General features: G+C 28.6%; 3 protein-coding genes and 1 long non-coding RNA gene across 4 annotated transcripts in view; 3 read left to right on the top strand and 1 right to left on the bottom strand.

The window, feature by feature from the left end:
• The first annotated feature begins 540 nt into the window (after positions 1-540).
• Positions 541-3,803, top strand: LOC122517572 (UDP-glucose 4-epimerase). Its single transcript, XM_043636043.1, has 7 exons — positions 541-975; positions 1,498-1,644; positions 2,018-2,136; positions 2,200-2,490; positions 2,563-2,743; positions 2,862-3,146; positions 3,218-3,803. Exons 2-7 carry the CDS (start codon positions 1,515-1,517, stop codon positions 3,271-3,273), a joined length of 1,062 nt encoding a protein of 353 aa, XP_043491978.1. The 5' UTR covers positions 541-975; positions 1,498-1,514; the 3' UTR covers positions 3,274-3,803.
• Positions 3,804-20,568: 16,765 nt separating this feature from the next.
• Positions 20,569-64,519, top strand: LOC122520748 (serine protease inhibitor dipetalogastin-like). Its single transcript, XM_043641002.1, is given in 10 exon segments — positions 20,569-21,206; positions 58,060-58,176; positions 58,698-59,007; positions 59,825-59,968; positions 60,794-60,964; positions 62,407-62,571; positions 62,728-62,850; positions 63,274-63,450; positions 63,975-64,051; positions 64,054-64,519. Coding segments are annotated over 10 exon segments (1,491 nt in total). The 5' UTR covers positions 20,569-21,151; the 3' UTR covers positions 64,206-64,519.
• Positions 26,369-28,091, bottom strand: LOC122520759. Its single transcript, XR_006304615.1, has 2 exons — positions 27,991-28,091; positions 26,369-26,555 (listed from the first exon to the last, which is right to left on the bottom strand). It is a non-coding gene; the product is annotated as an uncharacterized LOC122520759 (long non-coding RNA).
• Positions 64,520-66,398: 1,879 nt separating the features above from the next.
• The window catches only part of LOC122520715 (focal adhesion kinase 1), a 94,691-nt gene continuing 94,327 nt past the window's right edge, over positions 66,399-66,762 (top strand). Inside the window, exon 1 of the mRNA XM_043640990.1 lies at positions 66,399-66,762. This exon is cut by the window's right edge and continues 53 nt beyond it. The gene's annotated coding sequence lies outside the window, so the exon portion shown is untranslated.

The following is a 66,762-nucleotide window of genomic DNA, read 5'->3' as shown; positions in this document are numbered from 1 at the left end:
TGTTACAATACGAAAGGTTATCTTATGTAAGATTTGTTTACAAAAAATTGTATCGATAATAATTCGTAATTTTTTTTTTATCGATAATAAAATCAAGAATTCTCACTATTATTTCGATTTTGGGATTGCGTAGTAAAGAAGAGCTTGCTTTTATCATTTTCTGTTAACTACGTCAATTTTAGATTATTTTCTTATCCAAAAGTATCCGTTTTCTGTTACCATTTTAAAACTGGACGGAAATATTGGTTGTATTTATTTTAACAAGCATACCAATATAATGATATTAATAGGAACTACAAACTTGAAAAGAATTTAGGTCGAATTTATGTTAAACAAATATGACAAACTTAAATATCGAATCATTTTCAATGCTAGTTAAAAATATTAAAATTATAAAACACCATATTGCATTGTATAATAAATCTAATAAAATAATGATAAGCCTTTTCAACTGTATCTTTTTCCACCAATCATTGTCAGAATACAAATAACTAGAATAGTATTTAATATACTGAAATACTTGTTATTTCTCATCCGAGTTCGATGTAATATCAAACATTTGATCATAGGCAGGGAAGTAGGAGGGACATTCGATTGTTTACAAATCTACGTGGCGATGATATTTCGTTAGATGATGATAATAATAATAATACGTTGATTGTATTATTACATTTTTTATATTTTTATATAACGTATGCTTATCGACATGTGAAATCAACGATTTATAGATCATGTTAACAAAAAATAGAATTAATAAATACATCTTCCAAATCGTTTGTCAAATTATTGAAATATTCAAATATTGATAATAACAGCATGATCTTATCTCTACTCTCATCTAATTCAATGTTATGTGTCAATGTTATATAATACCGTCACGAAAAGTGGCACCTTCAGTATTTTTGTATCATATCACACTCAGTTTATCGCCGACCGCAACGAAGTCAGATTTGTTCATCGAAGATTAAAGAAAGGGTAAAGTAATTTTTCTTTCTTTCCAAACATCATTCTTTTTCCAATCTTATCCAGCTATTTTATTTAAGCAACAACTGATAAAACACTGCTACCAGCTAACGATTCTTACAATGTAGAATTATTTCCTCTATTCGCAACTCAAATGAAATTCAAAAATTGCCATAGTTTTAAGTTTTTATATAAACTAATACGTAAGACATTTAACATTGAATATTATTAATGTTTTATCAATTACTAGTAAGTGCCACTGATAATTATATTTAGGAAAATCAATATATATATTGCTATACTTATTTTGAAGTATTATTATTTTTATAGCATTGTTAACAATTTTTTATTATCTTTAAAGTTATATTATTTTATAAATTTTTATTTGCACACATATCAAAGTTGTCGATTATTAATGTAGATGATATTTTACATTATCGTATATATTTATGATATAGTGATTGGTTATCGGTCTGGTCTTTTATTGTTTTATAAATTATAAAGTAGAGTAAAGAATTGATAAATAATATGCAGCATACCACAAAATCAAAATGGCAAATGAGTCTTGGAATGTACTGGTGACGGGTGGTGCTGGTTATATTGGTTCTCATACTGTTTTGGAACTACTACAGGCCAACTTTCAGGTGGTGGTAATAGACAACCTTAGTAATGCCTATAAAGGTGAGGTATAATTGAGCGCATCGGTTCACCATGCATATGTATGTATATATAATTTATATTTAACCCTTCGCACTATTAACATGTGAAATACTTCACGATTCAAACATTAGAAATACAAGTCCTACTTATGGAAAATCTTATCGGTCAGATATAAGAAGCATGAAATATAGCATTGAATATTGCACGCAGCTTAATATGTTAAATTATAGTGCAAAGGGTTAATAAGAAAGTACATGCTATAACATTAACTGCACTATTATTTTTTTACACAAATGCTTTTATTTATTTTTATAATATCTAAAATGTAATATGTCGTAATATTAGTACGTTCAAGAACATGCGTTATGTATCTAACGTTCTCATGCATTTACAGAAGATACTGATGAAAAACCTGAATGTCTGAAAAGAATTGAAAAACTAACAAATAAAAAGGTTACATTTATAAGTTGTGATATAACTAATATAAATGAATTGAAGGATTTATTCGCAAAGGTAAGATCTATTTAGAGTTATCGGTGAATCGATAGTGATTATAAGACATAAATTTCATTATAGCATACTTTTCAATGCGTCATACACTTTGCTGCACTGAAAGCAGTCGGTGAGTCTTGCTTAAAACCTCTAGAATATTATGAAGTCAATGTTGGAGGTACTTTAAATCTGTTGAACGTAATGAGAGAAAATGGGATCAAACGGTTTATATACTCCAGTAGTGCTACTGTATATGGTATTCCGGAAAAACTTCCATTAGTAGAAACTATGAAGACTGGAAATTGCACAAACCCATATGGAAAAACAAAGTATATGGTTGAAGAAATTTTGAAAGACCTTTGCTTATCTGACAAGGTATAAAACTACATTTTATGTAGACTATTTATAAAATTATACAAATTTTTAAACAAATTCATACACTTTTAGCAATGGTCAGTTATATCTCTCAGATATTTTAATCCAGTTGGTGCGCATCCTTCGGGAAAAATTGGAGAAGATCCTAATGGTATTCCAAATAACTTAATGCCTATAATAGCTCAAGTTTCAGTTGGAAAAAGAAAATCAGTTGATGTGTTTGGTAATGATTATGATACTCCTGATGGAACGGGTAAGTAAAAGATATGTTTATTGATAATAGAAGAAACACAATTAGATGATATTTTATGATCTTTATGGAGTGAAATGTTATAATTAATTATCAAATTCACTGATTTTTTTCATCGAAGGTGTTCGAGATTATATTCATATTATGGATTTAGCTAATGGCCATGTTAAAGCATTGATTTATCAAAAAGATCAAAATCCAACTGGATTTAATCCTATAAATTTAGGTACTGGTAAAGGATACTCCGTTCTAGAAATTATTCAAGCATTTGAGAAAGCATCAGGAGTAAAGATACCATACAAGATAGTAGAACGTAGACCTGGCGATATATCAACTAGTTACGCTGACGCAAATTTAGCGTTTAAAGTGCTGAATTGGCGTGCTGTAAAAAATATAGATGATATGTGTAAGCATAATTTTATTTTTTGTTTTTACAAACTGACACGTACGAATTTTATCAAGTTTCATAATTTATAGGTGCGGATACGTGGAGATGGCAACAAAGTAATCCAAATGGTTACAAGCCTACTTAACATGGGCTTAAACATACTATTGTTTAAATAACAAGTAATATGTACATTTTGTTTTTACATGTTTATAAGAGGCATGCTAGCAGTACGAAATGTCGGTGGTGTATAGTTACCAAAGTTTAGACCAAAGCCTAAGGTGAAAACATATCTATCATATATCTTGTTATAAAAATTTTGATAAATATGAAAAATCAATTGATTAGATTATCACGTTAATTTGATTTTATATTTTGTCATAGTTTTATGTTAAGTGCAATGCCAGCGTCATTCCTAATATATAGTAATAATAGATACGTTTGTTCCTTTTCTTTATTTTTTAATATTTAGCGATACTTATATTTGTTGTATAAGTATACATAAATATTTTATATTTAGAATTCTAAATTGTGTGCCATGTGTTATTACTTAGAATTAGTTTGATTACAAAAGACCAACATTTTTTATCAGTACAAAGATTATAAATATATTATTCACAAATGTGTTAACTATGTATTGTTATCAATGTTCAATAAAATTTGATCGTTAAAAAAGAATTATTTATTAAATATTTCATCATATAATAGAGAAAATGTCAATGTTTATAAGTATGATATTATTGATCATTGAAACTTTCGTAGCTGTTATTAATCCACAGCTTATCTGCGAGATTATTCGTCAGTGATTCATGATGTACCTACGGAGTAATTTGTCAATAACTTGCAGCATATCTACGGAATCATTCATCAATGATTCATAACGCATCTACGAAGTAGTTCGTCAATGTGCGAGTTTCAATCATTAACAAACTTCTTCATGGGTATATTGTTCATGAAATTATATGAATAACACTACATAAATAAAAATGTTTAGAACCAATGATTAATTTTAAATATTGTTGAAAATTACTCGAAAAATAATAACCATCGATTAAATGATGGTTTTAAATTTAGAATGAAAATTCTGCATTCAATGTTAATGTTTATTTTTTTTTAATTTAAACCTTATGATCATGACAATTGTAAATTTAAAAACAATTATAAATATTGCTTCATTATTATATGAGTCGCTCAGAAGCCAATGCGATTAAGTTCAGAAAACAAAAATTGAGAAAATTAATGTTTTGTAATACATTGGTTTTTAAAATATTTAGTTTCTTAATTTGCTGAGAAAAGTATATAAAGTCTTTTTTCAAAGGATAGGTTCTGCAACAAAACAAGGTATGCACAAAATGTGCAAATAAAAGAACATTGATTTAATATCATTGGGTTCTGAGCGAGTCATATAAAAATTGTTATATTAATTATTGAAGTCGGTGTCAGATTGACTATTATCTGTATTTAATAGTAAAAAATATAATTTTTACCAAGAACTGGTTGTGTTATAAGTGGGTGTAAATAAATTGTTGGTAGATTTAATGTTAATCAAGTCGAATAATTTACATATAATTAAAGTATTATCAGGAACCATTTATCGGCGTTAATCTTTAAGTAAATAATTATCGCACGATACATGATTAATTATAATTATTGGTTATTAACGTCGCTGATTGTCGAGATAGAAATAATAATGAAGATTTGTAGAATTCTAACAGTCAATATTTAAATGAGATTTGATAAACGGAAGATTAATTGAAATTCGGTTAAGTCGAGTATACAGAAGGAAAGACCACCATAAATTGGCACAGGTGAAAAATGGAGATCTCCTGTTCTTTTCCTGGACCGGTAAAGGAGGCTGCATTAACGGTGCATGGACAAGGTGTCCTCGCCGTTGCCGGCGTTGTCGCCGGATATCCAATGCGACCGAGTTCTGTGTAAAGAGTAAGAGAGACGAGGCATAAAAGTAAATATACTTCGTCTTCCTCTTGCTATGGACGACTAGAACCAATGTTCCGGACTATTGAAAAATGTTTTTTAACACTAGAACTACCGGTGATTTACGTATACCTACTTTTACTGTAGAGGTCAGAATGACTTGTTCTTGATAAAGAAGGATTACTTAACAAAAAAACATGATATTTTATGCTTTTTTATATATTTCTTTTTTTATTTACGAACATTAAAAATTTTAAATCAATAATTTAATAATAATTTAAAACAAATGAAGACCATTCTTTGTTTAATCCGATACTTAAATATCTTGAAAAAAAAGTGTGGAAATGTATTTAACGAATTACGCTTATGGATCGATTATGTAATGCTATGTAATTTTTAACTAACATTCGTTACATAATTTGATCGTTACTTAGATTATGATTAGATATAAGAGAATGAGTTAGAAACAATAAAATGTTTTAAAAAATACCGTAAGAAATCTAATATACCGTTTGTAATGCGTTAATCTTCGAAGCACGTTGATGACGAGTATTACTTTAGCTTGACCATTTCTGGAAATGTCATTTTTCCAATAGTCGACTTGTTAGTCGAGATCGTGTTACCTTCTAAGTTAACAGGGTCATTGGCTAGCTAGTGAGCCCGATAAGAGCTCAGTTTCACGCAATGCTTAAAACGAATGCCAGGAAGTGCAACGGTAAGAGTTTACGTGCATGTAACATTATAAGTTTTTATTATCGATCCACGAGCTTAGTACATAAGTCACGAAAAGATTTTTCCAAATTCAATCATACTTAAGATAATTTATACTAGAAAGCTGTGCTACGAACGAACGAAGGAAATTCAAAATGTAAACTGACTGTAAAGTAAGAAACAAGAACGATTATTACGGTTAATAATGACACATGATTGTTCTTATTTACATATATCATTACGTTTAATTTTTTTTTTTATTGAAATAGCTTAGAGGTTGATCGAGAATTGTTTTCGTCAAATCTGGAGAGCTTAAAAAGAAAGAGCAAATAAGGAAAAAGAGAGAGAGAAGAAATGAGAGACAGAGAGTACGAATAAAGAGAATGAGAGAAAGAGAGAGGGAGAGCGTGAAACTGTTGAAGCAACTGCAAACAGCGAAGTTCTATTTTGAAATAGAACGAATTAATCCGGAAGGTGTTTCTGTTGAGTTTGCACGCGTAGACACGCGATGAGCCTTTGAAGTGTTCGCGTGCCTCGTAAAAGAGATTGAACTTTCTGGTTACTTCGACAGGGATTTTGTTCTCGTGCGATAAATCAAGGAACCGAGGATAATCGTGTCAACGAATAGCTGAAGAAAATAAGAAACTAAAGTTGTAGGTGCAGTCTTTTGTCAGACATGACACATTCCGTGGTTGTTAACAAGAAGGAGTCGATGTAATCCGGTTTTATCGTCAAGGTGTCAATCGAATTACTCGCAAACTACCGTTTTCGCGGAAGGCGTGAGCAAGATCTTGCTTTTCTTCTTCTTTTTTTTCTTTTTATTTTCGAACATTTTATCTTAGATTGGAGAATGATAAATAAAGTAATTCGTAGACAAGTATATAGGCATGTTTGTCAAGTATTTCATGTTGTAAGTTAGCGAGTGAATTAATAATAATGTATGGTTGAAAATAATTGGCGAATGAAAAACGAAAGTATCTATTTCAAATATGATTCTACAATATATCGATCACTTACGTTTTATCTTGTATCTTATGTTTAATCTATTATAATTTAAACACGTTCGTGGCGTTTAAAAAAAGTAACTATGTAATGCGAAATTTATTTAAATTACGTAAAACTGTATAGTTATAATATTATGCTAATAGTAATACTATACTAGCAATAAGTGTAGCTTATACTTACAATTAGTTAACATCAACCTTCGAGCTCTTACGCTATTTTTCTTTCTTATTTTTTTTTGTATTTTTGAAACAATATTAATTTTAAATATTATTACTAAAAAAATATTATGAACCTATAATATTTATTACAAAATATAGAGATATGAGAGATATATATTAAATATAGGTTAGGGGACACTTTAGTAATTTCTCTTTTTGCACATAAATCACGTTAATCAATATTTCAAAGGAATCCTTTAAAGTACGGGTAGAGTAAATTAATGACATTTGAAATACGTTTATTCGAAATTTGTTTGAAATTTGATGAAATTACTTCTCCTAGAAGCGTTTAATTTAAAAACGTACGAGTCCCATCTACCTGTCTGTTCGTGACAGGAAAAAAAATTAGGATCAAGCTCGTGATTGTTCAACGAAGGAGATAAAAAGTCAGAAAAAGAATTTAACCAGCGTGCCGTCTTCGATGTCATGACACTTTTCTACATTTGCGTTTATCCGGTTAGCGTATTTTACGGGTTGCCCTTTATGGTCCTGAACACGGGACACCATACGCGACGCCACCGTTCTTTTACATAGGCGAAATGTTTATTTCATACATGGAAATCTAGCGAGTCCTTTCTCGCTCCGTTTAAGCCGATTTAAAGCACCCTTGCCTTCTTCGAACTCGTATCGTTTCGTTCCTTTCTTTAGAAATGACAGGAAATATATCGAATTTTTGTATTCCTTTTGTAATAAAATAAAATTGGAAATGAGAGATACATAGTGTCTTGAATGTGATTTTTAACATCAGGACATTCAAGTCCATTAAAATGACGGATATCAGAGATTTTTTCCATTTACTATTATACTTTAATTATTATTACAATCATTACACTGTCATTTGGACAGTTTGAAACAACTGATAATCACGAAAATAGTCTACAGCGCCTCAGGGGTTTCCTGTGACCTCATCATAAATATTGCATTAACACAATTATACAACTCCCTTTATTAATTGTAAAAATAATTTCAACAAAATATGTATCTCATAATAAAAAATTCATCAACACGTGTTAAGTAATAATTAGTAATTATTCTTTTTACAGATCTCTGTCGTCATTAAAAAAAAAAGCATTGTCGTATCTATTGTAGCATGGATTACTGTGAAACCATATACAGAAGGATTGACATAAATATGATAGGTTGAAAAGTGTGAGTTCAGCCTACTAACATTAATACTCTTACCACTCTAACTCGATTGTGCAGATGGTATACATACACAAGTTTGTACATTGAGACACTGTTCCTTTATTGCACTTTTAGTTTATATCTGTCACTGATACACACATGCTTCAGGTGAAAGGTAGTTAACAACCTTAATCGACAACGCGGAAACGAGATGACTTAATGGCGATGCACGAGCTGTAATCGTTTGCTCACGTGCTTCTGTCAGGAGTTTCTCTCTCTCTCTCTCTCTCTCTTTACGCATCATAAAATTATTATGGCAATAAGCGTACGCGAGCATCCTAAAAACTGCAAGTTTCTTACTGGTTGCTATGAAATCGGAAGTATCGTGAATTGAAGCACCGATCTCATTCGTTTGTTCGTCTTTTTTGTCCGACGAAGTTCGTCATTTCGAAAGAAATCGGACGTAAATTCGACACAGTAGGAATACAATTTTCACGTTTTCAGTATCTCGAAGAGTATTCCCACGCGATTCATTTCGCAACGTCTTTTGGTTTACATGTTTTTCTTCTTAATATTTATTTTCTCTTTTAGATTTAAGTCACAGAACTTTAAGTAATATTTTTGTCGAATAATGATTTATTTTAAGAGAAGGTTACATACTCTGCAATGTTATATAATTTTAAAGTTTCATATTTATTATTATTAATTTTTTTATTTCAAAATTATAATACTTATGAATATATATCAATACCACACTTTGGAAACTACTGGTATATAAATGATACTTATAATAGAATTATATATAATTATTCTTATTTTAACAGTAAGCAAAATAATAATATAACTTTAAACTTTTATTAGTATAAATTATAATTAATCTAATATAACATAATTTATAATTGTAACTACATCTTACAATGTAAAATTATGTTGTTAAAGTAGATATAACCTATAAATATAACTTAAATCATATATTTATTTTATTTTTTTTTGTTTTTTTTTATCATACATTTATAGCATTATATTTATATTATTTTTAAAGACATAAATACAAATTGGATTATAGAACCTAGAATTTCTTTCAAAAGGAGAAAAAAAAAGAATGATATTGTTGTAGTTCTAGTAGAAAGTCGTGGGGTTAAGCATGGTATTATTTTTGATTGTACGTGGTATTCAAGTTGGCGAACATTGTATATTCTTAGTCCGTGTCTACATTGTGCAGAGTACGTCTTACGGATTAAGGCCGTCATAAGCACCGAGATAGAATGAATAGTTGCTGGTAACATTGAGAAACGATGCGACGAGTCGCGAAGCTACATTAGCGGTGCGTTATTAATATGCCAACATTTACATTGACTTGCGATAGGACATGCTCGATGAGTAGTATTCTTTGAATAACTTCCTGTAAAACTTTCTAATCGTTATTGCATCAACGATATTTCCTTCTACATCAATTCAGACTCGAAATCTACTTTTGATCGATATATGATTATGAATTATTCGTATTCCGAAGAGGAAAGAATCATGACATACATAGAACTGTGTTAATAATGAACGATAGAATATATCGAGATAAAATTAATGAGAAATTATCAAATTTAAGTTAAAATATATGATAATAAATTGTAATTGATTAAAGTGAAATTTTAATCGAGATAAATAATTAATTAATTAAAATAATATTATCATATCAGAGATGTAATAATAATTTAATCAAATTAAATAGTATCTCTCTCTGAGAATCCTGTTTGATAACGGATTAATTTTAATTTTAAATTAAATAAATAAATAAATGAGATTTAATTATAATTTGAAGAAAATATTATTAAGAATGTGGATAACAAAGGGTTAACCTTGAGGAAGTTTCGTTGGAGAGCGTTAGCCCGGTTCACTATCTTCTTTTATACTCACGAAGATAGCAGTAAGTTGAGAAAAACGATTTGCTGAAACGAATTAGCGTGTCGATCGGATCTCACCGATCAAAGTCTTTCTCGTTCGGCTTCGATAAACAGCTTCTTAAAAGGCTTCTTCCTTTTTAAAATGTAAAGCGAATTCCCACGGTCACGCCAGTTTGCTTTCGATGTCGACCTTTTATACTTCGATATTTTTTTTTTATCATTGTTAGATGGAATCCAGCAGGACACTTTCGTTGTTATGATCACATTATTCGAATAATTTCAATCATAGCTGTTAAACATTTTCTCTTTCTTCATCTTTTAAACGGTTTATGATCTTTTATATTAATCATTTTCCCTTTCATGTTTTATATTTTGCACTAAATAGGCGTCTTTTATATTTTAAAGTATTTTCAATATTATTACTACTACACTAAAAATTTTCGAATTAATTAATTGATTATTTTAATATTAATTATAATACTATTTCTTTTGAAGTTATACTTCTTTTGGCGCGTTTGGGAAAATGTGATAGGAGTGATTTTTTTCCGAGCGACACCACGAAGTTTGTCGGCATTTACGATGCGCGGCAAAGCAATTTCAAATTTACGGCATGAAGTTGTCTTTCTTTTCTTCTTCTTCCTCTTTTTTTTCCCTTATATTTAGTGTGAACTGATATCCATATTTTGATATTTTTTTATTCTTTCTTATATATATATAATATATCGATCGATTGAAAATATGTTTCTTTTCTTTTTTTTGTTAAATAAATAAATAATAATAATTAGTTGTTTATCTTCTCATACTTTCAGTCCAATATTTTGTTAAAGTTATTTTTGAGGTTATATTCGTTTCGGTACGCCAAAGAAGTATAACTTCTTACGTGCGTACATAAGTACACACACTAGTTTTTTGTTTTTTGTTTAGTAAGAATTTAAGCTTTTAATATAATTATTGTTATAGTTATAATATAGTTATGTATTATATATATAGAATACTAATAGCATAATAATTATAAATTAGTTACTAATTATTTGATGTTAATATAATTATAGTAATTTATTTTCTTAATTATTCGAGTCTATTATTTTGGTATGCACACTTATTGGTTTTTTTTCTCACTATAAGTAACAGCATTCTTCTGTTCTTTCTTCTATGTCGATGTAATTAAAATAGATTTTTTTAGCACGTTCTCGGTGTAAGATATAGAAAGTAATTAGCGATCATGTGTAATAGAGGCAAGCTTCACGAGGTATCAGCTAAGATTACGGGATTCCTAAGGTACTTCTCTTAGTTCTGCTTCGAGAAAAGCATCGAGATAACGTTCACCATTCTACGTATCGTTGATGCACGATGAAGCGAAACGTGTTGAGCTATTAATAGAGCGATATCAATCGTTTGTACCTATATACATCGTCTTATTCGAATAACATCGCTCATGATAAAATAACAATAATTCATGGTTATCGTGTTTGCTGGGGTAACCATTTATGTATTACTTACATACTTCGGACGACTGCATAAAGTGGATCACCTTCATTACACTCTCGCGATGCATCTTGATCGTTTGAGTTTGTGAAGTGTTGTTTCTCGAGTTTGACCGGTTTCAATGGTAATTCCCAAGTAGAGGAGATTTGTTTAAAATAAAGGAATAAATTTTAAAAAAAGTCATATACAAAATTTTCGATCTTGAATGTATGAAAAGTTGATTTTCATTCAAATGAAAATGAAAATGATACAAACGAAAACAGGAGAGAAACTTTGGATAAATTAATGAATTAGAAAGTATAATGCTTTATAATAAATATGAGATATAAATCATTTAATATTTCTTTTATCTTAAAAAAAAAGATATCATGACGAATTAATTTTCTATAATGATATTTAACTTTGAAGTAACGTATACTTATATAATATTATCTATATTATGTATATCTTTATTTTTTGAGGATGAGGCTAGCAACCTACCCTCGGTAAAAATAATAAAGTATAATAATAAACAGGACGAAGTCCTAATAAAAAGAAGAAGAAGACGAAGAGATGTATATCTTTAAATGTTATTATATTTTGTAGTTAATTTAAGTCTTGTTTAAAATTCATATTTCTTAAATATAAATGATATTATAATGTTTTCTTACATACTTGGTACAATATATATAATTTTATTTAAAATTTATAATATATAATTATTGTTATTAAATGCAAAAAGGAAATTGAAGATTTATCTGATCTTTCCGGTTAACAGATTAATGGGAACGAATTATTATGTGAAAAATAAATGGTGAAAAACAAGCTATAGGACGAGTTTTCATGAAAAAGAAAAATATTCTAGAGAATCTAGATCGATGAAAATATCATTGTTGCGTTCGGTATTGTGTAGGCGGCTTGTTTCATGGGCCACTGTACAAAGTGGCGCTGATTTATCGAACAATTCGAACGGTGCATTCCAATCGTGCTATAAATTTGTATAACGAGTCTTGTTTCGAACTTGTCCGATCTTTCAGGCTTCGATTATTCAAGCGTGGATTATTAATCGAGATGTCGATGCGATAGATCGATAACACGAGCTTCGATTAATCCAACATGTCGCGTCCGCTTGAGAATTGGTAGAATTTTTATTCTTATCAAACGATATATTCGCTCTACGTTCCATTCTTTTTTTTATGATATATATTGTAGAAACCATTAGAGAATATTTAGATGAATGTTTATCGTTCAATGATAGTTGCGTGTGTATAATATGACCTCTATGTATTTGTTTTTTATATTTTGTTCCTTTTATATCGTTTATTGTAACAGTAACACAGTTAGCTTATATCAGAATAAATATCGCTAAAGATCGAAGCTTAATGATAAGTGTTGTCATTAATTTTATTTCTTTTTATCATCTTTTATATGTACTGAGTAACATTTCAATTCATTTAATTTATTTTAAATTCAAATAGGATACGATCAAGTGTTAATTCGTTCAAAAAATTCAATATAAAATTATAAATTATATTTTATATTTATTTTTGATTATTATTTTTTTTATATATGTATAAATAAATAAATAAATATATACAATTATCTCAACTGAAGTTACGCAATAGGTGGGACCGACGAAAATCGTTTAAGTAGGGGTAAAATTATGAAAGTTTGTAATTCAAAAAAAAAAATCAAAGAGATAAAAAAATAAATCAAATAAATCCATTGAGGTTGTGTAGACCTGAAATAGATTCTATCGCAGTTAACGCTTAATTAAATTAAAATTATTAATTGTTATAATTCAAAATGACAAGAATAATCTCAAAAATTGCTAAAGATCAACATTATTTATCCAATTTATCAAATTTTATATTGTTTTGCGCTACAAAAGACGTTAAAATATTGAATTTTTTGAACCCCAATTAACACTTGATCGTGTCCTATTCGAAATTTAAAATAAAATAAATGAATCGAAATGTTACTCAATACATGTAAAAGATGAAATAATATTTTTTGTGAAAAAAAACCTTAAATAATAAAAATGTTAGTTTAAAATTATTCCTCCTACCTTGTAATACCAATTACAAGATACACTTTATATATAGGGATGCATCATGATTGTATCTATTGGGTAGTGGGTGGATACCCTTCGCAGTCCTAGCGAAGAAGAATCAGTTTCAAGGATACGACCCTGTTCCACGTGAGTCATGATTCTCTCTCACCTCCTTGAACCAGGAAGAATCATGTCCTGTACCTACTTCCTAGTCATAACTTTCATACCGTTACTTTTTTATTATCCTTGCTGCGTGTTCGTGCTTCAATCTGGGGCCGGAAGATTTTCCCTAATTGATACAGTTCGGGGTCCCTCCCTTACTATGGGTATGGAAGAAAGATGCAGGATGTTTTTTGGTCGCGAACACCATCTTAGCGAATTCAACACTCCTTTTAGGATCAATCTAAGGAGGTCTTACGAAAATTTTCTACCCTGTGAAAGAAAAGGATGTTGCGGATTTATTTATGTTATATATAATCTTAAAAAACAGTTTGTGAGACAACATATTAGAAACTATTTGCACATAAATATTTATTTATAAATTATATGTAAATATATTATATTTTATTCATATATAAAAATTATTAAATTATTAAATTATTAAATTATATAATAATTAAATATAAAAATATATAATTATATATAATTATATATAATTACATATGTAAATATTATATATAAATATAAATATTTATTTATAAATATTTTCAATTTTAAAACAGATACAAAATTAAGATTGGTATCGCAGTGTTAGTATTTAAAATATACGTTAATCTTTGTCATGCTTTTAATATTATATTATGCTTTCATTAGAAAACATATACTTTTATTCTTTCAAATATTAAAAAAGAGTATGAAAATATTTGTAATAAAGTTTGCAAACATACTAGTATTACTTATCAATGATTTTTATTACATTTAATGTGTACGAAACTAACACATATAAACATATTAAGTTAATTTTGTGATTGAGAGTGTGAATTTGTGACGTGGTTGAGAATTACTGCGGAAGAGGGCCAATCATGGTTGACCGCAAAATTAGGTGTTGCGAACAAAAGATTTATACTTATTATAGCTAAGTTGGCTCATGCAATGAGTAAGAAAGGCCAACGCAAGAAAGGATAAAAACGTAAGAGGGACACTTATTAAGGAAGATAATGAAACCATTCAAATTCAATCCAGTTGAAAGATATTTTTATTATACCGTCTAACGTGACGGTCACCAGGATACATCGCGTTGTATATGTTCATTGACTTTCTTCGTGCTATTTATTCAACCTCGCACAAAAACAAAATTATTCATTAATTATACGTTCATAAGTATCAGTCTGATACTACAGATAAACAAAAAATATTTTAACCAAAGACGCAAATCCTCGAGAAATGAAATTTTGTTGTTTATTATAAAAATTTGTTTGATCGAACAAACAGATTATAGTTATAAAAATATATACACATATATATTTATTATAATATAATTTATTATAGTAATATATTTATATATATGAGATAATATTTAATAATATTATATAATAATATGTGTAAATATCTACACAGATTCAAGAAAAAACTAAAAGATATTTCAACACTAATATTTTATTATTATGAATTACAGTATTGTACTAAAATTGATGTTTTCTTTCCCACATGTATAGTTACCTTCTTATTACTGAATAAGTTAAATAAAATAATCTAATTGTAAGTTTTATTGTAACAAAAGACAATAGAATATATACGTATAACATTTGTTCAATTTAGTAAGTAATTTTTAATGATATTCGTATCATCACTGAAATCAGTTTCACGAATAAGAAATAAAAGAAAAAAAAAATAAGTTTTTGTTATTTATAAGAAAAGAGAAAGTATATGAAAATCTGAGATTTACACAGATAAATATTAGGACTTACAAGGAGCTTACAATTCGAACGACATTACATGGTAATTGATTCGAGTACCTTTTCTTTCGGTTGCTGATCCAGTCACAACTTATCATTATCGTAATCATTTGTAAGTAGGGTACTTTCCTCCTGGAGGCGATAATGCATCGGCCGTCGAAAGGAATGAGCTTTCCTACCGTTGCATATTTGTAAGAGACCCGATGATCTTCTTTCGATGCATACATAGGTGCATAAATTTTAATCAAACCCACTTTTTGCGAACACGACTACGTTGAAATTAACTTTCCTACTTAATCTTTTCAACGACCTTTTGATTTCTAATAAACGATTCTAGAATTTTGTCATTCGATTGATCGATCATTATTGATGATTATATTTTATTTATGATAATGTATTATTGTTTGAAGTATCGACAAATCAATTCTTGAAAAATACAGAATATTTTAATATTTTATAAAATTAAATTAATACTAATTGTGTAAGATTCAAATTTAGGATAGGATTGAAAAGCTGATCAACGAAATAGAACAAAATACATTACAAAAAAAATATACAGGGTGAGTTCAAAATAACTCGTAAAATATACATTGTATGAAAAAATGTTTCCTACACAGTTAAACTAAATTAAGAAACAAATGTAATGGTAGACGAAACTTTTTTTTAAGATCAATTTTTCTAATGAGATATCAAGGTCATCGTTATTTTTTTAAACGGAATGTCTAATTTTTTTTATTAGATTCTGATAGGACCTAAAATGAATAATTGCTAAGATATTCACAAATAAATGTTTATTATGCACTTTCGTAATCATGTTATCAAAGAATATTAAAGTAAAAACAATTAAACAATAATAATAATTAACAAAATTACTCCTTTACATTGTCTAAATATTTATAAATACATTTATAAAAAAGGTATCAATAAACAATTCCATAAGACACTTTTTTTCTTTACATACAAATATTCAATAATTAAAATAATTATTTGGAATACTTATCGTCGAGATTAACCAAATGAATGGGTCATCATGCGTGGTAATGCGCTAAAGGCCATAAGTGGGTTAATGGTGATTGAGCAGAGAGAGAGAGAGAGAAAGAAGAGGGAGAAAGAAAAAGACAAATACATACAGGCAAATCGGGTGTACATATTTTGCGGTTGACCAGATACGTCTCGTACGGTTACGTCTGAAGTATTAGGTATAGCATGATTGATGTTGATGAACAATCCCCTCCGGGGTCCTCGAAGGAGCAACGATCGTTGTCGCTGCTCCGAGCTTCTGAACACTGCTGCACCTGTTTTTTCATCTTCTCTTTTCTTTCTATTTTTGTTGACAACGACCAGATCAACTGGATTATGTTTTAATATTTTGTTTGTTTTGTTGTCTTTCTCCTTACGTGTAACAACTGTTCGCTCCGTTTCGAAAACGATCGGAAAACGGGAGCACCGAGCGAACGATTTCGTTGAATCTAAGAAAGTTCGTGTTAATGGAGATCGCCTACCTTTAAGATAATACTAATGTTTTGCGAGAAAGTCCGACGGTAGTAAAAACACTTCGAGCGTGGTGATAAATATATTGGTGTAATTGCGATTAGTAAGTTCTACGAGTTAACTCGTGCAAATGTATATGAGTATCTCTTTAATGTATCTCATATTTTCTCGATTAAGAAAAGAAAATAAAACATCCAATCGTTTGATCAGACTAGAATTATCTTAATTAAATGATTTTCTATAATGATAACAATTATACATATAAATGAAGATACAAGAAAATTCACTTTTATCTATATATATTTTTCTTTTTAATTACTCTAACTATCTTATTAATTATATTAAACAAATATTAAATATAAGTGTAACATAGGGTTGATGTAAAAAATTGCTTAATGAAAAGTACTCGCAATAGATCTTTCAAACGTGTTGCTATAATCGATAACTGTGACACGTCAATTTTTCATGAATTCTCATTGATTTTTATAAGCTGGATAATGAAATAGATAAATAAATATGATTGCTCGGAGTGTAAAAGTAGGAAAGGAGACTAATATCGCCGTCGTTAAGAAACGAATTCCTCGTTTCTCTCGATCGTACGCTTAGAAAGTACATCTCGTCTAATTGTAGGCGATCGTAGGTAGATATTACATAGATACTTATATACTAACATAAATGTGTAATACGCGTGATCTTTCGATGATTGGATGGTTATATGTTTGCATGTAAGTATTCAAACCGGTAAAATCATTTATTATCTTTGATTGTTTAACGATTATGTTGCTTAACCCTCGCGAGACGTGCCTTTAATCGTAGATTTTTTATTTCCCTCGAAGATTTTTCGAAGGAAAACGCGTTTCTATCCGACCGTAAGGCATACCGTTAGCTAAGACGTATGGGTCTATCTAGAAATACTCTAAAATCATTCCGTCGATCCTTCATGTTATTCACTTTGAATACCAAAATATCGAGCAACGATCGTTCGGATAGTACATCGAACACGGAAAGTATTTTCTTCTTCGAAAGATTTCATTTCAATTCCTTTTTCTTGTCATTAATCTATGCTACTATAAATAGAATGAATAGAGACATAGTTCATTTCTTACTGAAATGTATGGGTTTGATAACGATAGTTGATCATTTATCAACTCAATTTTATAAATTATTCGCATAACTAACGGTTAAGTATAACACTTGCTTTTTAAATTTTATACAAAATAATAACTCAATTATTTTAACGCGACAAGAGACTTCGCGATCTGTAATTTATCTTACTTAAAACATATATAAAGTTAATATATATTTATCGTGATATTAGACGACATATTGGATTCAATTAAATCATTACAGATACAATTTAATAAATAAATAGTGATTATAAATTATAAAAATGAATGAAAACTTTACGATTACGATATAGTGATTATATTTTAGTATTCAAATTTGAATATTGACAAAACAACAATATTTGAAATATCATTTCAATTCCTTTTTCTTGTCATTAATCTATGCTACTATAAATAGAATGAATAGAGACATAGTTCATTTCTTACTGAAATGTATGGGTTTGATAACGATAGTTGATCATTTATCAACTCAATTTTATAAATTATTCGCATAACTAACGGTTAAGTATAATATTTGCTTTTCAAATTTTATACAAAATAATAACTCAATTATTTTAACGCGTAATTTATCTTACTTATAATATATATAAAGTTAATATATATTTATCGTGATATTAAACGACACATTGGATTCAATTAAATCATTACAGATGCAATTGAATAAATAAATAGTGATTATGAATTATAAAAATGAATGAAATCTTACGATTACGATATAGTGATTATATTTTAGTATTCAAATTTCAATATTGACAAAATAACAATATTTGAAATATTTCAATTCCTTTTTCTTGTCATTAATCTATGGTACTATAAATAGAATGAATAGAGACATAGTTCATTTCTTACTGAAATGTATGCGTTTGATAACGATAGTTGATCATTTATCAACTCAATTTTATAAATTATTCACATAACTAACGGTTAAGTATAATAAGTATAATAAGTTAAAGTATAATAAGTTAAGTACAATATTTACTTTCCAAAGTTTATACAAAATTATAACTCAATTATTTTAACGCGTAATTTATCTTACTTATAATATATAAAGTTAATATATATTTATCGTGATATTAAACGACATATTGGATTCAATTAAATCATTACAGATGCAATTGAATAAATAAATAGTGATTATAAATTATGAAAATGAATGAAAACCTTACGATTACGATATAGCGATTATATTTTAGTATTCAAATTTCAATATTGACAAAACAACAATATTTGAAATATTTCAATTCCTTTTTCTTGTCATTAATCTATGGTACTATAAAAATAGAATGAATAGAGACATAGTTAATTTTTTATTGAAATGTATGTGTTTGATAACGATAGTTGATCATTTATCAACTCAATTATTCACATAACTAACGGTTAAGTATAATATTTGCTTTTCAAAATTTATACAAAATAATAACTCAATTGTTATCTTACTAATAATATATAAAGTTAATATATATTTATCGTGATATTAAACGACATATTGGATTCAATTAAATCATTACAGATGCAATTGAATAAATAAATAGTGATTATAAATTGTAAAAATGAATGAAAATCTTACGATTACGTTATAGTGATTATATTTTAATATTCAAATTTCAATATTGACAAAAGAAGAATATTTGAAATATTACAAAAAAATCTGTGAAGTATATTGATGAACGATGTTCTACAATAGAAGTGGCCTACGTATTAGGAGAGAAACCAAAAGAGAGAGAGAGAAGTACGGATGCTTTATCGAGGTCGAAAGGTTTGACAAATATCGGCAGTTTTAAAGGAAAGCATAGACCGAAACGAGCGATGTACCGTTCACCAATAATCCTTTATAAACGTACATACTTGAATGAAAACGGAGCGAGTAATCGTTGATTACTAACGTAATCGTTGATCTACAAACATACCTACCATACTTACGAAAAGGAGATCAGTTCATAGATCAGTACGATCGTCCAATAACATTGAAAATAAGGAAAACGGTGAAGAAATCAAATGTAAAAGGAAGTAGAGTCATCTTCGGAAAAGGAAGCATAAGTCCTGGTTATCGGTCACGATCGGTGTCAGGACATCGTTCTTTGACCTCCTCCCGAAAGGTAGGAGGAATATCCATTGGTCAGTCGAGAAATGGAAACGTGACCCTTTAAAGAACAAGGATAAAGAGGGAGAGATGGAGAGATGAAGAGATGTTGGCCATTTTTGTCTCGAAAAAAAAAGAAGAAGAAGAAGAGGAGAGGATAACGAAAAAATCAAATGTCTTGTTCGATGGTGAAGAAGAAGTGAAAGAAAGAAAGAAAGAAAGAAAGAGAGAGAGAGAAAGAGAGACTGGCCTAGAAACGTGCCAAAGCGTTCTCCGATGCGTTCACGAAGGATCTTCAGAGAGGTTACCACCTCCTTTCCATCTTGGACACAACAGTAGCTCTCTCTCTCTCTCTCCCTCTTTCTGTTATTTTCTTTCTTCGTTTGGGGCATCGTCGACAACGATGGTAAATGGCCCATGGAGAGGCTCCGTGCCTCCAGTTGGAAACGGGAGCACGCCACGTGAAAGTAGGAAGGGGAGGCTATAGCCGGACCGACGTTGCTTCGTGCGCTTCAGTCGTTCGTGGACCTCGAAGGACGATAGAGGTCGAAGAGGACATTTCCTCCTTTTCCTTCCTGACTGGTGCTTCTTCTCTCTTTTTATCTCTTTTTATCCCTTTTACAACTTTCCTGTCTTTGACTCTTTATCTGTCTGTCTCTCTGTCTGTCACTCTCTCTCTCTTTCTTTCTTTCTCTCTCTTTCTCTCTCTTTCTTTCTCTTTCTCTCTCTTTCTTGCTTTGACATTATCGAAGGTGATAATACAACAACGACTAGAACGCAACAACGATTTTCTTGATCAATTCGATTCACCAGGATTCATAGTCCTTCTTCTTCGAAGAAGGAGAGGACGAAGAGGAAGAAGAGGAAGAAGAATTAGGAAGGATCTTCTTCTATTATCCTTCTTCTCATCCTTTTATATTCAAGTTGCAATTCTCCTAGGACGTCTCTTGAATTTTCATCGGCTTCCTCGGTCATCGGTTAATTTTGTCTTTTTCTTAAAACGTCAGAGAGACCAAAGGGAAGGATGCATCGACAGGTATACCTCGTCGTTGGAGTCATCTTCTTGGGCTATCTTCAAGGTTGGTACTCATTTTTTCTCTGTTTTTTTTTTATTTATATTCGATATTTTGTATAGATTTGCAAACACATTTGCACACAACGATCTCTCATTTGTTTTTATTTTTTTCGAAACAATTTTATTACGTTGGTATTATTTAATTTGGAGAATTTTTCTTCAAACTTGCGTGGAAAATATTTAGTTTACTTTTTGAAAGTAAAGTTGATAGGCAATATCAATGAAATGTAATTATCGATGAAAGAAAGTAATCAACGAACATTCATGCAACGAATTCATGCAAATCCTTTGAAAAAATTCGATTCTTTGAATTTTCTTAGTTTGATCCCTATCAATTGTTATTCAACTATCTTTGACCTTACTAAAAAAGATTCTTTTCATCCGAGAAGGATTTATCTTCTTTCCTTTTCGTTTTTTACTTTCCCTTTTTTCTTGATTTTCTTGCTCTCTTCGTCACGGTATATCAAGGTTGGTAATCAGATCTCTCGGTGAACTCTTTGATGATGGTCATCTAGCCGTAATTCGAGAAGTAAATGAAACCGTGACCTTGACAAAAAAAAAGAAACAAAAAGATAGAAAGAAAAAATATCATTAATCGGCGTAAATACCGAAACGATCGCGTTGATTCGAAGAATCTTGGACAATGAATGGTCGAATAATTTTACGCTCTGTCGATCGAGAATCGCGAAATCGATTCCGAGCTAACGAGTTTGGAGAATTGAGCTCAATTCGAGCTGAAGTAACTCGTCCAGAGGAAGGAGTTTATATCAACGATTTATGTTACTAACTGAGTAAATGACGTATACCGAAGTTTTATGTGGGTGTTGTGTGATAGCACGTGAGAACAATCTAAAGAAGCAGATATATCTCGAGTTACATTGTGAGAAATGTTTATAGAGTTGCTTTTACCTGACAGGGTTATACTCGACTACATTTTTATAGAAACGAGTTTTACTCTTTTTATTATTGTTATACTTATATAGAACCATAACAACGAGAAACATTGATATACTGATTTTTTCTTCGATCTTTACTACTTATAGGCAAGTCGATATTAAACCTAGCATATACCTCTGTACGTAAAGTACGTAAAGTAATTTTAAAATATTAACGACGACTATTTAGAGCACTGGGCTAATTCATTCGAATCTTTCTCTTCCTCTTTCTTTCTTTCTCTTTCTTTCTATATCCTTTTGTCTCATTTCAGAAATATTTCTCACAAATCATAACAGTAATCTTATAATCATTTTTTATTGCTTTAGTTAATTAACTTGAATTATGATGTACATTATCTTAAGCAGCATATATACGTACATAATATGTATATATGTGCCCATAATTATGAAAGTGATCTAAGTTAAAATTAACAAAAAATAAGTTTAATAGTTATTTCACACCACATTATATTAAACTAAATGAATTCAATGTAACTTTGACGATATTGTTAAAAATGAACCGTTAGATAATGTTTGTTATTTCAATGTTATATAGAATTTATTTAAATTTATTGAATGTTCAAATGTAATCCTTTAAATATTTCGAAATAAGAAATATATGACTTAGACCACTTTCTTATGATATAATTAAATATATTAAAATATATTAAATATAATAATTAATATAATAAATATATTAAATATATAATAATAAATATATTAAATATATTATATATAATAAATATAATAAATATATTAAATATATAATAATAAATATATTAAATATATTATAAAAAAAAAATAATTATTATTATTATATATTATTATTATTATTATTATTTATTATAAATATAATTATTTATGTGCACATATTTATATTTCGTATAAATATAATTAACGATGGTTCGATAAATTGTGAAGATTGTGGGACATGGAAAACTGTCGCGAAAAATCAGAATGTAATTTTAGAACTGTTCTTTTCATATGCGATAAACGAAGCGAGAAAGAGTAATGATGGAGAAAAGAGAGAAAGATAAAAAGAGAGAAAAATAGAGATGCACAGACAGCTTCCGAGTATCTCCTTCTCTTTTCTACCTTCTTTCTCGGTAAATGGCTTTGCTCAGGGTGCCCATTGAATTCCCTGCAGGGAGTCAGGATCGTTCCTTGGCAAAAGCGGTGTTCTTTCAACGAGGAAAGAAAGAGAGAACCATCGTTTTTCGTTTTAATCTCTCGTACGTTCGCATCCTCGTGCTCCAATCTTTGAGTAAAAAAAAAGAAAGAAAGAGAGAGAGAGAGAGAGAGGAAGATACGAGTTTGTCTTCTCTTCCTCTTCTTCTCTTTTTATTTCATGACTCTGATATGGACCACTCGAAAAATATCCCAATGGCGTAGTGTTCCATTTTGGAGAACAATTATCGTCTCCCATATCTGTTCAGATTTTATTTGCCAACAAATTGAATTATTCGAAAAACATTCCAATGATTTAGACTTTGTTTTAAATAAAAAAAAAGAACAATTATATTATTTTATTTAATTATATTTTGCATTACAAAAAATTAAAACACATGAGATATATTTCAATGGTTTGGATTTAATTATGTAGAGAGAACAATTGTTATTCTTTTTTATTATAAATTATATTTTTAAAAACAATATAAAATTCTAACAATAGATATTCATTTTTCTTACCTAATTCCACGATAGTAACAGTGCATATTAATTTCCCGCGTTCAAATAATCTTCTTTTTAGATAATATCAAGCAAGCCAGGAGTTGTTTCATTACGGTAATAAAAATTAATTAAATACTCGTTTTGAGATAAATTATTCTCTTGATATTTTTTTATAATTTGTCTTATGATATCAAATCGAGAAAATCTTCTTTTAGAATTCATTAAATCAAGATTCGAGAGATCGCGCGTTCAGATGCAGAAGGATTGACGTAAGATTTACGTTAATCCGTATATGTGTATCGAGAATGTTTACAAGTCACAAGTTTAATCTTGAGTAGAATCTAATTTATTGTACATACTTTCGTCGGATTATTATGCTTGTAAACTATTAGACACACATACACACAGTTAGTCATATAGGAATGTATCTACTCAATTGAATCATCTAAAAATAGAAGCGTTGATATATTTTAATTATTTTTTACGATAGAAACAAATTTCTAAATAAAGAATATTTATTTTTATTATATATAATTTTATTATATATTATATATTATTATTATATATAAACTTCATTTTTTGTTCAGTTATTATCACCATAGAACAAATTTAAGATATTTTAAAATTGTCTTGATCTTATAATTTTAATTGATTCATTCGGTATATTTAATATATGATATACATTATACATACGTAAAAGTAAATAAAGAAAAAAAATAAAAGGAAAAAGGAAGCATCTGTCAGACCAATTAAGAAGAAGGTACGTTAAGGATTAAATTTACAGGAAAAACGAGTTACATAGCTTTTTCTTTATTCGCGGATCCTCAGTGTCCTTTACATTTTACTTACGCTGCTGTACGAAAACTTGTACTATAAAGGAAGTGTATATATATATAATAATATAAGAATGTATGTGTTGTGGTATAGGACCAGCTCGTGTGTTCGACAGGGCACGTTACGTGCTTCACATAAAAGTCGTAAAAGTCGACGAGTTAGTCGAGCTAACGCGCCTAATTAAGTATGCTAATCGGCTTTACAACTTGCTGTTAAGAAAGCGAGAAAGCTTGGAAATTCAAGAGAATCGAAAATAGTAAGTAATATCGCGTTACGTTAGCTTATAAAACCGTGAGAACTAAGAGGAGTAACGAGATCCTGCGAAAATTTTTCACCATCTCGCACGTGTCTCGTGCAATTGATTTACGACGACTTTGACTAGAACGATGAACGTATTTTTATCTTTCTTATTCCTCATAAGCTTTTATGGACGCTATCGGGCATATGTTACGATCTTCTGCAGTGTAAATTGGACTCTTCTTCGAATAGTTCTTTTGTGATATAAATCATCTTCCGTTCATATTTTTTCTCTCTTTTCTCTTTAAAAAAGAAAGTAAATATTTGTGTGTTAATCTCTAATGTATGTGATATTGCAATTTATTAATGATTAATTAATGTATATCAAAACACGTATTCTTTTGTTATTAGAATAATTTAAAATGAAGTTTAACTAATTATTAAACTCATTTATTATACTTAGAAAATCATACATCAAATATATCTAATCACATTTTTCTGATCATTTTTGCTTGAATTCTTTGTGGTATTTGTTATATTTAATTTTAAAAATCAGAAGACAGTGCGTTCAAGTCTCAAATGTACGTAGCTTTACAATTTAGTTTTTTATCAAATTTTGTACAAAATTTATGATATTATAATCTTTTCATTAATTCTTAATATATAAATCATACATTAAAACGTTAACGTATGATAATTAATATATTCATTGTCGAACGGGATGTTTTCCATGATTGTAATTTAATTAAAACAAAAATATACCTTAAATTTATTTTCATTATTTTCATTATTTTCACATTGTTAAAAATCCCTAAAATGAAGTTCCAAACATTGTTAATTATTTTTATTATTATTTATAAAATGAGCATACGAGTATTTTATTTTTATTACCGTTAGCTGATTATTCGAGCATAAACGGTTTACAAATTATCACGTGTTCTCATTTATATTGTGTTTATTTTGGAAAACAAAATGGGAAAATGAAACAAACGATAATTAACACATCGACAATCGAACATGTATGTAAAATAAATGAAAATAAAAACAGATAGGAAAATGTGATTTTTCGTTGCGAGACATTATAAAAAAAATGAAGTACCTAAAATTATTAATTACTTTCATTATTATTCATAAGATGAATTTACAAGTCTCTTCAAATTGTGCTGGTCATCCGAGCATGAATAAACGTATTCACGAGAGAATGCCAACGTCATTGAAATTACGGTACTTTTTTTCGAAAAGGAGATGAGAAATCGTAGAGATACTCGTTCGTCTCATATAAGAACATCCAAAAATTTTCAAGATACTTGAAACGACCACACGTATCGTCGTCTCTCTCTCTCTCTTATCTCATTATTTCTTTTTATTCTTTTACAATTATTTTTGTATCGCCTTTTTCGTACAGACGCATCTCTGTTTCCTTCGGCAAGCCTGATGCGACTTTAATTCTTTTCTTCATCGTATTCCTCTCTCTTTCTTTCTTTCTCTCTTTCTCTCTTTCTGTTCACTGAACACAACTCGTTTTCTGACCGTTTGTCGGTGCAATTTAAAGCGGGAGTATGCCTGTACGAAAGTAAAAGAGGAAGAGAGAGGGAGAGATGGTTATATTCGACGAGGCCACACACAGTTTGAAAATTGTGCGCCTTTTTCGTCGCTTTTAGTCGTACATTGTCCACCTGATACATAAAGGCATTCTATTTTATTTGATTTTATACTTTTTCTTTCTTTTTTATCATCTCTTTTCTCTCTCTTCTCTTTCGTCTCATGTGTTTTTCACTTTTATCGTTAATTTATCAACTTATTTCGATTATTTTTCCAATAATTATTGAATTGATTTATAAATAAGTGAATTGTACTATTGTGTTATGAATATTGATTTAACGAGGAAATAAAAATAAAACAACAGATCTCATTATTCGTTTATTCAAAGAATTTACAACATTTGGTTTTTCATTTCAAACTATTAATCTCCAATTACATTGTTAAAAAAGTATGAGCTTACACCAAAAGGTTACTCCAAATATCTGTTAAAATAATTCGAATGAATTCATTCGTTTGAAAAACTCTTAATGTAGATTTTCCTAATAATTCTTTTCCAATAATAATAATAATATAATTAACTAAAGAGTGATGTGCATCGTATGAAGTTTATTAAAATAAAGCGACATTAATCATAAAAAAAAATCCAATAAAAAAAAAAATACAATTCTATTTAACGTTATACGATGAAGATAGTCGAAAAAATGTGAAGAAAAAAAATATGAAGAAAATTGTTTAGGCAATAGGTCGTTATTGCTTCTTAACAAGATACGAAGGTCTCGTAAATATTGTTCCCCCTACGTAATGATAACCAAGAGAATTAGAGAGACGAGTTGATAATAACTTAGGTTATAAATTAGGGAAAAAAGCAGATCGCTCGGGGTATGCACAAGCGTGCAGTCAATTTGCTAGCCAAAGAATTAATAGATGACGTTGGTAATTGAGCATGATTGTTGACCGAGCGATTTGATAATGACGTCACGACAACGATATTATGGTCTACCTTCTTCTTGCAAGGATCTTCTCTCTTCTATTGTCCTTTTATTTTTTTTTTTTTTGAAGTTATACTTCTTTTGGCGCGTTTGGGAAAATGTGATGGGAGTGATTTTTTTCCGAGCGTCAGTAAAAACGACACCACGAAGTTTGTCGGTATTTAAGATGCGCGGCAAAGTAATTTCAAATTTACGGCATGAAGTACTCAGCGCTGCTTTACTTAAATGATCGAGCGGGAAGTAGTGCTGTTACAGCGCCATGGCCATTGACGAATAAAGTAATTCGATATATTTCCCTTATATTTAGTGTGGACTGGTGAAAAATTAAAAAGTAACAAGGAAAATTAATAATAATAACAATAATTATTATTATTATTACTATTATTTTTTTTTTGTAAAGTTATTTTTTGAAGTTATTTGTGAGGTTATTGAGGTTATGTTCGTTTTGATACGCCAAAGAAGTATAACTTCTTACGTGCATACATAAGTACACACACTAGTTTTTATTTTTCTTTTTCTTTCTTTTATTTTGTCTCCTCTCTTTCTCATTCTCTCTGTATCTTGATTTTTTATTACGTACGTGAAACGATGAAAATTTATTGCCCGAAATGACGGCTGCTCGTCCCATTACGCGAATTACGCGAGCACCACTTGCCGCTTTGTCGAATCGGACGCGAAGATTGGAATGTCTGAGGCATCGCCGAGTGCTTCAATAAAAGATGATCGCCTAAAAGCGTTACCGTTTCAGTTCGTTGACTTTTCACCGTCTTCAAACCCCGTGACCCTCTTTCGATTATATCCGCCCTGCAAAGGTGCGAAATTTCAATGGTCCCGAAACATTTTTTACCTTCTCCGAATCCTTGAATTCTTATCCGTTTGCTTAATCGAACGTTTTGAATAAATGATATCGAGATTATCTAGATTCTTTGTACATAAAAAATGTTTTATTTCTTATACCAATCAGTTAGATATTTCAAATTATTTCGAACATATAATTAATGTTTACATTTTTTTAGAAAAATAATTTCATTTCTAATCACTGTTTGAATTCGAGAGAAAGTAAGAAATTTCTTTGTTAACAGGATAAACTTTTGGGTTACAAAAGAAATTATAACTTTTTTATATATAGTTTGATCAAGTCTAATTCTTGATTGATTGATTGATTGATTAAGTATCTTTTATAGCTCACGAATCAGACTCCTGACTCATATATAAGAAGTTTATTAAATTACTAAACGTCAATTTACATATTTTGTCATTAGAATAAATGATTTCATACTGTTTAAATTTAATCGATTCATATCAATTTTCAAATATTTCTATATTAGTTATATAGATGATTAACCCTTTTTTTTAAATGTATCATTTATTTTTTCTTTTTAAATTACAACATAATAATATTATACTAATTATTAAATATAAACACAAACAACCACACAAACTAATGTAAAAATTATATTATTTTAATTTTAAGTAATTATAATATTATATACATATAATAAAATTAATTAATAATTATTATTAAATATATAATAATATATGTATATTTAATTGTTCAATTAACTATTTGTATCAAATATTAATGCATATATTCAAGGGTTACAAAATGAATATTATTTCAAATTGTCATGATTGAACATATCACATTCAAGCTTATATATCTTGTGACCTTGCATATATGTTCAAAGGAAGCACAATCGTCTTAGTAATACATCCGGCATGGATCGCATTCAAAGAGAGAGAGAGAGAGAGAGAGAGAGAGAGAGAGAGAGAGAGAGGATCGTGCGAAAGAAACTCATTTTCAATTTAATCATCCCACCCGCTGCGTCGTTGATAATTAATTCATTACGTGCCACGTTCACAGGGCTCCACGACAATAAGTATCAATTATCATCGAAATTCTTGAAAAAACTTGAAGACGACGTAGTACGCGTGCCAATTAACGTACGGATTAATTGATCTCATCTTTATTTTTTGTCTTGCAAATGGTTTATACTTAATATTATAAATTCTATAAATTCGCGTTATCTTTAAAATGATATAATAATAAGATAATAAGATATTTTTTAGATTCAACGAATTAATCAATTTTGATTATTTGTTAGATCTCTTGTTACGTTTTAATTTATTTAAAAACAATTTGTATACATTATATAATTAAGATATAACGATTAATATTTTGAAATTAATTTCTTTAATCGATACAATTTGTTCATTTATCTCAGTATATATTATTACTAGATAATTGTATTTTCTCCTATAATGAAGTTTCTTCTCTATTTTCTCCTATAATGAATACTCACATTGTAATTAGAAAAAATTGATCGATGTAAAGATATGGGGGAGGGGGTGGAATGAATATTGATGAACTTAATAAAAATATAATCATTTTGTTTTTAAACAAATTCAAGACAAATAATTAAATAAAATTCTAAATAGATATCCAGAGAGGTATATTTCTGTATATAAAATTAAGCTTAATTACCAAACTGATAAATATCTGAAGATATTCATCGTTCCTTATAATGACGCGTACTTTAATTTGATTTTCTCAAGAATGAGTTATTACCGTTACTCGAAAATACACAGAAAATATTTGTACGGCCTGGTTTCTTGACACCAAAACGTAAGACTGCACAATGGGCATAGAAATGTTTACGGGACACGTTTCTATTTACGTTCTCTATCAACGTTTGATCTAAATGCATGATTGATCGACGATTGCTTCCAAGTCTTTCATTTTCTCTTTTTCTTTGTCGTTAAACGTTAATCATCCTTGTCATCAAACGTAATTTGTGCTATACGGTAAAGTGTCGTATAACGTAAATTCCTCAAAGTAAATTTATTTATCAATAAATAATACATTTGTTTACATTTATAATTACTTAATTATCATTAAATAATTAAAATATAATCTATTCAGAGAGAGCTATTATCCTTTTTTAATTGTTTATATATATTTTCCACAAATTCATTTTACTATCTTTCAATTATTAAATAAAACATAGAAAATACCAAACACATGTCATTTATATGATTTGTATTACACAAAAAACATTTTTGATAACACAATTTTTTATAAGGTTTAACGTATTAAACCCCGTTATATGTGTCTATTGTATTTCATCGAGTTTTGAATTTAAATATATTATTTCAGTGGCCTTGACTTGAAATGTCGTAGAAAGAATTTCAAAAATTTCTTATATTCTTTGAATAACGGTGAGACAAACAGAATAAACTTTTACGTTATCATTGAATTGGGAACCGTAGGTACCCAACATAGAAGATGTTATCGAAATATGTTGTTCCTTCTTTGCCTATCGCCAGTACTTACACGTAGAGAAGCTCGTAGAAAATGTAAATTATTCATTAACCTAGGCCGTGCACGAATCACTTAGCAACTCGCTTCTTCTTCTTCTTCTTTTTCTTCTTTTTCATCTCTTCGTCTATTTTATTCTTTTTTTATTCCTTGCTTTTTCATTTCCTACACAAATATATTTTCTCGTTGTGTAGCACAGTAGTCTTACGAGATGATTATTATTCGTATATTTTTTCTTTCTTTTTTTCGTGACATTAATTATTAGATTTTCTATCATTAATACAGACAGTTTAATAGTTCATTAGATAAACTCGTTCTCGCTTTCATAATTATGCATAAAACAGCGCTGTCCAACTGGCGACCCGCGAAGCAAATCAATTTTTGTTGACATACAAATTTAAATAAACATCTATGCTAAAATAAATTAATAATTAAAATGAAAAAGACGTGTTTTATATAGAAAACGGCTGTGCTATGATGTTATGGAGTACTTAAACTTGAGTATTCACCAATTTTTGATGTCACATTAATTGACTTTCTTATTATCTATCCTTCTTTGGCCCTTAAAATATTTGCACAAAAAATATAGTAGTATAATACAATATTTATGGATATTATATTATCGTTAATATAACGCACCTATAACTCAGGGTTAGTTCTAACAGTCTAGATCTCTGATTGCTTTTCACGCCTAGAAGATACCAGATGAAATTACATAGACCACACCTATCACTAGAAATTAGATTAACTGTAACTCGATATTACTTTGTATTTCATTCTAACTTTATAAATATATACTTATATATATCTTTATTTTACGATAATTTATTTGTATCATATCGAAATAACATACTAATTTGTCATACTGTTTCATTGATTATACTGACAAAAAAGAAATCAGATAAAATTTAATATAATTTCATATATTTTTCTATCATATTTGTTTATCTCGTTTCAGTTGTATCATAAAATACTTTTTTAAAATCATAAAAAGATTCCTATTTTGTTGCCATATGTATTCGTATCGTTTTACATGCATCCATTTGATCCAAACTAAAGGTCATTGCATTTGCTTGTTTAATGATCGGAAAGAAAACTTTCAAATGATACGATTTTAATTATTTTATTCGAAAATAACGAATCTCATGTCCATAAGATGAGAAATATGAAACTTATTACAACCTCGTATAACGCAATAATGTTTCACACATGTATAAATTTGAGATGATCGTGGCGAAGTTTCTCTACGCTCACGTTACTATGTTTCATAATTCAAGATCAATTTCTCGGAGATACGTTTAATGGGTACCTACCATCTTCTCATCATGCAACTTTGTAATAAGTTCGTTAACTATATGTGGCCAATACATATCAACCGGTTGGTATTCTCTCTCTCTCTCTTTATTTCTGTTGAATCAAGAAAGAAAAAACGAAACGAGAAACAAGCAATTTAATTACAAGTTTTTCATTTGTGACGAAACCATTTTTATTTGACTCCCTTCAATTTTCGTGTCATAATATGATATATATATATATATATATATAATTAATCTTTTTAATTATTATTATATCCTTATATATAGTGTGAAAAATTATATTGGATTTTTGTAAACGTTTATCGTTTAAATTAATCTTCATATTTACAATATAAAAAATGTTATTTTACTTTGAACTCGGTATGTTCCATCAGTAAAGTGAACGTTGTGCCAATTGGGTCACAGTTGTTTGTTCGAAATACAACAAAAGAGAACTTCGTCGATATTGAACAGATGTTTATTTGAATAATTGAACATTCTATTTGCTTTCTCTTTCTCTTTCTCTCTCATCGCTTTGTTTTGTATCCTGCGAACGACAACAGGCTACCAGCCAGTAATGTTTTCGCTCGTTCGCTTTGACATTAGCGTTTCGAATCGATGCGTTTGATTAGACTAAGAGCAGGCACATCTACGATACCATGCATAGTATACATCATGCTTCCATTTCGCCATAATAATTACGAGCAACGCTTTGATCACTCGATGTACTCAGTCCAATTTAGGTTTCTCTCATTAGTCACGGGAATTTGCATGATGTAAACGCAAATTCGTATTGATAAATCGTCCGTTCTCTTTTTCGTGCTCCAAATCTTCTATATCTTTTCCTTTATTAACTGTGTTCAAGATTTGTGTGTTCCCGTTGCATACTCATATCTTAACTAGTTAATTCTTTTTTTTTATAGTAAGTTTAAGCTTGTTTTAATTACTTGTAAAGAGAAATGTGTCGGTAATTACGACAGTGGAGTAGAAAAATTCCAAAATATTTATTTTATAATATATTATTTTTTATTATTATTATATATTTATTATTATAATTTATTATATTATAATATAAATTAAATATTATATTATAATTATTATAATTTATATTATTAATATTTATTATTATATTTATTTATATAATTATTATTTTAATTATTTAAATTATTATTAAAACGTAAAATAAGTAGTATAATTAATGTGTAAACAATTTTTGTATATAATACATTAATATAATTCAGAGAAGAAGATATCAGTTTATTTTGACAGACAGAATAAAAAGATACTAATTCACATTTCAGATACTAATCGTATTAATTATACCGATATGTACTTAATTAATACATGTACGATTTATTTGAAAGAGAAGACAGATGCATTAAATTAATTAAAAAAGGAAGAAAAATGAAAATGTGTTAATCGTTCGTATCGATCTTTTACGTCGTCCATTGATGATCGATATGCTATTATAGCAAACTGTAAACGATCATTATTCTAGAACGACGACGATTAAATCGTTAATCAATTATCAAAAGGACGGGAGTGTTAGAGGATCCTGAGTGAGCAGACAACGAGTCAATTATTTTCTACTGATCGATGAATAAGCCATCAATCTAATATGTCAACAAATTTATCTAACCGATTTGTTTCCAATGATATATGAAAATGACAAATCGTCTAATTGATTTTCGATAGAAGGTTTGTGTTTGTTAAAAAAAAAAAAAAACGTAAGGAAACCACAGCCTTGTTTTTCTATTTTCCATGAAAGTCATTCTATAAACGATCGGTCAAGCGGTTAAACATTTCTATGGTCATTCCCCATAGACCGTTAGTATCATTCGATTCAACGACTGACTCAATTCACCTTGTTAGTTCGCTGACTCGAAGACCCAATAAACGAGTTCAGTGATTGAATTCTTATTATACGATTGTTGATTACATATAATTAGAGAATGAAAAATAAGAAATATAATTTCTTCCTCTCTCTCTATAGAACAATTTCATTCAACGTCGATTTCTAAATATAGCTTGCAAACTTAAAAATAATTTATTTTTCATCGTATTATCATCGATGATACTAAACAGTTAACATAATTAGAGAAAAAGTAATATTTCTCTAATTAAATGAAGAAATTGAATTAAATGAAACACTCGGTCGAATTGGAATGCAAATGAATTTCATACTAATTAGCATTTATCGTTTAAATTCGCTTAATTATTCGAATCTCAATCTTTTTGATTTACGTAATTAAGTATAAAAAACGATAAAAAAAATAAGATTTGTTCGTTCAGATCGAGGAATGCAATTCGATCGAGTTCTGAAATAAATGAATGTAATTTTAAAGAAAATAGTAACTTCAGACGATATCGATCACATCGTAGGAACGTGTTTGAAAAAGTTTCACGACGTTGATTTCGATTAATTACGTGATTAGTACACCACCTGCGACATGATCTTACGGTCGTATCGTATACGGGACAGAACGGTTCCCTCGTAGCTAACACGAACGAGAGCGTAGATTTTATCGTTTGGCAGACACCGAGTACGTGTCGTGCACGGAAGTTAAAAAAGAGAAAGATAGATATATAGTATGTGTGTATGTATATATATATATATATTTCGTTTCTATTAATGAAACCTGCTTTTACTTCTAAATCTAGGGATTAGGCTTTCTTTAAAGCTTCTAAAATAAATAAATTTTCTTCGATTAATAACGATGAGGAAGTTTTCCTCATTTGCGTGATATAAAATTATCATTCGAGTTAAATTTCTTAGATCTTCTTTTAGTTAACATAATATCTCAATAAACTATATTAACGTCAATCATTCAATCATTAAATAACTTAATAAACGCATATGATATTTCTAATGACTATAATCAACGATCGGCTTACAATTTTATGAATATTGATTGCTTGAAATGAATTTTTTAGTGGTATTAACCAATTGAAATTTCTTAAATAATGTGGTTTCTCGTCTTCCTCTCAAAGTTGATTGAATCTTACAATAAAATTTATTAAATATTCGCTTTCACATACGAATATTTATGTGTTATTACTAAATATACTTATGATATTTTTTTTAAACATATTTTATGGAGAAAGTACTTTAATTATATTCAAAAAATTGTTTATTTAAATAATCGTTTAGTACCTACAACACGCTAATCAAATATTTTTGTTTAAAACTTGTTATTAGGAAAATTGATTATTTTTTATTGCCAATCAAAATTAATTGCTTCATTTGATACCAGAACTCTTAAATTCATATGTGAATGTAGAATTAAAATATATCAATGTTTACATAAACATAAAATATTTTTTATTAAATTTTTAACATAAGAAAAAATATAAAAATGTTAAGAAACATAAAAGTTTATACGTACGAGGATTATAAATATTTTTTATTTTGAAATATATAACAATAATATTTATCTCAATACGTATATTTACAAAACAATCTTTTTCATGATTAAAAACTGATATTAAAAAGAGCCTAAACGTTTCCCATATAAATCAGTATAGTTTCATTCACTTTCCATCGTTTTGTTGAATGAAGAAAGATCAAGTGGAAAGTTAAAATAGAGATAAAAAAAGAAATAGAGGTAAAAATGCATCCGAAACTTAAATACCGAGTCGAAACGATGTAACTTCGTAATTTATGCGCATAAAAGATTTTACGTATTCGTACTAGGGGATTACTCACCGAACAGTACGGTATTTACGCTCGGTTGATAACACACTCGCATCACGTTTTTTTGATGTCAGTAGACTCTAAAATAAGGAAGACAACGACGATGAAAAGGAGAATGAGAGAGAGAGAGAGAGAGAAAGAGTATATAAAACTGTGAGTTTAGGCTGCAAAATGTTACTCAGACTTTCGACGCTTCGTTTGCGATGTAGCCACTACAACCTATTTGCTTTCTTCCTTTTCGGTTCTTTCTCCATAACGGTTCGCTTCCTCCACGTCAATTTGCGAGATCCAAACCCTTCTCTTTGTCTTGCAGTTCGTTAAAGAATTTCGAAGGATCTAATCGTCGCTTCGTTCTTAATGAGATTCAGAAAAGGGAACGCGAGGGGACGCTTAACTCTTGATATCATAATCGGATTCATTTCTCATTTTATTATGTTTTATTATACTTTTTCTGAAGAAAGAATAATCTTTCCTAATCGAGTTTCGAATTTTATAAGATTCCCTTGTAATCATTAAATGTAATATAATATGTTTATAAATATAATTTATTTGAAATAATAATTTGTAATCTCTCATCGAAAACTATTTCATTTTTAAAATTATACTTCTTTTGGCGTGGGGAAAACTTAATGAGAGTGATTTTGTTCCGAGCGTCTGGAAAAACGACACCATGAAGTTTGTCTGAATTTACGACGCGCGGCAAAGCGATTTCAAGTTTACGGCATGAAGTTGTCTTCTCTTCTTTTTTTCCTTTTTTTCTCAAGCGGGTTACTCATCCAAGTACTAATCGTACTCAGCGCTGCTTTACTTAAATGATCGAGCGAGAACTAATGCTGTAACCGCGCCATGGCTGTTGACGCGTGAAGTAATTCTATATATTTCCCTTATATTTAGTGTGGACTGGTGGAAAATTAAAAAGTAACAAGGAAAATTAATAATAATAATAATAATAATAATTATTATTATTATTACTATTATTATTTTTTTTTTGTAAAGTTATTTTTTTGAAGTTATTTGTGAGGTTATTGAGGTTATGTTCGTTTTGATACGCCAAAGAAGTATGACTTCTTACGTGCGTACATAAGTAAACACACTAGTTTTTTTTTAAGTAATTTTAAATGAATATAAACAAAAGAAACTTATAAAAAAGATTAAGAATAAATAGAACTTAACATATACGCATGCGCATGTATGATGTATCAGAGTTTCTGAACAAATGAAATATCATTTTGTTCAAGTTTCGTTTAATAATAATATAATACCAAGAAATGACTACACTTTCATAATCTAAAAAAAATCTACAAACGGGAACTTTCAAAGTAGAAGTTAAAAAGAAAATGATACAAAGAAAGAATGTAGATTAATCGTCCTCTAATCCGGTTGGTCATTTAGTAAATGCTTGACTAACTAACTAAGGCTAGTCACGGTTTACATTGGAGAGAGAGACTCGCTTATTTATATACTTACATTCAATACAATGATCACATGGTAATTTAAAATACGAAACGATCAGAAAAACCCTGACCTAGACATAAAGTAGGTATGGAGGTAAAACCCGAGCTCATCGTTCGACCGTAAATGCACTCGTAATTAATCGGAAATAGGTAGAAAGGGTCAAAGCCGTTCGTTTCATTTGCTTTTTCTCATCGGTAAATTATCAATTGAGATAGAAACGTATTTTAACTTACGTACGAAGATTATAACTGTATATATGTATATATTTATAAATACTAACACAGTTTATATACATGTGAGCATTCGTATGTTGTGTTAACGTTAATCCTTGGTCACGAAATCATTCGTTTCTTCGATAAATTATCAATGAAGAGAGAAATACGTATCTTTACCTACGTATGAAGATCATAAATGTATAGGTGTAATAACTCACATATATACATGTGATCTTTTGCGTATTGCATTGACGTTGATCCTTGGTCACGAAATCTTCCGTTTCTCTTCTGTTAACTAGGTATACAGGTGAAAGCTAAGTCACGTTTTCTTCTTCTTTATCTAACACGGGAAACGATTTGTCATACAGTTATACAGTGATGAAAGCCGAAACCCCAAGACCTTACGCTTGAAAGGTCGACAGAGACCTTCCTTGTGATCACTCATCAAGGTAAAGGTCGTGTAGGAAGGCCGACTTGCTCGTTTCATTCACTTTCTTATGCTTCTTTGAGATATTGCTTGGGAAGTAACATTGATTATACGTTTTTAAAGATATACTGATATTTTTACAATCCACACACACGCACACATACACACAGATAATGGAATTCTATTTAAATTATAGATTCTTTTTATGGGATAGGAATATAATAATAGAATGAAATTAAAATTGAAGAGAGAGAGAGAGAGAGAGGTTATTTTCTTTTTGTTATAATATTTAGTAGAAAATTGAAATTACATTTTAATGAGAGAATTTAATATTTGGTTTTACGTCTGATCAATTTTTATTCGATTTATGAAATTAATACTCTGTAATTTCATTTCTTTTCCCCTGTCTAAATATAAATTCTGTAATAGAAGTTATATTATAAGAAAACACAGAGTTATTATACTATAATTATTTAGTATTTTTATAGTAATATTATACTAATAATAAGTATATACTGTGACCTTGAGATATAATTAAAATTGATTGTTAAATTAATTTTGTGCAAGCACAAGAGCTATTTAAAAACAATTAAATTTAAAAGAATATAAATAAGATTAACAACAAAATTAGAGATTTATATAAGTATTTATATACTTTCAAATTATATAGAGAGTTGAGTTGACTTTAATCATTAAACAAAATAAAAAATGTTTGTTTTTATTATATACAAGAGTTTTCCAATAAAATCAACCATTAGATATGTTCGTGTTCGATCGAAGACCTTTGTTAATAATTATTCCCTTCCGTAGCTTTGTTTCTCTTTAACTTCTCAATGTTCCCGTCATTTTACCTCGCTTAACTTTAATTAATCTTAATGTATGATTTCCCTCAAGCATGCGTGCCGCATTAAATTATGTTTATTGCTCGACTTGCGTAATCACGTCCTGCTTCGTTTAGAATTGTCTAAAGAAGTTTAAGATTCATTGAGTTAACATGAGTTTAACAAAATTACTATAACAGCTATAACTTATTGTTAGATACATCATTTTTGTAATACATTTTTTGTTATTCATAAGAAATATACAGGTGGTTAATTTTTTCAATTAAAATCATATATGAATTCACGATTATGTTTAATTAATATTAATTTTTTTAAATATATTGAATTTGTTATTACTTTGTAGTATTTACATGTGTAGCATAGTACAAGTATAATTATAATATAGTAATTTATACCTACATGTACACACAAGTACATTTTTAATACAATTACAATATATTTTGTTTATAATTTTAATATATGAATCTTCAATTACAGTATTGTTAAAAATATATGAACCATCGATACCACTATTCCAAATAATTGTCAAAAAAATAATTTATCATTTTTCAGTTCGGTAAAATAATTCGTAGGATACCTTGTATATATAATACAATATTTTTATTATAAATACTAATTACTTATATTAATATTTATATAATATATAAATTTATAAATTATATAAAAAATTATATAAATTAATATAAATACTAATTACTTATTAGTATTTATAATTAAGTATATATAGAATTTATAAATAATTGATCACCTAACTTATTGCATATTTTTATATTACTTAGATTATTAAACATTAATAATATAGCAATAAAAGAGAAATATTATATTTAAAATATTGATTACATATATGTAGAAAAATTCGTATATCAGATTGCAAGTGTATAAATCATTTCTATCATATAACGTTTACAAAGTCATTAAGCGTACACATGAACGGAAGATCGAGATCGTTTCATATTATAACCGGCATGTTATCCTTTGAATATTGCAAGGCCGTAGAAAGTGTCTGCGGTTTGCTATTCAATTAGGTCATCGGTGCATCCTACGCCTCAGGCAAGAATACGAATGGCTTTCTATCGTAACTTGGAAGCGATCTATGTATACATATATGTATATGTATATGTATATGTATGTATATAAGAATATAGGTACTATAATTCTCCTTGAGTATCGTATTGAGAATTTTAATAGAGCTGTGTATTTCTCGAACGTAATTAATCGTTCTTGAACGTATATATAAAACTATAAGATAATGTCAAATAAAGCTGTAAGATAGTACATAGAAATAAAATAAGATAATTTATATATATATATATATTAAAGGTATTATAAATAAGTTTCCAGGAAGTTCATTATTATTCGATCGATTAATGAACGAACACGATTATCCTTCTTCACTAGACCTGAAACACTCTTTCATCCATTATACTACATGGATGATTACAAAGAGGAAAAGATCTACGGGATACAATCATCTACCGGTAGAATTATGAGATTCACGACCCTAATGATTCTGGATATTCTCTCGAGCATTGTTTCGCGTGTTACTTAATCGTGTAGTCAATTTTACGACGATCAGGAAGATACTTCATTATAAAACGATTAAAATTCGATCGCTTTTTTTATTCATTCATTTTTTTCTCTCTTTTTTTACATTTTGTTTTTTTTTTTTTTTTTATAATATAAAGTTGAAGTACAGTTTCCTAATTTCATCCGTTCTCACAGATTTTATTCTCGAACAAAAACCATCTCGTGAGAAATTCTTAGCTGGGTAGTTTCACGGGAAAGAAATAGGGAAATGTGATCCAGATACATACGGACGTATTACATTCTAACAGAAACAGAGGAGGAGTGGGGTAAGGGAGAAAGAAATTAAATTATGAAAGAACTTTCTCTGACACGAAAGGCATGCAAGTTCAATGCAAATAGACAAAATAACAGAGAAAACTATCGAATGAGATGCATCATTTATACTCATAATTTCTCCCGTTACGGATGAGTGGAGAAACTGCATTTCTTATGGAAAAAGATAACGTGAATGTGATAGAAAATACTATCCGGGTTTAGTATGGAAAGTATCTTGTTTGAAAGAAGGAAATTAAAAAGGGAGTTTGCAGAAATGTTTATTGATTTATCTTGTTTGAAATATAGGCGATAGAAAATTGTTGCTTAAAAAAAATTAAATATTTCTCACCTCAGTGTGGGTTTTGACAATTATCTAAATTTTTCTTTATACATCAGATAATTAATGTTTATAGTTGGAAATAATTCTTATATTAATTTCACGATTATAATAATAGTTATATATATATATAATGCTAATTAATGTAATATGATAGATAAAAAAGATAATTATTGAATAATATTTTTTTCGTTTAACTTTAAAAATCTTGTCATATATGTCACTTTTTTTTATAAAGCTGATGTTTTATTTAGTAAAACTAATTTTATATTTTGTTTAAGATACTTATAATATGAATTGATATAATATGATTGATAAAAAAATAATAATAAGAAATGTTTTTTATAAAAATGAAAAAATTTTTCAACAAATTATGTAATTAAAACTGAAAGTCTACTATTTATAATAATTTTACAGCTTGATTTAGTTTCTAATATATAATAATATAGAAAATTCAAATTTACATAAACGCAATGAATCCTATGCAACAAATAATAGTGCCGAAAACTATGACAATATAAAATAAATCATGAAATCAATTTTTTCCCCATTTTTCGATTGGTTCCATTGTCATATAATTATCATACCTTTCAATCTGTGATACTATTCTAAGTAGACGGTAAAAAAAAGAAAAAAAGAAAGAGAAAAGTAACATGTTCGGGAAAAAAAATGCGAATACTTGAGTAAGTAGCACGTGTTTGTAATACGACGTCAATCGATCGTTTCTTGGATCTAACGGATCGGCAGGTTCTCGCAATCTTGTGCAAAAGGGTGTACGTAATGTATAAATGTGTTTGTGTAATGATGTATGTGGTAAGTATCTCGCACGCACTCGCGGAAGATCGTGCGGTCTGAAAGGTAGTTTTTCGCCCCAGTACTCCACTTACCGCTTCACCACATACAACCGAACATTACGATTTATGGAACGCGACTCGTTTGTCGTGCTCCTTCGCGATCGATGACACACATACCATACCATGATACCTGATCTACCGGGATCATGCATGATGTATATCTATATGTACTTACACGTCTCATTACTCTTTTACTAATAACTTGTTCAACTAATTATTCCGTTTCTTTATTATAGTCATTTGCAGAAATGATTATTTTTAGATTAAATGATTTTTTATCTTAAAAGTATTTTCATTGTCACAAATTAATCGAAAATATTTAAATAATATTTAAAATATTTTTTTTATCAATAAAAATGTATATGTTTATAATATAGAAATTTTGTGCGTGTATGTTTGTACGTGTGTGACAAATATATAAATTATTTGTCTAATAAATAATTGAAATATTTAAAATATATCTAACATATGTGTTTATCTCTGAAATATTTTCAATCAATAATATTTTTTAGGATTGATATTTATATATTGTTTAAGTACAGATAATATAAATATATTGTTATTTGAAATTGATTTGATTTCAAATATTTTGTATAACATGTTTGGTTATATAGATATTCTTTGCCGACGTGTAATGTAATAAATTAACAGCCCGAATCTTTTAGTCACGACTCGTTAATAAATAATCAAAAAGAGCTAATAAATCTCGATCGATGTTGACGTATATCGGCATCGAAAGAACGCGTGAAAACATTTCCATGCCGTTTGCATTCGCACGCTCCGCGGATAATCATTTAAGCTTTGAGGCGCTTGTGTTCTGGCATTCGGTATCTTTTATGCGGATCAGGTCGCGTTCCTCGTCAGAACGTAAGATACCTCTACCGTGGGCGTTGAATTGAATCGAGAAATAACGATTCGCCTCTTTTTTTATCCAAAGTTTCTTTGAGCATAGATGGAAATTCTTTAGCTTGCGTCGTAAATCCGCACGTGCGGATCTCCGATTTTTTTTCAATTCGATCGTACGATCAGATGTTTTGGAATTTATTTGGAAATTCATTTCAGGGTGTTGCAAATTAGACGGTAAAATAAGAACGATAAATTATTCAAGAAAATCATTTTACAGTGTATATTTTTTTTTTATTATTTAGTGACGCAACCCTGACGCATTTGTTCGTTCGAAGACTCTCCCAATAAATTCGAGCTTCAATTGTTTAACAAATCCAGAGGCCCGGGATTCGAACCCAGGATCTTTCGCATACCGAAAGAACGCTCTACCACTTGAGCCACGAAGACCTGTATTTACAGTGTATATATAAATATTTATTAATATCAAAAAACAAATCAATACCCCGAATATATTATTTAGACCATATATAATGAAAGTGGTGTAAATTTTTTGAACAAAAAATGAAGAAAACATAACTTTTATTAATTACAAAGAAAATATTAAAATTATGTTTCAAAAATGGATTTACACTATGTACGTGTTTCTATTTAATTCATAAAATATTCATATTTTCTCTAGTCTTTAATGTGACGATTTTATACAAAAAATTTCGTAATCTGAGAATCTATAATACATCTAATTATATAAATATCGTTTTATTGATTATTTAAATCGAGGTACCAAATAGACTATTATCAATATTCAATTATACAAAATATATATTTTGTTAAAAACCAATTATTCTACCGGCTATATGAAATTTTAAACAGTCTGTATGTTTAGTATTGATAATTATTCAAGACAAAATCTTTCCAGGACGTGTAGTGTCACGAACGTTAAACATGTATTTTTCTTAGTCTATCACGATAAACAATAAATAATTAAATTCATCCGAGGATTATTCTCTTTATCCGACTGTCGCTCTTTACTTTACTTTACTTTAGAAATCCGGCCCACACGAGAACAAATTCACATGGATAAGACAGATAAAATCTAGAAGTTCAATTATAGACAGACAGAGAGTAATGCATCGAAGATTTTTTTCTCCAGGCATCGATACATTCCGTTCTGCTCTCTTGATTCTCTCGTTAGTAGTGTACCTGACTGAGATTACTTCAGCGTTCAAATGAATTTTTCAATTAACTTATGTAAATAAATAACGCTACCAGCCGGAGTAATTACAGCCGCTCAAGAGCTGTATATATAATATAAATCGAGCGAATATAAATTTATTGATCGATCTTCTCATCTTGGAGGTCAGTGATCTCAATAAAAAACCCTACACCTTTCTATTTTCTATTTATTTCTTTAATCTCCGTACATCTCCTTCGTTTATAAATCTAATTCTATATAAATATATAATAAATCTAATAATACGTAATATATATTTATATTTTTATTCATTATAAATAAACAATATTTATTTATTTTTTTTTATTTTTATTATTTTATTTATTTATTTTTATTTTTATTTAATTTTTTTAAATAAAATTTAACTTTAATTATTAACAGGTAACTCAATACGTAGAAAGAGTTTGAATTAAATGGTCGAGTCATTTATTGAACTATCGACACTTTTATGTTATACTAGTATTAGTTTCTCGTGATTTAATTAGTTTTTCCTTTTGTCACTGTCTGACATTCAATAGCTGGGTCCACCTATGTTCATATACTCATACATATACATACAGTTATAATAGATCTCACTGAACCGGTACTTCATGATTAGCATTCAAAAGCTTTGTTTCCTTTGATTCCAACCGGCCACCTATAACTCATTTCACCTTTCTCTTTCTTTCTTATTTTATATTTTTTCTTCTCTCTCTCTCTCTCTTTCTCTCTCTCTCTCTCTTTCTCTCCTTCTATCTGTCTGTTTCCATTCTTCATAAAAAGAAAGATACATCATCGTGATGTTTCGACGAAACGAACCACCTTTAGATTAACAACTATCCTAGATAGATATTGCAAAGATTATTAAACCAATGGCTAATTCTTGTTTATTTCTAATCGAAAAACAAGATCAGAGTTTCGCTTATCTCGTTAAGAGGATTAGATACTTTCTTATTTTTGTACTTACGTTTTCTACGAACACTTTGAAATGATTTCTAATGGAAGGAAGTTCAAGGTTGAAAATTTTTCTTAGATCGAGCTTCGAATAGTAAATCTTCTAAGACAAAGTCGTTATCGATGAAGTTTATCGGGTGAAAGTTCAGAGATTGGCTCGATTGGTGGCTTCGATTCAGCACGAAATCGATAAATCATTCGGTGCTTCCCATATGTGAAATCATTTCACGGATTATCTTTTTAAAGTTCGGTGAATAGATTGCTTGCTTTTGTAGTAGTAATGATGATATCTTTTTCTTTCTTTTTATTCTTTTTATTTCACTTCGATCGTAACGGGACAATGTTGTTCGCTATGAGTAAACGAGATCATTTTACTGAGATAACACTGGTTCCGGTAACACTGAATATATCTTGTCAACTTAAAGTCTGATGTAAGATGTTCTACATAGACAATCTAAAATTCTTCTTTCAATTCATTCAAATTGACTTCTTTCAATATTATGTAGATCGTTATGAAGATATAATTATTTTATTTGTGAAGATAATTATGAAAATTATCTAAATCGAATAATTGACAAAATATTTATATTACGAGTTATTTTATTCTGAACATTTTTATATTATAAAATAAATATCATTTTGTTTGTGAAGATAATTATGAAAAATTATCTAAATCGAATAATTGACAAAATATTTATATTATGAGTTATTTTAATTTGAACTTTTTTATATTATAAAATAAATATCATTTTATTTGTGAAGATAATTATGAAAAATTATCTAAATCGAATGATTGACAAAATATTTATATTATGAGTTATTTTATTCTGAACTTATTTATATTATAAAATAAATATCATTTTATTTGTAAAGATAATTATGAAAATTATCTAAATCGAATAATTGACAAAAATATTTATATTATGAGTTATTTTATTCTGAACTTTTTTATATTACAAAATAAATATCTAACATTTGTGTCGACTTTGAATTCTTTTATAATTATTTGCACATTAGTACTTTTGATTTATAACATTTCTATTTACTTTTATTTATTTTTCAAATAATATATTACGTAGATTGAATTTATTTTTATTATTATTTTCTAACTCCAACATTATTATTTTTTGTATCTAATATTATCTGATTATAATAGAAGGTTACGAGTTTCCGACATGAAAGGTTTATCTATTAAAATAAAAAGAAAAAATCTTGTGGAAACAATGGAAACAATGGATTAATATAATTAATACTTACTTACACAAATTATATTAATTAAGCTAATTATTCATTTAATTAAAAACATTTTTAGTTATAATATAAAAATAATAATTTAGTGTTGAAAGATAATTAAGTGTTAATTATATCAAAGTTATTTGATGCAACAACGTACAGAGTTGATATGAATGTATTTTATCACGCTTAGACCTCTGCTGTATTATCGCAATCTCATTCATCTTGCTGACCTTAAAAACATTACTAGATAGTGAAAAAAGCAGGCTCACATTTCGAAACGTATTTAATACTTTTTTCTATGCCTCGTATAACTCAAACTTAAAAAATTTTTCAAACAAATTCGTTTTTTTTTAGTTATTTCATTTTAACAAATTATGAGTATTTTATAGTTTTCTTTACTATCATTCATTTCCATTTTGACTGCATAAACAAATATGACATGTTTTTTCTAATTACTTTATAATTTGTCATCTTTCAATTGCATGAAAGTATTGCCAGATTTGATAAAAATTTTTAGAATTATGTGATCCTAATGCCATCTATCGAAAAACTTTTTTTTCACACACATAACCTAACATGTAATATTAAATGAAACCTTTATATGTTTCATATAAAAAATATTTTTATTTATAATAATTCATTAATAAAATATAATTCTTGATTTTTCTTCTATATATGCATCTGTATAGATTGTTGTAACATTTATTAAATCGATTAATTAAGTCCTAATAGATCTGAATGTTTACAATTAGATAGTTGTATGGAGGCATGAAAAAAGTTAAGAAAAAAAAAATATTACGATCTTGTTGTCGAGGTATCGTGCAAAGTGAAAAATGTCGTTTTTAATTGACACGGAAGCTCGCGTGATTCTGCGCACGAAGTTAAGCCTCGTTAATGGCAAAAAGATAAAATGGAAGAAAGAGAAAGATAGAAGAGTGCGACGCGTTATGGGACAATGCTGTAAGGAAGAGGAGATCGTTTCGCTGCGATTAGAGTCTTGGTAAGAAGAAAAAGAAAAAATGAGAACGAGATAGAATGAGAGAGAGAGAGAGAGAGAGGGAATACTACCCTTTCAAGTTCACAAAGTATGTGTTTCATTTACCGATAAAATAACTAATATAAATTATATTATCTATAAATATCTCTAACAAATTTATAAAGTCATTTTTCGAAATTAAAATTCATCAAATTTATTCATTTATTCGCTCATACATCAGAAATATATTTTTCTTTTCCAATAATTTTTCTTACATACAAATATTCAACTACAATGTTATATTAATATTAATTATATTTTTATCTTTTTTATACGTTAAAATATTTTAAATTTTTTCCAAAAATTGCAAAAATTGTTACGAATATATTTTTCTTTTTAATGTAATTGTTATTCTTTAGATTTTTAATTACGATTAATTTATCTTAGTTAATTAAGCAGTACATTTATTTTGTGTACTTAAAAATATTTTCCAATGAAATATCATAATCAGCATTAATAATCTCGTATAGTATTTATCGAATTAATTAGTAAAAAAAAAGAAATAGGCGTGTATAACGTTGATGCACGTAAAAACGCGATTAAATTAAAGAAAAATAATAAAAAAATAACGCGTAGAAGGTTCACTTCAGCCATGGAACATATCCTTTTTTACTGATTTGGACATTATCGATTTTAAATGATTTACGCTAGCATTTCTATACCCCTCCCCACCCTCCTATTTCTTTTTTTCATTCTTCCTTTTTTCATAGAATAAACTGCACTCGGATATAATGTAGCAAAAAGAGTAAAGAACAAAAAGTGAAGAGACACACGCGACTACGAGTTCTCTCGAGCAGATCGTGCACAAGGATTGTCGCGAGGATTAATGGATTGCTTATATTCCTAGAGTCCTTCGGTTTTATTCTCCGCGTGGATAAACTGGTCACGAAGACCGATTTACTCTTGAGAACGAACGCGCTTCCGCGGCTAGAAGATCGCGACAGGGATAACGTTCTATCTTCTATTTTTCTCTTATATATACATGATATATAATAATATTATATACATATAATAATAATAATATAATATATAATAATAATATAAATATTTATTAATTAATTAACAAATAATAATATATATATATAACATTTTTTATTATATTATATATATATATATTTTTAATTGTATAAAATTGTGTTAGTTCAATGTAAGGAATTTTAATTTCTTGTCTACCTAGTCAAGTTAATATAAAGAATGTAGATACTAATATTCAGAAATATAATTTGTAAAATTTAAAATTTGTATTAATTTAAATTGTATATTTTATTTATTATTTAATTGTATATTTATTATTTAATTTTATAATTAAAAATTTTTTATTATAAAATTTGTTTTAAGAGACTTAAGATTTTATAAGAAAGGTAGTAATCTTAAAATTAAAATTGATATATATATATATAATTATAAATTAAAAATTTTGATTTACATATGTATTTATATACACTAAAAATAATTTTATCATTTTACAAAATGATTGAAAGTTGATTTAAATACGTATATTCGATATATTTATTACATATTTTTTTGATCACATTTATAATTCAGTCTTAATTATTATCTTAAAGCCAATTACTTCCACAAGATAGCAGAAGTTTGTATTTACTATTTGTATGCCAAGAATATGTAAGCAACGTGGAAACATGGGGTATCTATTTCGATGAATATTTTATAAGCATTCTATAATTTTTCTTTTAATTTGATGTAAGATTCCTAATAAAATTAATTTATTAATATAATTTTATTATACGTAAATAAATAACTGCAAATTTATATAATATTTACTTTATTTATTTCTGAACATTTTTAAATTTTTTCACGTGGTCAAATAATTTGTATCAATACTGTATAATAGTAAAATATATTATATTACCGAATTTACATCAACTTTTCAAATAATATTAATTTATTAATATTTTCAAACAATACACACAGAAAGATGTACAATTGCGTAACATGCAACATTCCTCATTAATAAAATCATATTAAAATTTTAAACTATAAAATATTTTTAAAATATTTTTTTCCGTTCAGATGAGATAAAAAAAATATTTATGATATACGTCAAATTTATTTTAATATCCTATAAAAAATAAGAGTAAAAAAATTATACATGTATTCCCCTTTAGAAAAAATATAAACAAAGATGTAATAAATATTGTATATTATAATATATCCTACATGATCTCGAAAATAATTTTTCGATCGTAGCATAGATTGCAACAAATTTGATGACCCTTCTCGTAAAATTAATGATACCCGATTCTGCGTTTCGATTGATAATGTAGACCATACAAATAAAGAAAGATAGAGAGAGAGAGAGAGAAATAAATAAAATAGAATAAACGGACATGTAGACGGGTGGTCGTAAAGAGTGCAATACCGTTAGACCTCTCGAAATACATATGGGTTGAACATATATCGTAGTCTTTTACCTATCTTTACCTACGACTTAGCTTTTCAGAGCTTTCAGGGAGGATATAGGAGGAACCGATAGAAGAAAGAGATACAAATCAATGATATTGCTGGATTACTTCAGTACCGGTGACTATTTCGATTTTGTTTGCAGTAAATAAATCGGTCATGAAAAAAGAGAAAGAAAGAGAGAGAGAGAGAAGATAAGGGACAGTTAAATCGGTCTCTCTCTTTCTCTTTTTCTGTTTTTCTCTTTTTCTCGTATCGCGATAGAACGCGTTTCCGGAGATCGGATCTCATGGGTTTGCGAGATCGTATCTCAAGATTACACGATTGTAATACGAGTCTATGGTTCGATTGCATTCCCGCGAATAGTTGTCAAAAATCAACCTTTACGATCTATATCGTGGAAAAAATAATATCGACAGTGGAAATCTAATGGTTTATTTTCTTTTATTGTTTATTTTCTTCATCTTTTTCTCTTCTCCTTTTTCCACTTTTTTTTTTTTCTTGTATGTATTTCTTACAGGTAATACCTAATCCTACGAATGTTTAATATTTAACGTAATATTATAAAAGCTCTGTTTTTATAGCCGTTATAGATTTCCGCTTGTATTCTATCCAAGAATAAACCGGTTGTTAATGTAGAGATTCTATTCGACGACATCGATGTATAATCTCGAAAACGTTGGATAGAGATTAAACGATTGCTACTCTACTCGTTGGATTTTAAAATTCGTTCTATGAGAAAAGTCAGAGAGAAAAACAGGAAATAGTAAATTCTTTAAAAATAATTCCACGGGGTAATTTGATGTACTCGACTGAAAGAGAATACTCGAGAGAAAATTGAAAGAAAGAGAGAGAAAGAGAGAGAGTGAGAGAGAGAGAGAGAGAGAGGGAGAGTTGAATAAGCTATTCGTCGCTTAAATTCTTAGAATGAGCGGTAACGAGTTGGCCGATGAATATTCCAGATAAACGTGCTTTCTCGTTATTGAAATAGAAAGGAAAAAGGGAATGGAAAAAGAGATTCTTCGATGTTCCGGATAATAATTTGTCGCACCTTTTCTATTAAATAAGACTTCGCAGTAGTCGATTAATACACTTCCAATATTTTCAACACTTTGAATATTTTATAATTTTGTATCAAAGCCTTTCATAAACATTATTCTTACATGATTTTCTTTATATTTGAATATTCATTAAAATTAATAATTTAATTTCATTAAAATAAATAATTTAAAATTAATTTTAAAATATAAATATTAATTTAATCGATATATAAATTAAATTATTTATCAAAATTGAAATAATATCTTTCTTAAATGCATATATATAATTATGCAATATTAAACAATTCTTAATTTGATTTAAATGAAAATTTAGATATAATCGAAGATATAATTTTGTTAAATGTATAATTATACAATTTTGAAAGAAATCACACATTGTTTAAAATATTATATTATACTATTTGATTTAACGTCATAATCATTTGAGTTGTCTCGAGACACAAAATAAAATGTTTTTTTATCAAAGCCTTTCATAAACATTATTCTCACATGATTTTCTTTAGATTTGAATATTCATTAAAATATAAAATTTAATCAAAATATTTTAATTCGATATATAAATTAAATTATTTATCAATTGAAATGATATCTTTCTTAAATGCATATATATAATTATGCAATATTAAATAATTCTTAATTTGATTTAAATGAAAATTTAGATATAATCGTAGCTATAATTTTTTTAAATGTATAATTATACAATTTTGAAAGAAATCACACATTGTTTAAAATATTATATTATATTAAAATATTATATATTAAAATATTATATTATACTATTTGATTTAATCATTTGAGTTGTCTCGAGACACAAAATAAAATGTTTTTTTATCAAAGCCTTTCATAAACATTATTCTCACATGATTTTCTTTAGATTTGAATATTCATTAAAATATAAAATTTAATCAAAATATTTTAATTCGATATATAAATTAAATTATTTATCAATTGAAATGATATCTTTCTTAAATGCATATATATATTATGCAATATTAAATAATTCTTAATTTGATTTAAATGAAAATTTAGATATAATCCAAGCTATAATTTTGTTAAATGTATAATTATACAATTTTGAAAGAAATCACACATTGTTTAAAATATTATATTATACTATTTTATTTAACGTCATAATCATTTGAGTTGTCTCGAGACACAAAATAAAATGTTTTTTTATCAAAGCCTTTCATAAACATTATTCTTACATGATTTTCTTTATGCATATTATATTTGAATATTCATTAAAATATAAAATTTAATCAAAATATTTTGATGATATTTGAATGATATTTTTCTTAAATGCATATATATATATAATTATGCAATATTAAATAATTCTTAATTTGATTTAAATGAAAATTTAGATATAATCGAAGATATAATTTTTTTAAATGTATAATTATACAATTTTGAAAGAAATCACACATTGTTTAAAATATTATATTATACTATTTGATTTAACGTCATAATCATTTGAGTTGTCCCGAGACACAAAATGAAATGTTTTAACGAGGCAGAAACTTAGTAGGCTTAGCTATAACTCTGACTGTTTATTTTCTCCTGATATTAGAGTCTAAATTTACGAACGTGTATATGCATACTTAGAGTGGTACTTATGCTGGATCATCCATTATGGCACAACCGAGTCGTTTTATCTTTATATTTTTTCTTTCTTTCTTTCTTTATACCCCATAACACGTCGGAACTTTTATTCCCTTAACTTCAATCTAATCCTACCTAGAACGACTTAGCCATTAAATGTGAACACGAGATGAAGATTCTCTCATCTTAACATTCACATACATGTACACTTATATTATTATCGTTCGATCGATCGTTAATATCGATATATTCCTCTTAACATTTTATATTTTTATTTTTACTTACTAACAATAAGCTTATTACTTATACGATAAGATAAAACGTTTACGATCACATACCGTTAATAATATTGATCCTTGTGCATAGGCAAAAATACGAGTAATATTTTTTTCAAGATACTTCCGTTTGCCATCTCGAGAGATCGAGTTTTATGTATACGTTCATGTGAATGAAAGAGAGAGTGTGAATCATTGATGAGTGACGTTGAGAGAGTGATTCGAATATTTACATAGGTTTTTCCACATCCTTATACGTTCTTGTATAATAAATACTTTTTATATTTATTAAACAAAATAAAATAACATAGAAGTTTTTATTTATAATCCCATAAACGCGTATATATGCATGTAAGTACTTATATCCATATCAAGATACGTATATTTACTTATATATATATAAGGTATTTCAAAATATGTGTGCATAATTTGAGGAATGCTTTTAGAATGCTAAAATAAGAAAACAATTCGTACAATCATATGTTCAATATATAAAATAGAAACTTTAGATGTGTCTCTACAAATAAAAATCCCATGAACTTAAATTAAGCGATCATGCTGGCCAATTAATTGGTCTACGGTCAAACTATTTATTTGGAAATCTAAAAAATTTGGAGACACTAAAATGTGATGGTGTACCATTATTGGGCCTATGATTATATGAGCTATTTTTTTGTATTATGGTGTAATGAAAACAATCTTAAAAATAACTATAATTTGGAAACAAAATTTTATCAGGTATATGATTTTATATGAGCTTTTATTTTTATTATCAAGATATGTTTATTTACTTATATATATATAAGGTATTTCAAAATATGTGTGCATAATTTGAGGAATGCATTTAGAATGCTAAAATAAGAAAACAATTCGTACAATCATATGTTCAATATATGAAATAAAAACTTTAGATGTGTCTCTACAAATAAAAATCCTATGAATTTAAATTAAGCGATCATGCTGGCCAATTAATTGGTCTACGGTCAAACTATTTATTTGGAAATCTAAAGAAATTTGGAGACACTAAAATGTGATGGTGTACCATTATTAGGCCTATGATTATATGAGCTATTTTTTTTATTATGGTGTAATGAAAACAGTCTTAAAAATAACTATAATTTGGAAACAAAGTTTTATAGGGTATATGATTAAATATGAACTTTTATTTTTATTATCAAGATATGTGATATGATGATGATATGATATATATATATAGGTATTTCAAAATATGTGTGCATAATTTGAGGAATGCATTTAGAATGCTAAAATAAGAAAACAATTCGTACAATCATATGTTCAATATATAAAATAAAAACTTTAGATGTGTCTCTACAAATAAAAATCCAATTAATTTAGATTAAGCGATCATGCTGGCCAATTAATTGGTCTTCTACGGTCAAACTATTTATTTGGAAATCTAAATAAATTTGGAGACACTAAAATGTGATGGTGTACCATTATTGGGCCTATGATTATATGAGCTATTTTTTTTATTAAAACAGTCTTAAAAATAGCTATAATTTGGAAACAAAGTTTTATCAGGTATATGATTATATGAGCTTTTATTTTTATTTAAATGTACTGAAAGCATATCTCATGTTATGTCTACATAATTTGAAACAACCTGTATATACCTATCTACTCAAATAACACTGATCGGTCTTTGTGTCACGTGGATGTTATGCGCTTTTCTCAGAAAGGCTAGAAGAGCATCAAGTCAGTACAATAAAGAGAATCCGTTCTCGCGCGTCCTAAGTCGAAGCATCATTCACTCTGGACGTTTCTAACGTCTCAGATAGCACTTGGCGCTGTAGCCACCATAAAAGGTGACGTACGAAATACGCCTATGTATATACGTATTTCGAGTAAAATGGATGGGTTATATACATGATAAATACAGTATGTGGCAGAAATATTTCTAGACTATCCGCAAATGATAAATGATAAGAAATTGATAAATAAATTAATGAAATAATTAAATTAATCTTTTTGCGTTTGCGATATTTTTGGAGGGAGTTCTGAACTAGCAACTCGAGACAATTATGCTAAAATTGATGTATTCAAATATTTTTAATTCAAATTTCAATTATCTTTATATCTTAAAAAACAGAATTGTTTATATAATGTTAAAAAAAAATATAAAATATCAAAGAAAATAAAATAAAAAAGTTTTAATCTTTTTGCGTTTGCGATATTTACTAGCAACTCGAGACAATTATGCTAAAATTGATTTATTCAAATATTTTTAATTCATATTTCAATTATCTTTACATCTTAAAAAACAGAATTGTTTATAAATAATGTTAAAGAGAACTATAAAATATCAAAGAAAACAAAAAAAATAATAAAAAAGTTGAATTAATTTGAAATAATCTGTTTCTAGTGTATATAGATTAAGTATTTACAACATTATATGAATATTTAATAAATTATTAGACTATTTCGACGCAATATAATATAAATTAGATAGAATAAGAAATTTCATTCAAAAATATTTAGTCTAATACTTACCATGGAATATACTATATGAGAATAAAATCGTGCGAAACGAATAATCTATCTTTAATTAATTCAAGTGAAAAGTATATGTAATCAGAATATATCCGTTCTCATAAGTTTCAATTGCAGAAACATTCCACTGACTAGACCAATTTCTTTATATCCTATAATCCATACCCATAACATGACTCCACCTTTCCGGTCATCCACCTCTCTTTTTCTTCTTCTCACTTTATCTCTTCCTTCGGAAAGGAAGACAACAAAAAAATATGAAAAGACACAAAAATCTAAAGACCAGCAGCATCCACCTAGTCGGTACATCCTTGTTGAAGTTCACCGACCCCTATACATCTCAGATCTATATATATATATTTCCTTCCTGCACCCTTTCTATGCATGCATTGTGTATCGAGTTTAGCATGCATGCACGCGCGCAACCGTAGAAATTCTACGGGTATATAATTCGATCGGCATTGTTCGCCAATCGCTACCAAGCCAGACGTCGGCCGCTTATTGCCATAATTGATTCACTTAATCGTGGGAGTGATGGACACCTCCTTGCCTCTATATGCTCTCTTTATTGCTACTGTCGCTGCTAGCAACATGCTAATCGTAGGGTTTGCATCCTAACTGACGTTGAAAGGGGAAAAGACCCCACCCCCACCCCCTTGTTTATCTCATAATTCGTATCCTATCGATTTATCATATTTTCTAAAATTAAGTTAATTATCCGTGAAAGATTTCGATTGAAATAAGTATTTTTGCTATATGTGTATATTTACAACATTATATGAATATTTAATATAATAATGAAATAATTAATTATAATATAATTCATAATTATGAAAGTGGTCTAAGCCATATATTTCTTGTTTCGAGATATTTAAAGGATTACATTTGAATATTAAATAAATTTAAATCAATTCTATATAATATTGAAATAACAAACACTATCTAATCATTTTTGACAATATCGTGAAAATTACATTGAATTAATTTAATTTAAAATAATGTGGTGTGAAATAACTAATAAACTTATTTTCTTTTAATTTTGACTCAGACCACTTTCATAATTATGGGCACATATATATCATCAAATATGAGAATCAAATATGAGATTTTTAAATTAATGTTTAGTATTGGAAATAATTATTAGAAAAAGAAATGAGAAACTTTGCACGAATGAGAGTTTTAAATGAATAATTTGATCGAATTTAATTTGCCTATGAAATTACCTAATAGTTTTCTAAGCAACGATTATTTCTGATATGTTAAATTTATATATAATAAAATAGGATTAGATATCTCGCTAATTCAAATGAACGAGTTTAGTATAGAAATTTTCTAATCGAGATTATACGCTAACTATTTTTCTGAAAATCTCTTAGTACACGTATCTAATACTAAAACATTAATTTACAACATACTTATCTTCTACCCTAACATCCAAACGTGATAAGACTCTTCTCTGAATGACTATTTCACGATCTACCAATCGTAGCGAGTTTCTTTCGAGAAAATGTACGCAAATAAAGTTGTTGTTATCTTTCCAGCAATAAAATTACTAGGGATACCATACTCTGCTCGGGGTAAACAATTTATCACCACTTAAAACTTTAGACAGCACAATTCGACAATCTCAACAAAAAAATCAAACAATTATCCAATAAATTGTAATTTTTCAAAAATGACCAGATAATTTACCAAAAAACACACATATTTTATTTAACAATAACAACAACAACAATAAATAAATGATAACAATGAATATGAATCCCAAATATATATATTCTTCCATAATATATACAAAATAAAAATAATAATCATAATAATAATGTATCCAGTTTAAATTTTTCTTTGCTTCCTCTTCAAAGTACCATTAACTCGACATCTTCCGTTAAAAGGTTAATGAAATTTTAGTATTGGTTTTAATCGGAAATAACGAATGTCAGCAAGATTAGAAAAATATCAAATCAATTACAATATTATCTTTGATCAGATACAATGTTCAATTTTATATACCAATAAAATCACTTTTTCCTTCAAGGTTTATCTTAACTGTACTTATCAATTTTATAATTTCTTATATATTAGATGGTCCGCAATATATATATATATATGTGCATATAAAGGGAACATAATAAATCCTGTGTGCTGTTGACCCGATGATCACTGGACCGAAACCAAACGTACCGGACCTAGACGGTAGATCTCTACTCGATCGGTCAGCCGGAAGCAATTAAAGTTTCGACGGAATCTCGCGAATAAATATTGCGATCTGACTTAGACGGTGCCACGTCATTGGGGTGAATGTCTCTTAGACTATTACTCCTGAAGTTCACACTTGATTGCTATTAAAATGAAAAACAAAAGTTCGTCGTTTCATTTATATAGAATTTTCAATTGAAATAAAGTGAATTGATATAATCATTATCGATCTTCATAAGATTTATACGTGCCATTTAATCATCTTGAAAGTTTATATTTTATCAACATCGTGAAATAAAGTAGAACATTTAATTATGGTTACGATTGATATCACAATTTTCAATGTAACATTATTCAATTATTATCATTTATTATTAAGAGAGTGTTATTGATATCGAACGTTTATTTAAATGAAAATGAAATATAATACCCGAGATGGTATGTATAGAACACGGGAAAAAAGGAAAAAAGAAAAATAACGTTCGCCGTAAAGGATGACTCTCTTCGTTTATTATTATTCTAGCAAAGAATTTTTTGTTTCCTCGACTTTACTCATTACTTCCTTTGCGGTGAGTATTATTACGGGTGTTGGCGATATTATTACTATTATGTCATTACGATAATGCGGGCGTACCTGGTCGAAGAGAAAGAGGGAGGGCGAGATAAGGTAGAGGCCGATTTTCATGGGTAATAATAAAACAGGGTAACGGTCGTCTCGTTTCAGATGCATCTCTAGTTAATTGCCTCTCTATGTGTGTATATGCATATATATGTGTGTAACGTGAATACCGCTTCGTTTCTCAGTCCCCCACATGAAAAAAAATCCAATTGCACTGATATTTACGACTGAAATTCTCAACAAGAGATCCCACTTAAGGGTACACAAGTATATACTGTATAATCGACTTTGTAAGAGACTTTCTTGAGTTACAATTTATTACTCTTTCCTATCATAATAATAACTACGGAATCGATGTGTTTTTATTTTATTCTCATTTTTCTTTCGTACCTTTTTTTGCAGATTATGTGTCCGGCGCGTGTCCCCGGATATGCCCACCAAGCGGGGAACCGGTATGCGGCAGCGACGGTATCATATATGCTTCCCAGTGTGAAATGCGGAAGAAGATGTGTGGAAAGGGTAAGGAGCTGTTAATTACCTTCATTATTGCTCGTTTCTCACAAGTATGTTACCACGTACACGTTACATTTTCATTACTTGCTATCATCTTCAAGCTTGTATCCTCTGCTACTTTATTAAAAGCTCATTCTTTAATCAATTAGTTCTCCAAGAGTTAATTTTCTGATAAATGTATATATAGTTTAATTATCATTGGTAATTTTCTATATTTTGCAGTACTAAATTTATGAATGACATTGTATTAATTATAGATAATTTATTTCATTAGAGAGATAAGTTACAAGTTTAATAAGTTTTTAATTAAGAATTATTATTAAATAATTGAATGATAAATATATTACACAGAATATCAAATATTTTATTATTATTAACAATAAAATTAAATAATAATAATAATACGAATATAAGATGTTTCAAAGCAATGAGAATATAGAGGACAGAAAATATTTGTAAAAAATATATGTAAAATCGCGATCACTAAGTCAAACGTTAATCAATCTAACAGTGACAATTCTGTTCAGGTGTGACGGTAGCTACAGAAAAAACCGCTTGCCTAAGATCATCGGGTAGCAAGTGCGAGCATCGTTGTTCCGGAGATCAAGATCCGGTATGCGGTACCGACGGTCGAACTTATCTCAACAAGTGCATGATCAGAGTAGAAATCTGCAGGGTGGGAATCGAACTCTCTCATCTTGGACCGTGCAACAATATTTCTGCGCACAGAGAAAACTGTCCGGTTTCGTGTGACTTTGCACCACTCGATGGCCCCGTATGCGGTAGCGACGGCAACGTTTACAAATCCACGTGTCAAATGAAGCTACTCACTTGCGGGTATAAACAAATTTAGTTTATCTATTCTGTTAAGAAATTCAAATAATAATCTAAATTTATTTTTTTAATATTTATTATTAATTTATATTAACCCTTTGCACTCGAGCGGCGCCGAATCAGCGCCCGGCCGATTTCAAGTTTTATTAAATATCACAACTAAAATTAATTACAGAGTGTAGTTTGTTTTTTTCGACATATAAATGAATAAACTGATGACATTTTATTTTTTCTATACGCTTGTTTGTTTGTTTATAAATGTTTTTAAAGTACCTGTAAATATGTACCCGAAAAAGGCCTCGAGTGCAAAGGGTTAATAATAGAGAGAGAGAGAGAGAGAGAGATTTATTTGAAAATGAAAATTTGTTGTAATGTAACATTAAATCATTATTTTTCTCTCATTTTGTCATATAAATAATTATTTAGAGAAGATAAATGCGTTTATTAGCATCTTTAATAGAAGTCATTCTAGTGATAAAGATCGAAGATTTTCGTGTCGTAAAAAGGGTGTAGGTATATGTACATATGTGTATTATTACCCAGAGGAAGTACATTCCAAAGATAACACTTTACGAAGTACCGGTACTAGTTTTCTAGAGAAGGCAAAACCTGAAGAAACCTCGCATAGCTCGTTGCAATAACAGATACAATGAAAATAAGAGAGAAAGAGAGAGAGAGAGAGAGAGAGGATGAGTGAAAGAAAGAGAAAGAGATAGAAAGCAAGGAGTTATTCGATGGATTTGCAACGAAGAGTCGCGCTAATCGAATCTGATTTTTATCTTTTTTTTTATTTTTTTAATTTGAATTTTATTTTCAACAGACAAGGAGTCGTGCGTACGAACAAGAAACACTGTCAGACCACAAGACATTGTCGTGAATCGTGCTGGCGTGGTGCAAAGCCAGCCTGTGGTAGCGACGGTATCCTCTATGCGAACACCTGCAAAATGCGAGCTAAGAATTGCGGGTAAGAACGGAATCCTAGTTTCTACTACGATTACAACTATTACGGTATATTACTTACCTACCTACCTACCTACCTACCTACCTACCTACCTACCTATCAACCTAACTATCTATCTAGTATGCATATAATATCTACGTAATATCGCAATTTACATTTCGCCCGAAGCAAAACGTAAAGTCTCTCGTGGCCCTTCAAACTACCTCATTCCATTTTCCTCGTCTTCCTTTCCTTCTTTTTCTTTTTGATGTTTTCTCCGTTCCTCTTTCTCTTCCCTGTTCGCAAACGTGCTTCGTTATTAACGAGCCACTTCGTGTACCTACTACGTTAACGTTGCAAGCACATACGTTCCTTCTGAACGTTCGTTAGTCCTTTTATCCATTTCTCATAAAGTTTCGTTGCTTTATTAGGACGAAGGATCTAGTGAAATATGTTTGAACGATATCTTTTATGGATATATTCGTTGAGATACGTTTTTTTTCTATTATTTTATTATTTATCGTAGATACATCACTGATTTATCGTTATCAGTTTATTATATAGTCTAAACAAATACTTGTTATGAGATTATTCTAATATTTAATTACGATATACTATAAATATTAAATTTTTAACGTGTAATTTATTTCTTTTTTTTTTTTTACTTTCCAAAAAATTAACATAATATTTTTTTGTAATTTGTTGATATGTCGTATATTTAATGGTTAATAAACATTCGATAAAATTTATATAACCAATAGTAAAAATTAATTGATATTTAAAATTAGTCAAAAGTGTCTTTGTAAGTATTTATTTACATTGAATATTTCGTTTGAACTATTTTTATAGAAAGCACGTGTTCGAGGTGCCAATGTCATTCTGTGTGTCGCGAGAACGAACATCCGGAAGTCAGTTGAACGCGTGTCCACTCGACTGTAGGCACGAGCCGGAAGTGCCGACCTGTGGATCGGACGGAAATATCTATAGGAACGAATGCGAAATGCAAATGCTCAACTGCGGGTGAGTTAGTTGCTTTTAATCTCAATCGTAAGAAAAGTCATTTTTAAAATCAACAAAATGGATTAGAGAAGTAATGATTCAATAATATTGCAATATTGTTCTATGATTTTTTAATTTTTAGAATTTTTAAAAAAAAGATGAGCCATTTATTAATTTCTCTTTATTTTGTTTAGATTATTTAAATATTTTTACGAGCGAAAGAGAAATATTCAATATCATGTTATTTATTTACAATTACTGGCATTTTATCCGAAATAATTAAAATTATATCCGAAAATTTCGATAAGGAAAATATTCGTATAAATATATAATAATTTTAATTTATTTTCTTTTTATGTATATTTTAAATTAGAATATGGAAGTATCAAGTTGATTCATAATCATCAATTTAAGTAATGAAATTATTACTTATTGATATGAATCAATCTAATAAATATGATTTCTTATAATTAAAACAGTAGTTATTTATAAATAAACTCTATATTTTTTTTTTTTCATGACCATTATTATAAACTTTAAGTTAATAAAAATAAACATTTTAATGTATAGAATTTTATTTATAGAATTTTATTTATTATTAATTTATTAAAGAAAAGAAGTTTAGAACTGAAATAATTACAAAAGTTCGCACGAATAAATTGAGATAATTTTGGAAACTTGAATCTTTACTTCCTTAATCTTAACAATTATCAAACGATCTTTTTCATCGAAATTAATAGAGTCAATTTTATAAATTTGAAAATACTTTTCATAGATTTAATTTTGTTATTTTTAACAATTTTTCTAAGAAAACATTCGAGAAAATTCAAGTAACACATAAGCTAGATTATTTTGTATAAGATGTAAATATTCGAATGACAAATGCGACACACACACACACACATACATACATACATGCACAAGTAAAGAATCAAATGAACATTTATGAAACATTTTATCGAAGAGATGCTAAATATGTACCTACAGTTCAGTGTACAATAACTGTTCAAAACGAGCCTTCTTCCGCTTGGACAGACACTCTAAACCGTTTTGACGTTGAACGTTAACGCTTTGATGCAACGTACGGGTATACACACCGGTTGAACTCTTTGCTAACACATTACGATGATGCTGGTTGAAGGTCAAACGTGTCCACTCAACTTGAAGATGAGCCATGTTCTAACGTTCCATGTTGAATGAACGAAATAAAATATTTCAAGTAACTTACTGTTTACTTTGATCTTCTCTTCATCCAACGTCGAGATTAGATGGTTATGAGATAACAAATATAATATAATGAATATATTAATTTCTATATATATATGATAACAAATCAAACCAAAAAGTTATTTTCATAAGAAAATTATTCAATGCTGAGAAAATAATATATAATTCAAAAGAATAGTAGATGAATTAAGGAACCAAAAAAGGGTCTATATTAAATCGGTTGAACGGTTCAACAGGCAAGCTAGAAGGAAAGTGACCGTAGTGGACTTCGAGAAGTGTCGGCCACGTTTAACCAAGTGCATGAAGCAACAGCAACGATGTGGAAACGAAGTAGATCCGGTCTGTGGAAGCGACGCGAGTACATATCCAAATCAATGTCACCTGAACGTGGCGATCTGTCTGTGAGTAGTCCCGTTTCGTTAAAATCAAAACAAAAAATATACGTTTTAATAAGATTCATATCGATTTATGTTTGCTAAAGAAACTTATCTTACAAAATAAAACAGATGTTATATCGTGAATTAATCTTAATTATTGATGAGATAATCCTTTTTTAGAAAAGGTATTCAATTGGCTCACGTCGGAGAATGTACGACCTTGAAAGAAACTGAAGAGTGTCCTGATGATTGCAACGAAGTGCCAGAGGAACCTGTTTGTGGAAGCGACGGCAACGTTTATCGGTGATTATAAATGTTATTTCAATTCTCTAGGAATATTTAAAATAAACTTTCGTAAAGAGGATCTCGTTTGATCCATTTAAGACCATTTCTTATTTTCCTTTCTATTTTTAAAGAGGAAAAAGATAATACTGTCGTTTTGGTTTAGATATACTTATTTACTATATTAAGGTGTATGTACTGTGTGAAATATGTTAATAATTTATTTACTATCTATATACTCAAAATTTAATTTTATGTTCATATATACTATTATATTATTCAATATTAATTTATTTATTAATGGTAATTATAAAAGTATAAAAAAGTCATTCAGTATGTAATATTAAAATCAATTGTAAAATATATTGATAAATCGATCGATTTTGGAGAAAATAATTTAGGGATTATAAAATTGAATTCTAACAGCTGATTCTTTCTATTTAGCTCGCTATGCCATCTTCGCCACGAGACATGCGGTCAAAGGGTAGTTCAGGTTCCTGCTCAGCATTGTCGTACTACAGCGCTTTGTAATCAAATCTGTAGTGGAGAACGTCAATTCGTTTGTGGTTCGGACAACAAGCTTTATCGTAACGAATGCGAAATGAAAAGGGACAATTGCGGGTAAGTTAATACTTTGACATAGTTTAGAAAAACATTATTATTTTAATTTTATATTATAATTGCTAAAAAATATATATTCCTTTTTTAGAGTGATAATCAGGCATTAATGTTAACACTTTATCGACCGCTAGCCTATTTATCGGCTTTACGTTGCCAGTACTTTTCGACCGCTAGCCTATTAATCGGCTTTTTGATTTCCAACGCTTATCGACCGCTAGCCTATTAATCGGCTTTAGCTATCGACGATTTTCGTACAGTTGGAAATTAGCCGGTACTTAGTGAGTGGCAGCTTCAACTACGAGCGGTCAATAAAGTGTTAAATGTAAATTACATTAATAATTTCTTTTTATTAACAATTTTGCAGTTCATATTTAAGAATATATATTATGGTAATTTATTAAAATAATTTATCATAATTTTTCTTTTTTCATTTTTCAAAATGACTGTCAGGTATTTTATGTTTCGACACAAAATGAATTTAGTAGACGCGACTAATATATTTGAAATTTGATATATCTTTTTAGAAAACACGTGTACGTGGTACCCATGAAACGATGCGTTCAAGGTTTCTTGTTCCGTGGTTGTCAAAAGATCTGCCCACCATTTACGATCCAGTTTGTGGCACCGACGCGATGACCTACAGCAACGAATGTTTCTTGGAAATAGAAAATTGTCGTAGCAGAAGCCTCGTCTCTAAAAAGTATCACGGCGTTTGTGGCCAACCAACGGAGGAACCGAAAAATTATTTGTATTAATTCGTGTCGATTGAAATTGATTTAAAGAAAAGAAAAAGAAAAAAAACAAAAAAAGAGAAATAATAATAGTAATAAAAATATGTTCCAGGTTACATCGAACGAGATCGATCGGCGAAACGATATTAAATGAAAAATCGTTCTTGAAATCTTTAAAATACGATCCGTTTCGTCGATCGATCTTAAATATATGCGAATTATCGCGCCTCGTCTTTCGAAAAATGTTGCTTCGAGTAATTCGACGATGTGTATAACGCGTATATTTAATCTTTAAGAAAATTTTATGCCACCACAAGTATCGTATTTAATAACGAAAATGGGAAAAAAAATACTCGTGCGCGACGAAATCGGTCGATTTAATATTCGATGTCGTTCGATGAATTTCCAAAAAAAGAAAGTCTTTATCGATTGATACTAAAAAAACGAGCTTGCCAAGAGAGAAGACGATTAATTCTATAATATTTACAATCTTGCCAAGTTTATAGATACATATTATCGTTGAAAGCTGGTAGATAATCGACTTTCAATAGGATTGCTATACTATAATAATTGTCCAACGTCGAATCTATCGTTTAAGCGATCTTTTGCGAACGCATCCGTGAATCATGGTTTGATTATATATTTTGGATAAAATTTTTTTTTTTTTAATAAACCCTAAATGCACACTCGCGTGTATATGATTGCAATTATAGTTTTATATTTAAATTCATATTTTCTAAAAAGTAATTACGATACGAGATATAATATTTTCAATATATTTTTTGTAATAGTTATTTAAATATTATATTATATATAAATTATATATATATAACTATTTCTAAAAAGAAAAAAAATCATGCATTTAAAGGGTTACACAAAATTTATCGGTTTTTTTCAAAAAATATCGTCGTTATGCTTGTTGATGTTAAAAATGTCATTAAAAAATAAGATATAAATAATTCTCGTTATCTTCGGTGATTCACGAACGCGATCAAATATCAAAAAGTATCTTTCGTCATTCTCTTTCCCCACTCCGCCTTAGCCCTCATATTTATTTCTCACGTATCGTGCTTCAGCGTTATTCCGATCTCTCGCGACGAACAATCACGACGTGCCAAGATTGACGAAGAATCGTGCGAGGAAGGATCAAGAATCGCGTATAAACACGTAGGCTTCTAAACCGATTTCGCATTAGCGAATAAAAACATAGAATCATTATATATTATTTATATTAGATTCTTAGCGTTCTTTTAATTATAGAAAATCATTATTATTTATTCTACCGAAGATATTTCTCTCTGTCTCCTTATAAGTTTCTTTATACATGATTTTTCTCCTATGTATGCATATACACATACATATATACTTAGATACATACATTCATACGTACATACATACATACATACATAATACATAGCTATGGCTCTCATTCTAAGCATTATCTCTTTCTTTCTAATCGATGTAATAACGTAAACAATTAATACGTTTACCGAAGTAATTAAATATAACAAAATAAATTTGTTCAGTTAACATAACATTTTAATGATGATAATGCGATGTGTGTTCATATTATATAATTAATATTACGTAATATTATTAATAATCTATATCGTGTCTTTAATTTATTTTATCGAACACGCGAGGATCCTTTTTTGTATCGAAACTAACATTGTACACGCTTGTCAATAATAAACCATATACGTATATTTTAAGATATTAAAGGGATTTCCATAAAGGCTATATTCTCTACGAAGTTATAAGCTTCTCTAAATACTTACTCGCTAATTATACGTTAACACGTCTATCTTATATTCTTAAGTTACTTTAGAAATAATCAGAAAACTGTGTGTCGAAAAGATATTAAACATATATACTTTAAATACATAAGTACCCATTTAAATGAGGAAACTTGATATTCGATATGTAAGGAATTCCTTTTAATCGTCTTTATCGACTAGGAAATAGCGAGTTAAACTATGAATCAAATCTTTCTAATAACACTAAATTCGATTATAATCTTTTATTTGATAAAAATGATTACCAGACGATTAATATTGTTGTTTAAATTCTTTGAAACGAATTATATTACTTTAATCTTGAAAAAAATAAACATAATATCGATAAAAAAAGTTGGGGTGGAAGTCGTTCAAACAGCAAGCTTCGCTTTTATGCCGACAGACAGCGCCACGTATGCCGGCTAGCCGAAACACGTACAGGTGGCGTTTTGGTGCACCTCTATTGACAGGTGCCGAAAAAACATGGCGCTCAGTGTTTACGACAACTGATCGCTGCCGATCGAAATCGCGCAATCGTCGTATATCCTTCGTTACTTTTAACGCGCTTTGCTTTAACCAATTCGTTATTAAAAATGTCAATTCTTAATTATTCATAATATAATAGATTCATTAAGGAGACCGTTTAAAAAGGTGCCGAAAGAAAATTTCGTACGATAACGCGTGGCTCTCTTCTTGAAAACGGCGAGATCAGGTGGTGTGAGGATATCATCGACGAATCAAAAGGAAAGAAGAAAGAAAAAGATCTTTCGGGAGAGAAAGAGAGACAGAGAGAGAGAGAAAAAAAA

This window comes from Polistes fuscatus, unplaced genomic scaffold (genome assembly GCF_010416935.1).
Source record: "Polistes fuscatus isolate 324 unplaced genomic scaffold, CU_Pfus_HIC Scaffold1, whole genome shotgun sequence".
Classification (NCBI taxonomy): Eukaryota; Metazoa; Arthropoda; class Insecta; order Hymenoptera; family Vespidae; genus Polistes; species Polistes fuscatus.
The sequence above is the reverse complement of the archived record's forward strand: the minus strand, read 5'-3'. Positions and strand labels throughout refer to the sequence as shown.

Coding starts and splice junctions, on each gene's coding strand:
- LOC122517572 (XM_043636043.1), top strand. CDS start 1,515: ATGGCAAATGAGTCTTGGAATGTACTGGTGACGGGTGGTGCTGGTTAT. Junction 1,645..2,017: donor CCTTAGTAATGCCTATAAAG/GTGAGGTATAAT, acceptor ATGCATTTACAG/AAGATACTGATGAAAAACCT. Junction 2,491..2,562: donor ACCTTTGCTTATCTGACAAG/GTATAAAACTAC, acceptor ATACACTTTTAG/CAATGGTCAGTTATATCTCT.